The sequence below is a fragment of the Arvicola amphibius genome, chromosome 2 (assembly GCF_903992535.2).
Source record: "Arvicola amphibius chromosome 2, mArvAmp1.2, whole genome shotgun sequence".
NCBI classification, from domain to species: domain Eukaryota; kingdom Metazoa; phylum Chordata; class Mammalia; order Rodentia; family Cricetidae; genus Arvicola; species Arvicola amphibius.
Genome location: NC_052048.2, coordinates 18293799 through 18365887, shown reverse-complemented (window position 1 = coordinate 18365887; position 72089 = coordinate 18293799). Strand labels below are relative to the sequence as shown.

At 38.9% G+C, this 72089-nt stretch overlaps 2 protein-coding genes across 2 annotated transcripts; both read right to left on the bottom strand.

Annotated features, from left to right (window-relative positions):
* Positions 1-1204: 1204 nt before the first annotated feature.
* Positions 1205-2890, bottom strand: LOC119807087 (vacuolar fusion protein MON1 homolog B-like). The gene is given in 4 exon segments (XM_038319239.1): positions 1205-1279; positions 1281-2041; positions 2044-2272; positions 2274-2890. Coding segments are annotated over 4 exon segments (1659 nt in total). The 5' UTR covers positions 2868-2890.
* A 17198-nt stretch (positions 2891-20088) lies between these two features.
* LOC119806578 (glutenin, high molecular weight subunit 12-like) lies at positions 20089-61042 on the bottom strand. Its single transcript, XM_042054506.1, has 6 exons — positions 60979-61042; positions 58668-58978; positions 54799-54966; positions 24588-24687; positions 21819-22642; positions 20089-20298 (listed from the first exon to the last, which is right to left on the bottom strand). The coding sequence occupies exons 1-6, from the start codon at positions 61040-61042 to the stop codon at positions 20089-20091; spliced, it is 1677 nt and encodes a 558-aa protein (XP_041910440.1).
* Between the last annotated feature and the right edge of the window lie 11047 nt (positions 61043-72089).

Sequence of the window (72089 nt, the reverse complement as noted above, 5' to 3'; positions counted from 1 at the left end):
GAGAATACTCAAGTTATTTATTCCCACTGTGTGGAAGTTAAAAATCTCAATAGGCTAAAAACATTTTTTCCCCTAAAAAAACTACTCTCGATTATTATATTGGTCCAAAGCCTCTCTCCTTTCTACCCTGTGGGCCCTCACTACCTCTGGCGTCCTCAGCCTCCTCAGCTCCCAGCCACTCGGCAGCCATTTCCCAACGTGGAGCATCTGCGCATGTGGAAAAACATGGCTGGGAAATGCAGCACGTGCCACTACAGCGATTGTTGGAAAACAGGGGGTGGGGCGACATAGGTATCTGCTCTGAGCAAGCGCAGAACATTTGCAACGCAACTGATAGCACGCACGCGCACAATCACAGGGCCCTATGCTAAACAAGGCTGGGGAAGCAAGGTAGTGGGCTGTTGAGGAGGGTTGTGCGTGCAAGCTATTTAAGGGTTCTTCTTTTTTTACTGCTTCAAGGGGCCAACGTCCAGAAAAAAATGTGTTCATGCTCAGGAGCAGCACAACAGAGTTCCAAGCCCTGTCCCGTCCACGTATCTCCACTGAAAGGGATGAAAAAAAGTTCTCTGTCTTTTGAGTAGAAGCCTCGGAGGTTAGGAGCATCATCGTAAAGCTGCATCCCAGCCGCTGGGTGAAGTCATGTGGCATGTGTCGACAATGGAGGCAACCTTATTATTCATGTAAGAAACAGCCCGAATTGATGGGACTTGGCTTTTTTTTTTTTTTTTTTAAATGATGGAGAAAAAAAAGGACATGAAGGACAGAGGCATGTTGTGGGATTCAACTTTAGGCCCTTTCTGTAGTTTTCTTTAAACAGCTCTAGGCTGGTTTCAAGCATAGACTAGTCCTGTATAGCAAATTCTTGAGCCCTTGTGGGTTACTCACCCCTACCCTGAGGATAGCCTCAGCCCAGTCTCAGGTCTGCTTGGAAGATGGACATAGGAGCAACCTGTGCTGCTAGAAGAGGCTGGGGGAGCGGGGACAGCTGATAAAGGGTGCAGTGGCATTCAGGTTAGTTAAGGGGGTAAAGCAGAGGGCAAAGGAGGTTTTTGACTTTCCTAGATGTGGAGGTGCATAAGGGGGCTCACAGAACAACCTGTACCCCTAGCTTCTGCCCCCCTTCTCCCAGTTATGGGGAAACCCTGTGATCTTGCCCACCTGCCCAGGACCAGCCTTAGAAGCCAAATGTGACTCCGGCAGTCAGTCAGAATCCAGAGAAAAAGCCATTGTTGGGGGCCTGGTCCACCGAGGTGGAGAGCCGTGTGGAGTACTGGGGGGGAGTAACGGATGAAAAGCCGGTCCTCTTCCTTCCTCACCCAGCGCAGGAGCTTCGTCATCACTAAGATGGCACCTGCCTTGGTCACCTGGGGGCTGAGGCAAGTATAGAGCTCAAATTTGGAGGTCACCCAGGCCAGCAGTGTCTCCCTCTCAGCCACGTGGTAAATGAGGCACAAGTGCTGGGAGGTGCTAGGGAGGCGAGCGTGCAGGCGGTGATACAGGTCAGACAGTCGCTGTCGCTCCTCCTTGCAGCTGTATGGGGCCTCTAGCTCAGGACTGGTAAACTGTGGTAGCTGGCGGTGTTGGTCAGGGATGTCCAGTGGTTTATAGAGGAAATGCCGGAGGCCAGGTGTTCCCACAGCCTGCACACTGTAGGAAGGGGCAGTGGCTGTAGGTCCATTAGAGTAGCTGGCAGTCTCCCCATGGGTACGCAGGGCACCAAGGTGGTGCATTTCATCTTCAACCAAGTGCCGGCAGGCAGCTATGGCATGGAAGGCTTCCCTGTTGGTACCAAGCAGTAGCAGGCAGACAGGCATGGAATCCAGGCGGGCCACATAGGCATAGAAGAAACCATCTGGGTTGAAGCGAGGCAGGCACACAGGTGCCCATGCCTCACATGCTGCAAAGTCAGGTGCACCCACCCAGTCAAGCAGCAGCTGCAGATCAGCTGGGTCCAGCCGGCACTCAGCCAGCATATTCCTCTCCTCCGCTACTGTTATCAGTCGACCGCCAACAGCCAGCACTGACTTGGCCAGGCCGGGGCTGTACAGCAAAGCAGAAATGTACCCAGGGCATCCCGCAGTGGATGGGCCAGAGGCACACAGCGCACAGCACCCAGGAGCAGGGCACCAGGGTCTTGGAGCCGGTCCAGTGTGTGCTCTGAGCCAGCCAGCAGACAACGGAGGTCATCGTTCTGCTTATGTGTGAAGATGCAGGCCATGCTTGCACGTGTGAATGTGCTCACAATTTGTGCGTGCACTGCCAATAGCTCACCCCCGTAACTGTGCTGCCAATTGTGGAGTCCGGGACACAGCCACCAGCAGGAGTGGGCCATGCTGCAGGAATACCAGCTTGTGATCCTCAGCATAGATGGCTCGGATGGCATCTCCTGCACTCTGTACGAAGGACATGAGGGCCGTCATCACACCCATGGTGGCAGACAGGGCCTCCACACTACCATACCGTGAGTAGATGTGCTTGCCTGACTCACTCAGCACAAACATGTGCTTCCTTTGGTTGTGCCACTCCTCATCATTGGGGTCCCCATCATTGGGGTCCCCATCATTGGGGTCTTCTCCCTGCCCCTCGGAGCTACACTCAGGTTCTCCAGGGGGATTATCTTTGGAAGCTGCAGTTTTCCAGGGCTGACAAGTGCTTGATGGGGCCTAGGCCTGAGGCAAAGGTGGTAAGAGGTTGGCTGGCTGGTCCTTGGCCTTGGATCCTGTGTCCTCTGCGTCCCCAGTTCCGGGATCCGGCGTGCTCGAGTGAACCCCTTCACTGTCTCCAGCCTCCTCAACGGGGAACTGCGTGTCCACCAAGTTCTCCACGCCCCCGGTGTCTGGGCCAGCACTACCTTCTCTGGACTCCATCTACACATCCCTGCGGAGAAGGGGAATCGAGGGTGATGAGTAGCAGCAGAAAAGTTCTTAAAAACCTTTAGGGAGCCAGACCCCTGACAACACTCCTAGTGCTGTTTTCCCTACGGTTTAGGACAGGACTCGTCATTCACAACCACGATCAAATACTTGCACCCTCCAGCACTTTCAGAAGGGTGATGTTCCTAAGAGCCTTCCCGAACAGCGATACACTGACACCTGTTTCAACCACGCATTTCAACAGGGTGGAGAGTAACACTTCCAGGAGCTGCGGCTGCACCACACTTTCTCAGTATATATATATGTGTGTGTGTGTGTGTGTGTGTGTGTGTGTGTGTGTGTGTATGTGTATATATATATGTGTGTGTATATATATATATATATATACTGTGAAGCAAATTCAATTTACATCTGTTAGAAAATTCTGGTTATTGAAGAAATTCAAGATGGGGTTGCTTTGGTTTATGTAGTATATGCAAATGGCAAATAAATTTAATATAATTTCTAGAATAAAATGGGACATTGTTTTCTGATTACTTCACCTTGAAATGAGCCTTCCATATTATATAACCACTGGCATATTTGAACATGTAATTTGGTGGGTATTATCCCCTTGCTGAGCTTATTCTTGCTGACAGTATGAAGAGGGTAATTCTGCTGATGGCCTCCATGCTAGGAGGGCCTTGCTAGGGTCCATGATGAGGAGGAAGGCATCTATGGAAATTGATGCCTTGCTCTGGTGGCCTCTTTTTATTTTTATCTTCATCAGCAGTAGAGGGTATTGAATGCATTTTCTGTTCCAAATGTCTTAATAAAATGTCCTGTCTGTTCCTCCTCAATCATACTCATGAATGTTTTGGCCTCTCTCTCAACAAACCCAGTACTTACCATCTTGTATATTTTGTACTATCATTTGCTTCAACTTCCTTGTGTGTGCTTATTTTATGTTTCCGGTTTTGGTTTTGCATTTTGTTATTGTTTTTCAAGACACGGTTTCTCTGTAGCTTTGGAAACTGTCCAGGAACTAGCTCATATGGACAAGGCTGGCTTCAAACACACAGACATCTTTAGTAGTAAGTCTGCTTGCTTGTTCCCATCTACTCAGCCCTGAAATAATCACACAGAAATCATATTATTTGCAATAATGTTTAGCCAATGGCTTAAGCATATTTCTGCCTACCTCATACCTTAAATTAACCCATCTCCATTAATCTGTGCAACACCATGAGGCTGTTTATTACTGGGTAAGTTCTGGCACCTGTGTCTGTCTTGGATACATGACATCTCACTGAGTCTGCCTTCTTTCTCCCAGCATTCAGTTTAGTTTCCCCACCTAGCTTAACTCTACCCTGTTGGGATCCTAGAGGACAGGCCTTTGCACACCCACTTGATCTGTTTTGCACTCTTGAGGTTGGTTGAAAACAGGAACAAAAACAGGAACAATCTGTTGTTTTCAGCAATGTTTCTAAGGGTGTTTACCCCTAAGCCATTGAGTTATGGTGATGAGCTTCCTACTGTTGCTGGTTTGGCCTCTCCTGCTGAGGGCTATATATACTTGTGTGAAAGTGGAATAAAGGGCTTGTCTGCAGTACCTGAAGTTGTGTTGCGTGTTAGTCCCAACGTCCCTCGCTCATAAGAACAACAGTTGCCGTGCTGGCTCGGCAAAGTGGAGGTTCCCATCGAGATCTGAGAAAGAAGGGGTAGTGGATCGGGTCGTCCTAGGCTGGTAAGGACAGATTGGGGTAAAATGGGATCCACAAGCAGCAAGAGAGATCAGATAGCTAAATTGTTAGAAAAACAAGGAACCGCGGTCAAAGAGAGAACTATAGAAGATCTTTTTTTGTAAAGAATATAGCTGCAGCAAGGCCATGGTTTTTGACAGGTGGAGGTTTGAACATCTCCGATTGGAAACAGGTAAAAACAGATTTGCAGAAACGGCTGCAAGAGGAGGGTGCCAATAGTGTCCCTATAGCTACCGTTTTGCTATGGCGCCTGGTTCGCAATGCCCTACTTACTGACAAAGTTAAAGTGAGACCGGAGGTCATCACTGTTAAAGAGACACTTGAAGAAATACAGGAGGAGGAGACTCGCCGGTCCATAGGATTGGCAGAGTCACATAGGGACCAAAAGGAAATGTCAGAGGTACCAGGGGGAACTTTGGAATCTGGTGCAGGACTAAGGAGCGCCAAAGTCTGCCCGCTTTCAGTCGCAAAACCAGATAGCAATAACTTCCGAGTCAGAAAATGGGGAAGGCAGCCTCAGCTCTAATGCAGAGAATAGTTTATCTGACGAGAAAGCACAGCTAAAGCAGGAAATTTAGGTACTTCAGAAAAGGCTGAAGCACTGTAAGGCGAAGGATTCCTTATGTGTGCCATCAGCCCCACCTGCTTTTAATGAGGACTGGGGAAGGAGGGAGTCCCGTTGGGGACTGACAAATGACAGGGAGGCTGAAGAGGGCTCAGGAAGAAGAGGAGGTGTCTGTTTTCGGCCCTAGCATACAGTTGCTCCAGTTATAGAGGTACTTGATCCTAACAATCCAGGACAGGTGCTGAGACAACATGTGGCCTTGAGCTTTAAGGAGATGAAGCAATTGAAAGAGGCCATGGCGGTCGGTATATGGCTCTCAGTCCCCATTTACTCTTGCCATGGTAGAGTCGGTATATGGCTCTCAGTCCCCATTTACTCTTGCCATGGTAGAGTCTTTTGCGGCATTGAATCTCACACCTAGCGATTGGCAGCAGCTATGCCGTGCGGTATTATCTGGAGGAGATTACTTATTGTGGAAGGGAGAATATCAAGAAAATTGCTAAAAACGGCTAGGTTAAATGCTCAAATTGCTAAAAACGGCTAGGTTAAATGCTCAAGCAGGACAGGCAGAGTGCAATCTAGACATGCTAACTGGAGCAGGAGCTTATGCTGACTTGGCCAATCAAATTGTGCTCGATCCTGCCTTATATCTCCAGATGGTGACTGCAGCTACCAAAGCTTGGAAAGCCCTGCCAAACAAGGCCACGGGGGATCAGCTGTCAAAAGTTTTACAAAGGCCTTCAGAACCATTTCAGGACTATGTGGATAGAATATTGCAGTTGCCAGGGAGATTATTTGGTGATGTGACCACCGCTATGCCCATAGTTAAGCAGCTGGCATTCGAGAATTCAAATAAATACTGTAAGGGAGCCTTGCGGCCACATAAGGCAAAAAGCTTAAATGAATACATCCGGATCTGCCGGGATATTGACGGGCACTTCATTCAGGGCCAGTGATTGCTGCTGCCATCAGGCCTGGGCGAGGATCCCAAACAACTGGGGATAAAACCTGCTTTAACTGTTGTGCCCTTGGACATTTTAAAAAGGAATGTCCACAACTCACTCGGGGAACTACTGCCAGACCAGGAAAGTGCCCACGATGTTAAAGGGGGGCCCATTGGGCAAATTATTGCAGATCTAAGACAGATATAGATGGAAGGCTTCTGCCCGTCCTAGGCCAACAGCAGGGAAACTGGTGGAGGGCCCCGATCCAGGGCCTCAGAACCTCAGTGTATGGAGCAATGACACCAGGAGTCAGGGGGTCCCACCCTGGCAGTGGCCGTATCCAGTTTGTTTCACAGGGCAATCCTTTTGCGTTGCAGACCTTGCCCACGCCACCCCAGGAAGTGCAGGACTGGACCTCAGTACCTCCGACCGAGCAGTCTTGACAGCCCAAATGGGGGTTCAAGCTTTATGCACTAATGTTTTTGGGGCACTCCCTCGAGGGACTTTGGAGCTTATCTTAGGAAGAAGCTGTACCATCTTGAGGGGAATTCAAATTCATCCTGGAGTTGTTGATGCAGATTATCAAGGAGAAATAAAAATTATGACATTAGTTACTCAAGGAGTTACAGTAATTCCTCAGGGGGATCATATTGCCCAATTGGTCTTGGTACCCTTAGTTAACACCTCAAACACCACGGCCAGGTCCAGTCGTGGTGCTAAGGGTTTTGGATCATCTGGCACTGCAGCATTTTGGGTAGCTCATATGAAAGAAAGGCCACGATTGGAATTGACTATTATGGGAAGTAATTTAATGGGATTTTAGATTCTGGAGCTGATGTCTCCGTCCTGTCCTTAGAATTCTGGCCTGAGAAATGGTCATTAGAAAGTAGTACTGACACCCTACAAGGAATAGGTCAAGCAAGTCCCAAGAAGAGTGCAAAAATATTAAAATGGCAAGATAATGAAAGCCATGAGGGTTACTTTCAGCCATATGTCTTCCCAGGACTACCTGTTAATCTCTGAGGAAGAGATGTCCTGAGTGAGATGGGAGCTGTCTTGACCACTCAGCCCACACCACCACCAGCAGCATCCCAAATTATGCAGCAACTGGGATGGAGACCAAGACAGGGGCTGGGAAAAAATCTGCAGGGCCAGTTGCAGCCAGAGACACCAGATATGAGCAAAAGATGCCATTGCACACTGCCTTTCTGCTTTTGCCTACATGGGCAAACGTGAGGTTATTAAGACAGATAATAGCCCCGCATATATCAGCAAAAAATTTTTCATCCTTTTGTTCATTCTATGAAATTTCCCATAAAACAGGCATCCCGTATAACCCAATGGGTCAAGCAATCGTGGAAAGAGCCAATCAGGCCCTCAAGCAATATTTTCAAAAAATAAAAAGGGGGGAGTTCATATTCTCCCAAGTAACTCAATTATCCACCATTCTGTGTATTTTAAATTTTTTGACTGTGGATGCTGAAGGGCGCTCACCTATGGAGCGCCATACACAAGTTAGGGCTCAGTGCCTAGGTTGGGTTCGTTGGAAAGATCTGCAAACAGGAAGATGGATGGAACCAACCCCCTTGTTGGCAAAGGTGAGAGAGGCTGTATGTGTTTTTCCTCCAGGAGTTAGTTGATAAACCAATTTGGGTGCCAGAGCGGTGCGTAAGGCCAGTGACCCAGGATGAAGACCGCGATGCTCCTTCTGCTTCAGGTGATGACTCTGCTAACAATAACAGAATTATGAGTGATGTGGAGTCTGGTGTGAAACCCCTTACTTTCAATGCCAGTTTGATGGAGGACTTTCATTGATTAATTAATAAAGAAACTGCTTGGCCCAATAGGTCAGAACATAGGTGGATGGAGTAGACAGAACAGGATGCTGGGAGAGAGAAAGCAGACGCTTCAGGCAGTTGCCATAGTCAGTCACCAAGACAGACGCAGGTTAAGATCTCTCCTGGTAAGTGGTCACCTCGTGGTGCTACACAGATTACTAAATATGGGTTAGTCAAGATGTGAGTAAGAGGCTGAAACTAATGGGCCAGGCAGTGTTTAAAAGAATACAGTTTCCGTGTAATTATTTTGGGTAAAGCTAGCCGGGTGGTGGGACACAGCCCGCCATTCCATCTACACCAATTAGGATTGCATAATACCTATATCTCAAATCTGCTCTTTGGTGTTGGGATGCTAATAGAAATTTTAATCTCCACCCCACAGTTATGTGGGGAGAATGTATCACTCAAGAGCCTGATTTGTTATACTGCTGCACGCAATGACTATGTGATCCTCTGCTTGCATTCCTGCCCCAGTTTTTCTTTGTATTGTGGAATGGCACTTTGGGGGGTGATATTCTTAATTGTTCTTCCAGTATCTGCAAGCTGAGTAATTGCTGGGACGGTTCTGATTGAGCTCTGATCGTTTGAGTGCCTGCTATGATTCCTCTGCCAGTGCTGGTGTCTCAAGAACATCAGGAGATTATCCTTTATTGACAGTGGGTGAACAGCTGCAATTGTTGCTGCTATTGCTGTCACCGCCACTGCTGCTACTGTTGCTGGAGTTGCCATTTCTCAGACAGCTGTGACTACAGAGACTGTGGATCAGCTGTCTGGAAGGGTTAGCAAGTCCCTACAGACATGGAGTGCTCTGGACTCTCATATTGGCCTTGGACTTTTAAATTTAAATCAACAAATTGTGCTTTTGCAAGAATAGATAGATTCACTTTGACTCCTGCAACAAGTGTCTTGTACATTACACCTAATGTTATAAATGTTTTTGATGTGGTTAAACAGTTGAATGCATGTTTGGATGGCCCTTGGAATTCCTCCGTTTTGAATTTCACCCTGCAGACAGCTTATCATATTGCTAGTATTAATAGGACGTGGGTCCCTGCTGTGTCTGGATCCAGTCAGTAGAATGCCATGGCCGAGCTTGGGGGCTGGTGTAGTGAGAAGCTGCGGGCCACTTCCTGCCGCCCGGCTCTCAGCTGCCTGGCTAGCTTAGGCCCCGAAATAACCTCACACAAATTGTATTCATTTAAATACTGCCTGACCCATTAGTTTCAGCCTCTTATTATCTAATTCTCACATCTTCACTAACCCATATCTAATATCTATGTAATACCACGAGTGGTGTCTTACAGGGAAAGATTCAGCATGTCTGTCCCGGTGGCTGGCTTCATCACATCTGTCTCCCTGAGGAGAGGCACAGCAGTCTGGCTCAGAGAGCAGAGGCATTGCTATTTATTAACTTCCCTTCCCAGCATTCTGTTCTGTCTACTCCACCCACCTAAGGGCTGGCCAATCAAATGGGCCAGGCAGTTTCTTCATTAACCAATGAAATCAACTCAAACAGAAGACCCTCCCACATCAGGCTGGGTCCAGCAATTGTCTGGAAGGCTCTCACTTGTACTGATATGCTATTGGGGTCATCTGTTTTTGGATTCTCTGCCACTCTATGCAGCAATCCCAAATACAGCACACTGTCACTTGACAAGTGTTGCTTGGGCTGTTTTCTGGTAATCAGGAAGTGCCCCAAATCTGGCTGCAGATGCTGCAGAAGTCATGAGGGATCCCAGTGACAGGCAACTGTCCTGGTATAGAGAGCTCACCTAAGACAGAGATTAAGGCCTCACATGGACAGGTAAGAGTTTCTATCTGGGGAAGTCCTAAGACAAGGGTTCTCATGCTTTTAAAATAAAAAGGGGGAATTGTTGGGTCCCTTGAGGACAGGCCTTCACATCCCCACTTGATCTGTTTTGCACTCTTGTGGTTGGTTGAAAACAGGAACAAAAGCAGAAACAATATGCTGTTTTCAGCAATTTTTCACCCCTAAGCCATGTGAGTTACAGTGATGAGTTTCCTGCTCTTGCTGGTTCAGCCTCCCCTGCTGAGGGCTATATATACTTGTGTGAAAGTGGAATAAAGTGCTTGTCTGCAGAACCTGAAGTTGTGTTGCCTGTTAATCCTGACATCTTGCTGTGCTGGCACGGCACTACCTCATCAGGTCAAGCCAGTTTCTTTACTAACCAATGGTATTCACACCTTAGAGAGGGGAATCCTACATCAGACATCAACCTGCTTTTGCTTCCCACCTGCAGGGATTAAAGGCATGCCACACCACCACTCAACTAGGGTTAAATTATATGACTGGTCCTAGTTTGGCCTAAGTATTGCTATTCTTCCTGCTCTGTTTCAAGTGCTTCAATTAAAGGGATGAGCCACCATAGTTAGTTCTAATCTCAGCTTTGTAGGGGAATTTCATTTTTATTTAATATCAGTAATTTGCATCAATTTACTCTGTATGATACAAGCCATTGTTAGGTTGCTAAAAGTCTTCCTGTAAACTTTTCTAGAAGCTATTTTATTTATCTATAGGCTCACCTGAACATTCTTATTAACAAGTACAAATAATTGACTTTTCATGTGTTTGTGTGTGTGTGTGTGTGTGTGTGTGTGTGTGTGTTTGTGTGTGTACATGCATGCTTATGCCTGTCTAGGTATGGAGAAAATTTTTAGAGAAGATGGATGAATTTAAATCCTTGAAGGCCAGATAATTGTACATGTGAACACAGAACTCCTATTTAGTGTGCTACATTAGTCTTATGCTATGCATGTAAGACTTTGGATGCTGGTCATCATTAAACAAGTATTAAGAATATTGATGCTCAATAGAATAGTGTACTTTTTATGAATAGTGTGAAAAGTGCAGAGACACATTGTCTTGTTTATTTTCCACACTCATCAAATATGTATTATAAAAGCAGAATTTATTACTTGAAAAATATTCTGTGGTTATTTAAAAAATAGAGCAATCTTGTCCCATGTGTGTTTGGGAAGGTAAAGTGCAGTTACATGTTTTTGCTATGCTTCTATATGCATTTTAGGTATTCCTGACCCAAGGAACACTATGAAACTTTCAGGAAAGAATAAGAGGACAGAGATGAACAACACAGAGATAGCTAGGTATACTTGTTAACATGTGCAGATTGTAGGACAGGTACCATCTGGGGGAAGGCAGCCTTGTCCTTGGCTTAGTGGGTCCTAGAAAAGAAAAACATACTCTGTGAACTGATGCAAACATTTTCCCACTTCCTTGAACCTCTCCAGTGTGGTCAATGTATGAAAAAGACCATTTTGTTAATTCCTTCGAAATTTCATTATGAACTCATGAGGCATAATCCAAATAATTTATGGAACAGCTCACCAGGAAGACATTTAGTAAAGGTTAGGTTAAATGATAGATAGCATACCCCAGGCTTTTTGTGACCTAGAGGTCTTTATGGCCCTTAAATAGTCCAAGTCTGGAATGTGTATCTTGTACTTAATAGCCTCAATTGGAATGCACAACTTCTACATTCTACTTTCCAGTACTTCATAATCATTATCTAATATTCCACGGCTATCCTACACAGATTGAGAGAATAAATAAGATATGCAATTTCACATAGATTAATGGACCAACAGATATATATTTTTGGAGGTTTATTTCTGTGGTCTCAGAAGAAAATTTTAAACTTAAGTCACCATATAGTATTCCTTTCTCTGTGTTTCTTCTGTAATTTTGTCAAAATATTCCTATTAGCATTTGTGTTCTTAATAACATGTGATTATTAAAGACCTATTTTTTCAATGTGCAAACAATCATACTCTGATGTAATTAAGATTAGAATTTTAACATAATAACTTAGTTTTGGGGGTAGGGTGGAGGAAACCTAACTTTTAACATTTTAATTTAATTTTTTATTTTATGGACGGTTCTAAACACTATCCCTTTGTCAGCCTCATTATCAAGCTTACCCACCATCCACTCCTCTTAAATGGTAAGAGCTTTCTTGGGGAAATCAATGAAATCTGTCACAATAAGTTAGTACAGGATCATGTACACACCCTATGCCTTAAGGCTAATCATGGCATTCCACCATAAGTAATGGCTTCAATAAAGTAGCTCATGCACCAGGTATCAATCCTGGTCCTACTTATAGGTGCACCAAAGATAATCCAAGCTTCACCACTGTCTCTCACATCTAGCAGACCTAGTTCTGTCCCAGGAGTCTCCCCAGCTCTTGGTCTAGTGTTCCTGAGTTTTCATAAGCATCGTATAGCTGTCTCTGTAGATTTCTTCATCATGATCTTGACATCCCTTGCTCACATATGCACAACTCCCTTTTTTAGATCCCCAGATAACCTTCTGGATATTGGTTGTGGATCTCTGCATCTGCTTCCATCAATATTTGATGAAGGCTCTATGATGATAGGGTATTTGACAATTTGATTTCAACTAAGAGCAATTCAGGCACCCTCTCCACTATTGATGGGAATCCTTGTTCATTCCTGGGAAATTCCCTAGCATCAGGCTTATCCCCTTCCCCATAGTCATCCTCTCTATCAAGATCTCTCTTTCATTCTGTCCAATGCTGAAACTCTCCAACTTCTACTATCCTGTTCTCTATGTTCTTATCCTTTGTCCCTCCAATTTCCATGCCCATCCCTGGTCAGGTTACCTTGGAGCTCTCATCTAAGTTTCCTTCGCTGGGTGATACATCTGTCCACTTTATGGTTTTCCTTGCTACTTAGCTTTTCTGCTACTGCACATTGGAATCTGGTTATCCTCTACTTCACATCTAATATTTGCTCATAAGTACATACATACCCTATTTGTGTTTCTGAGTCTGGTGTACCTCATCTAGGTTGTTTTATTCTAGTTACATTCTTTTTCATTATATCATTGTTTTCTTTGTTGTTGTTTGTTTTTGTTTGTTTTTTCAGCCGAATAATACTCCATTGTTCAAATGATATTTTCTTCATCTATTCTTCAGTTAAAGGACACCTAGGTTGTTTTGAGGTTTTGTTTATTATGAATGATGCTGTATGAACATTGTTAAACAAGTTCCCTTGTGGTATGATTGAGTGTCCTTTGGGTATAAGCCTAAGAGTGCTAGTGCTTGGTCTTGAGATAGATTGATATCCTATTTTATGAGTAACTGCCATGCTGATTTCCAATGAGGCTGCAAAATTATGCATCCCACCAGCAGTGGAGGAGTGATCCCCTAAATCCACATGCTTTCCAATATAAGCTATCCTTAGTACTTTTGGTCTTAACTATTCTTACAGTGTAAGATGGTATCTCAGGTTCATTTTGAGTTGCATTTTCCTAATGACAAAGATTTCAAACAATTCCTTAATTAAGTTTGATGATTTGAGATTGCTCTACTGAGAATCCTCTGTAAGAATCAATGAAAAAAATATTGAATCTTTGGGAACTCAGCAGGATAGACAAACACTTTTTCAACCTAACCAAAATGTAGTATGAGAATATCCAAATTAACAAAATCAGAAACAAAAACAGGGACATAACATCAGACCCTGAGGATATCCATAGAATCATCAGAACATAATTCAAAAACCTGTATTCCACAAAGTGGAAAATTTAAACAAATGGACAATTTTCTTGATAAGTTTCTGATGTGGGAGAGTCTTCTGTTTGAGTTGATTTCATTGGCTAATAAAGAAACTGCCTGGCCCATTTGATAGACCGCCCCTTAGGTGGGTGGAGTAGGCAGAACAGGAAGAGGAAGTGAGGTAGAAGGATCAGTAAGATGCCACACCTCTCCTAAGTTAGGCAGACTGCCGTGCCTCACCTCAGGGAGAGAGAGGCGATGAAGCTCCAGCCCAAGATGGACGTACGCTAGAAACTTCCCGGTAAGACACCGCTCATGGTGCTACACAGATTATTAGATATGGGTCAGTCAAGATGTGAATAAGAGGCTGAAAATAATGGGCCAGGCAGTGTTTAAAAGAATACAGTTTGTGTGATGTTATTTCATGGCATAAGCTAGCCGGTGGCCGGGAGCCGGGAAGGATGAAAAGCAGGCCTGCCCGCAGCCCCTCACTACAGAATGGTGCCCACGTGGATAACTGAATCCACAGAAAGCTTGAGAAAGCTTGGGAAAGAATAGAGTAAAGCATGGCTTCTTGGTAGCAGCAATTTCTCGGGTCTGAACATGTGTTTTTCGGTTGTCAACAGTAGCAGGAAAAAAGTTGTGCTGTTTTAAAATGCTGGCGTTCTGGTCTGTACTGCCAGGACAAACTCTCTTTCAAGCAGGCGGTCCTGACTATGGAGCTTTTGAGTGTTGTTTAACACTGTTGCAGCTTGCTTGCTGGCAGGGACCTTGAACCGCCACAGAGTTGTGGTGATAAACAAGGCTACAGCCGGTACCTCTGCCATGAGGCTGGAAAGCTAAGGTATGGGCTGGATCTAGCTGTCAAAGCCATGGCTTTAATCCTACCTATATTGCTTGGTAAATTAAAGACTCGTGTGGTCAGAAAAAGAGAGATATACAGTAAAGAGAGATTCAAAGACAAAGAAAACCTCTAAATGGTTTGCAGTGAGTTAAAAATACATGCAGGCTAAAAGTTAAAGTTCTTATAGTTAAAAAAAAGAGAAAGAAAGAAAGAAAAAGGAAGTAGTTTGTTGTGGTGGTACACACCTTTAATCCCAACACTTGGGAGGCAGAGGTAGATTGACCTCTGTGACCTCAAGGTGTGGTAGCACACACCTTTAATCCCAATGCCTGGGAGGCAGAGACAGACAGATTTCTGAGAGTTCAAGGACAGCCTGGTCTACAGAGTTATTCCAGGACAAAGATATACAGAGAACCTGTCTCAAAAAATAAAAGAAATAGAGGTTAAAATAAAGCCGCACAAAAATGGAAAATACACAGAGAATCTTGATGCTGTACACTATTATGCTCTCTTTGAATTGTTTGAATGCTGAGGAAGAAGCAACAGCTGCTAAAAGATATTTGTTTAGAAATGCTGCTGAACTAATCCAAGAAAGATATCTTGAAAATACCTTGACTTCAGAAGTTGGATCTAAGGATATGATACTTTGGAAAAGAGATTTTTCTTTTGTTTTTACAGAAAATGAGACCGTGTGGATTGCTTATATCCCAATATGGTATGATAGACCACGCCCTCCTGAAGGTTGCTGTGAACACCCTCAAAAAATTACTTTACGCAACTGATGACTGAGATGAACCTGGCAAACAGGTTACACCATGAAAGATCTGATTAACAGCATCCCCATTCAGCAGGAAGCAGTTTGGAGAGAAATAACTGCGCCCATTTTCCCAAATATTGTTTATAAGTGTTCTTTTACATTAAAAGGAGGGATATGATATAGATATGAATAATTTGCATTGGTATAGATTTTGCTTTATTGATAGACATTTAAGGTCAATTTTGTTTTATGTATATGTATTTCTAATAACGATTAATGTATTGTGATTGTGTAGTTCATTTAAAAATGTAATGAATATAGGTTGTTAATGGATAGTCATCAATAATAGTAAAACTTGTAGTTATGTTAGTTAGATTTTCTAGATATATAGAGATATATTTAAGTTAAATAGGCATTCTTCATATCTTTCAAAGACTACAGAATATTGCATTTTAAATGTTTTTTAAAATGACAATGAGACATGTCTGCTCCTGGCAGCACCATCTACTTCAAGAAGATGATGGGCATCAAAGAGGATCCTTATGGAGTTTGATAGCCACTTGGGCAAGAAACTGCTCTTGCCTGGACTGTTGGCATAAACTGGACACAAAGAACCCACAGAAAGAGGACTGCTGCTGAACTTGCCTAAAGGTGAGATGATTCTTTGGGGTTCCTGATTCAAGAAAGAGTCTGCAAGACATTCTGAAGGACACAGCAGATACTGACTGAACTGCCTTTGAAATTTCCTGCTTCATGGAAATGTCTCTGGATACTATGGGCCTGTAGGCCGAAGATGGATGCCCCAACGGTACAGAGGAACTTTGGGTGACTGTCCAGGCAGCGAGATGTCTCTGTGATTTCTAGAGTTTTGGAAGTAGCTTACTTCTTGTTCACCTAGGTAATATTATATCCTTCTGGAGTCTTTGATGGAGTTGAAGAATGGATAGATAGTTATAGTTTTCCTTAGTTATGATAAAAGATAAAGTAGATATAAATATTGTAACTATAATTCTTGCTTTTTAACTGTTTTGTTATATGTAATTTTGCTATGTTAAAGTTAAAGCCTTCTTTTTATTGTTTAAACAGAAAAAGGGGAAATGATGTGGGAGAGTCTTCTGTTTGAGTTGATTTCATTGGCTAATAAAGAAACTGCCTGGCCCATTTGATAGACCACCCCTTAGGTGGGTGGAGTAGGCAGAACAGGAAGAGGAAGTGAGGTAGAAGGATCAGTAAGATGCCACACCTCTCCTAAGTTAGGCAGACTGCCGTGCCTCGCCTCAGGGAGAGAGAGGTGATGAAGCTCCAGCCCAAGATGGACGTACGCTAGAAACTTCCCGGTAAGACACCGCTCATGGTGCTACACAGATTATTAGATATGGGTCAGTCAAGATGTGAATAAGAGGCTGAAAATAATGGGCCAGGCAGTGTTTAAAAGAATACAGTTTGTGTGATGTTATTTCAGGGCATAAGCTAGCCGGTGGCCGGGAGCCGGGAAGGATGAAAAGCAGGCCTGCCCGCAGCCCCTCACTACAAGTTTCATATACCAAAATTAAATCAAGACAAGATAAACAATTTACATAGACCTATTACCCCTAAGGAAATACAAGCACTCATTAAATGTCTCCCAAAAATAAAATGCCCATGGATATATGACTTCATTATAGAATTCTTCCATATTTTCAAAAAAGAGCTAATTTCAGTACTTCTAAAATTGCTCCACACAGTAGAAACAAGAAATATTGCCAAACCCTTTCTTGAGGCTACAGTTATACTAATACATAAGCCAAACAAGCATGTAACTAAGAAGGAAAACAACAGATTACTCTCCCTTATGAACACTGAAGGAAAAATTCTCAATAAAATACTGGTAGACTTAATCCATTAATACATCCCCAAATTTTTCTGCCATAACTAAGTAGGATTCATCTCAGAGATGCAGGAATGGTTCAATGGACAGATATGGAAATCTGTCAGAGTAATTCACCATATACACAAACTGAAAGAAAAAAAGATGCATGTGATAGTCTCATTATATGTTGAACAAGTGTTTGATAAAATTCAACAACTCTTTGTGATAACGGCCTGAGAGACATCTGGAAACAAGGAACATATCTCAACATAACAAAATTATTCACCACAAGCAAACTTTATTCCAGAAATAAGAATGCAAGTAAAAATAAATATAAAAAGTCTCTATGGGGAACAAAAACCTCATCAACTAGCTGAGACCACAGCCAAAGATGGATTGTGTAAAGCTGTGTCAAAGGCCTGATTCTGAACCCACCTTTTAATACTAGGCAAACCACACATTAGGTCTGGACAGAGGAATTTTTATAGTCTTGAGGTAAAACTCAATACTCATTGACTTACTTTACAATCTCCATTAACAGAGTTTTTCAGTTAAACTAGTATTTGTACTTATCACACCCCTCAGACAAAGGGATTGGTCAGCTCCCCCATAACTATCTGACTCCAAACTCTAAAATAGAATTATAGTAAAGAGAGAGGGGGTATTATTTGCATATATGTAAACATGTATACCAGTGGAAGTGAGTCTAAGACCCTGACATTATTCAGCACGCCTATGAACAACTGGGTTTTGACAAAGAAGCAAAAATGGTACAAGGGAAAGGTCCTTTACCAAATTGTGTTGGAATAATTGGATGCCAACATGTAGAATATTGTAAAAAGATACATATCAATCACCATGCACAAAACTCAAGTGCAAATGGATGAAAGACTGCCTCATAAATCCAGTCACACTGAACCTATTAGAAGAGAAATTAGGAAGTATGCTTGAATGTATTAGCACAAGAGACCACTTTCTAAATATTAGAGCAGAAAAAAAGACACTTAGAGCAATAATCAATAAATGGGATTTCCTGAAACTGAAAAGCTTCTTTAAGGCAAAGGACACAGTGAATAAGAAAAAACAATAGCCTGCAGCCTGTGAAAAGATCTTCACCTACCCTGAATGTGACAGAGTTTGATATCCAAAATACATAAAGAGCTCAAAAAACTAGATGTAGAAATACAAAATAATCCATTTTAAAATAGGGGTACAGAGCAAAAAAAGAGAATTCTCAGCAGAGTAATTTCAAATGGCTAAAAGATTTTAAATAATTGCTAAACATCCTTACTCATCAAGAAAATGTTAATTAAAATGAGGTACCATCTTATACCTATCAGAATGGCTTAGTCCAAAAGTACTTAAAACCAGTTTAAGTTGAAGAGGATATCTGGTCAGGTGACCATTCTTCACTGCTCATGGGATGCAAAGTTGTACAACCACTTTAGAAATCAGACTGGTTGTTTCTCAGAGAATTGACAATCAATCTTCTTTAATACCCAGCAATACCACTTTTTGGCACAAATTTAAAAGATAACCATATCACAAGAAAACTTTTCCAACAATGTTCATAGCAGCAGTATTCATAACAATCCGAACCTGGAAACAACATAGATTACCCTCAACTAAATAATGGATGAAGAAAATGTGGTACATTTACACAATGGAATATTACTCAGCAATAAAAAAATGACATCATGAAATTTGTAGACAAAGTGATGGATGTAGAAAAAAAAACATATGTGAGTGAGGTAACCGGGAGACAAAGAAAAACAGTATATGTATGCACTAGGGCTCAGATCCTAGGATGGGTACATTGGAATGATCTGCAAATAGGAAGATGGGTGGAACCAACCCCCTTGTTGGCAAAGGTGAGGGAGCTGTATCTGTTTTTCCTCCAGGAGCTGATAAACCAATATGGGTGCCAGAGCAGTGCGTATGGCCAGTGACCCAGGATGAGGACCACGAGGCTCCTTCTGCTTCAGGTGAAGACTCTGGTATCAACAACAGAATCATGGGTGATGCGGAGTCTGGTGAGAAAACCCCCACTTTTAATGCCAGTTAGTAAAAATAGCCCCATCATTCCCTCACTCTTTTCTAACCTGTCATTGGTGAAGGAGTCCTCCTTTCATCATGGATATTTATTATTGCATAATGCTTCTATTGCAGACTTTATTAATAGTCATACTCATAGTAGGGTGATAGCATTTAGAAATATACTGCATCTCCTCCTGAAAGAGGATTTGACCTATGGTCCCAAGCCTGCTCCTCAGTGTTGGGATGCTGATAGAGATTTTAATCTCCATCCCACAGTTATGTGGGGAGAATGCATCACTCAAGAGCCTGATTTGTTAAAAGGTAGGAAAGACATGTGTTGGTATGGCCATAGGCCTGCAATGAAAAATTCCATCTTTCCTGGGTATAAAAGATAAATTATACTGCTGTACGCAATATGACTATTCAATCATCTGCTTGCGTTCCTGCCCCATTTTTCTTTGTATTGTGGAATGGCATTTTGGAGGACGATATTCTTAATTGTTCTTCCAGGATCCGCTAGCTGAGTAATTGCTGGGAAGGTTCTAATGGAGCCTTGATTGTTTGAGTGCCTGCTGTGATTCCTCTGCTGGTGCTGGTGTCTCAAGAACATCAGGAGATCATCCTTTATCAACAGTGGGCGAGATTTTGGGATAACAGCTGCAAATGTTGCTGTGATTGCTGTCATTGCCACTGCAGCTACAGTTGCTGGAGTTGTCATTACACGGATGGCTGTGACTGCAGAGACTGTACTGTCTTTGGAGGTTGGAGGAGCCCTGCAGACATAGAGTTTTCTAGACTCTCATATTGTATTTGGACTTTTGAATTTTGAATGAGGGACTGTGCTTTTGCAGGAGTGGGTGGATTCCCTTTGGCTCCTGTGGCGGGTGTCTAGTTCTTATTCTTGTAGTGAAGCTTGCATTGCACCTGCTGATATTGTGGGTGCTTCTGATGTGGTTGAACAGTTGAATGCATGTTTGGATGGACCTTGGAATTCTTCCTCTTTGAATTTTACCCTGCAGACAGCTCATCATATTGTTTGTATTAATAGCACACAAGTCCCTGCTATGTCTGGATTAGGTCAGTGGAATGCCATGGCCCAGCTTGGGGGCTTGGTCCAGCAATTGTCTAGAATGCTGTCACTTGTGCTGATATTGCTAATGGGGTTATCTGATTTTGGATTCTCTGCTGCTTTATGTGGCAATTCCACATAGAGCACACTGTTACTCAATGACTGTTGCTTGGGCTGTCTTCCAGTAATCAGGAAGTGCCCCAAATCTGGCTGCAGATGCTGCAGAAAGTCATGAGGGATCCCAATGACGGGCAATTGTCCTGGTATAGAGAGCTCACCAAAGACAGAGATTAAGGCCTCACATGGACAGGTAAGAGTCTCTATCTGGGGATGTCCTAAGACAGGGGCTCTCATGCTTTTAAAATAAAAAGGGGGGAATTGTTGGGTCCCTTGAGGACAGGCCTTCGCATCCCCATTTCATCTGTTTTGCACTCTTGAGGTTGGTTGAAAAAAGGAACAAAAGCAGGAACAATATGCTGCTTTCAGCAATTTTTCTAAGAATGTTCACCTCTAAGCCATGTGAGTTACAGTGATGAGTTTCCTGCTCTTGCTGGCTCAGCCTCACCTGCTGAGGGCTATATATACTGTGTGAGAAAGTGGAATAAAGGCTTGTCTGCAGGACCTGAAGTTGTGTTGTGTGTTAATCCTGACATCCCTCGCTCAGAAGAACTACAGCTGCTGTGCTGGCATGGCAGCGCAGGTATATGATATTTATAAAAAATCAAGGTAGATGAAAACAATGAACATCTGTTCCCTAAGACACTATTGCATACATAGGACCATTAAAGTCAGAGAAAGAAATTGAGCTGTTTGACACTTGAATGCTCAAAAGAACATCAGCTGCAGAAACAGCAACTTCCATTGAAGTGAATTGTGAATTGGGAAAGTGCTACCTGTGAGAAAAGGAAAAAGACCCCTTTGCTGGAACTCCTAGTCAGCTATTCTATAGGATACCATTCAAACAACGACTGGGACAAACCAATAGCGTGTTTATGTGGTTTGATCTACCTATGTATTTTAATTTTGTAAACTATGTCTTATGTGACATCTCCTGCTAACATCAGAAGTTTCTGGGAAATACAGAAAAGCTGTAGACAGAACTCCAAGTATGATGGAACGTATCCAGACTATCAGATGATAGTTGGCTGATTTGTAAAGAGAGAAAGTAGGCTCCTTTCTGGATGTAGCTGTATAGAAGGATTTATAATTGCCTTTGGTGTGGTCCTAGGCCCCAGTTTTCATTCACTCATGTTCCAAATAAGAAATAAGAAATTGCATGCTAAATATTTATTAGATTGTTTGAAGTTTCATTTTCCACATCATTGTTCCATTAAAATACCATTAAGGGAATCTGTCTTCTAGTTCTCCTGTAATAAATAAATAAATAAATAAATAAATAAATAAATAAATAAATAAATAAATAAATAAATAAAGTCATGGTCACAGAGAAGCAAGCCTTATCATGCAACCAACATTTTCTTACATATGTCTACATTTTTTGGACATCTAACTGTTAGACTTAAGACATTTTATGGAAATTGAATTTAAATCACATCTATCAAAAAACTCTAAGTTGCAGAGGACATTTAAGTTTTAGATATATAAGAAATCTATTCCTGTAGATAGACATTGGTACCCTCTAGAGTGTGTGACCTGTGTAAAGGAAAAAGTAACTGATTCCCTCTGACCTGTTGAGAAACCCTGTTGCACTATGAAGACAATTTCTACAGGTTACTTGCCTGTTCCTCACTTCCTTGCTGAGGTGGGCCTTGTTGGTTTCCAGGTCTAGGAGGGCGATTTTGCTGCTGGCCTCCCTGCTGGGGTGGTCCTTGTTGAGGTGGGCGATTTTGCTGCTGGCCTCCCTGCTGTTGTGGGCCTTGTTGGTTTCCTTGTTGAGGACGGTCATTTTGCTGCTGGCCTCCCTGTTGTTGAGGGCCTTGTTGGTTTCCAGGTCTAGGAGGGCGATTTTGTGGCTGGCCTCCCTGTTGTTGAGGGCCTTGTTGGTTTCCAGGTCTAGGAGGGCGATTTTGCTGCTGGCCTCCCTGTTGTTGTGGGCCTTGTTGGTTTCCTTGTTGAGGACGGCCATTTTGCTGCTGGCCTCCCTGTTGCTGAGGGCCTTGTTGGTTTCCAGGTCGAGGAGGATGATTTTGCTGCTGGCCTCCCTGCTGCTGTGGGCCTTGTTGGTTTCCTTGTTGAGGACGGCCATTTTGCTGCTGGCCTCCCTGTTGTTGTGGGCCTTGTTGGTTTCCTTGTTGAGGACGGCCATTTTGCTGCTGGCCTCCCTGTTGTTGAGGGCCTTGTTGGTTTCCAGGTCGAGGAGGGCGATTTTGCTGTGGACCTCCCTTCTGGGGTTGGCCTTGTTGGTTTCCAGGTTTAGGAGGGCGAGGATGATGTGGTGGTCCCTGTGGTGGTCCCTCTGGATTATTTCCATCTTCTTCACTGCCCTCACCATCATCATCACCATCTACATTTTCATCATCAGAAGCAGAAGGTCTTGGTGGCAACTGTCCAGAAGGGGGTTTCTGAAGCTGTTGACCATTGCCCTGACTTTGCTGCTCTTCCTCTGTATGGGAATAGATCAGTGTAGAAGGAACTTACACTTCTGTCTCACAGAACACCCCTCCCAACATTATGTCCCTGATTCTCCATGAAGCAAAATTTTAAACATTTACAGAAGAAATGTCTTATGTCTCAAATTTTTGGACAGATATTTGTTCTTAAATTTGGTGTATTAAATGGGATTTTGTGTTCCTTCCAATTTTCACACCGAAATAATGAAACAAGAAGTACTTTTTAAAAATGACATTAGCTACAATTAGGCAGAGTAACATAATATAACAGCAATGCCCTATTCCTAAATATATCATGGTGTTCAGGGTTCTATAATCATGTGTAGAATAAGAAAGAAATGAATGAAAGAGACTAGAAATTGTTCCTTTCAATTTTCATGCAGTGCATTCATATGAATTACTCTGTTGTGAATACAGAGATTAGTGAGAAATATTAATTTTAAAGAATTAGGGAACATGGGATATGTGAAATTATGTATCTAGTGTGCATGCATATACTTCCTCTTGGAAATTCAGGTAAGAGAAGAATTCTTTGAGCAACCCATAGAGCCATAGAAGATTTTACATGAGGACACCCAGTATGTTCATCATATGCAAGACATTTCTTCAATCTGTGGAAGAAAGAAAATGATCCTGGTATAAAAGTCTGGCTCCCTACTCTTCTAGTGTATTGCCCTACTATGGGTTCTAGAGACAATGTATGGAAGTTTTCCTACATATCTTATGGGAAACTGTCACACATTAATTTCCTTAACCATCAAAATGATGAGATATTACAGAACTAAATAATTATAAAATGAATGGTGCATAGAAGGTCAATGAATGATGGATCTGGATTTACCTAAGAGCTCAGAAGAAGAGGCTTCATAGATGATCGCTAGAAAATAAGCACAAAATAAGTGAAAGTTATTTTTAACATTTTCCAACTGCAAAATAATGATGGTTTTCAAGTCGAATTTTACTCTTGGGTAATGTTGCTGGCACTGCTGCCCAGATGTTTTCTGTGATTAGTAGCAACCACTATTTTGATCCTTATTAACTTTGCCAATTCATACTGTTAGTCTTCATTTTCATTGGGAATTTCAGTCTGATAGGTTTACAATCTTTTTGTTTTTCTTCATGATCTTTAGTTCGTTAATGTTATATCCCCAGGTGTTTCATAAATGAAAATGAATTAAACATCATTTTAAAGATATGTAAAGTCCAATGAGTCATTAAAATATGTTAGTCATTAAAATAGATAAATAGGTACAGAAATTTATCTCAATTGGAAAAAAATGCTTGCCTGAGGACTTGAAGTAAATTTCCTGGTTTCACATGGTAGAAATAGAAATCATTCTGACAATATGTTGTCCTCTGATTAGCATACAAAGAAACTCTTTCTTTGTATTTCTCTCTCTACCTCTTCTTCTCTCTCCTTCTCTCTCTCTCTCTTTCTCTTTCTCTCTCCACCTCTTCTCTCTCCCTTTCTCTCTCTCTCTCTCTCTCTCTTTCTCTCTCTCTCTCTCTCTCTCTCTGTGTGTGTGTGACTGTGGTCTCTTTGTGTGTATTTTTTCCTTTTCTCAAAACCACCCCTGAAAAAGATATTTACTTCTTTAATTTTTCTCTAATATCTGTACAGCAAGGCTAGCATTATTCACTATTGGTATCTCCAAACCCCCTGAGAACTGAGTTTCCCTCTGGCAACTGTGTCATGCTCCTGTGCATCATCCCCAACCAAAACAGGTTTTTTTTCTCTTATTTTGTTGCAAGAATAGTTTCTTAAATTTTGCTATAAGCAAAGTCTAAGGTCTAGTGATAATATGAATAGTCTAATATTTGTTCTACTAATGCTTTACCTCATTTTCTTATTTGTCTTTTTTGCATTCCTCCCAGGCCTGAACTTCATGTGTTGACCAACTCTCATTTCACTCTACCACTCTGAGTCCCTCTTCATACCTGCATTTGCTCTCTGGACTGAGCTCAGAGCCAACAAGGCTGCTGTGAGCAGGACCACCAGCATCTTGGAGGAGGCTCTGGAGTTGCTCCCAAGTCTGTGCTGGGAGAAGCAATGACAGAGTCTTTATAAGGAAGACAGAACAAAGACACCTTTCAGGTCCTTACTGGTGACCTGACCTGACACAGCAGGACACCTTGCATCTCTGACTTTTGTTTGGGACTTTAGCCTAGCAGGATGCAGTGGGAAGGACGTTTTCAAGGTCTCAGTTCTAAATGGTAAAACATGATATTTGGACAACAATGTTGAAGTGATGCAGACAAAGTCCCGATATCAAAAATGGCGTTCTGCTATTGTTTAAGCTCTAGTTTGATATAACTGTAAATCTGACCTTATCAGTTCTGACTGAGGTGGAATTTGCTTCAATACATTCATGTATGGCTTTTTCCTATTCTTACTGTCATCGAGGCTAACTGGAGATAGCATCTGTTATTATGTGAAACCTCCATTCATGTTGTTACACACATGTGTAACCATGTATATAATCCCAAACTGAGAGTTTTGTTCAGTTCTGCAGGGGTTAGAACACCAAGCATGCATGCATATTAACAAACATAAACAAGAATGACAGCTTGTTTGGCCCCAGAAATGCTTTCCAGAATTCTCCATATCTGGTTCAAATTAGACTAACTATGTTATCAAAGCACTACAAGATTTTTCATCTGTTCTTCTTGTCCCTCTGTGTTAGGGAACGAAAAGTGGCAGTTGAGAGTCCATGCAACTGTAGGACCAGGTATTCCTTATCCACAGAGTTTCCACATGATCCATGAATGCTGTGGTGCATGGACAACCACTTCACTCAAACCTTTTTAATTGTTCCTTTTAGAATGTTATAGTAGCTTATGTTTGGTTATTATTTTCTCCAGAATTTATTCTTATTCATTGATATGGACTATTGATTGGCTAGTAACATGAACAAGATAGACTGATATGACCATCTAAATCCCCATGATATTATTTTCGTTGAATGATCTTCAACATGGAGAATCTCATTTTCCATTTTCTGACATTAAATGCTCTAATACTTTCCAAACTATTGTGCTGATGTTTTAAAGATCAGAACCTCTCACAGTTGTGCTGATTATCATCATCTACCTGCCATTTTCAATTCCAATAAATCCCTAGACTGAGCATTTAAATTAAAGCTTCCATTGTTCTTCAGCTTGTTTGTGATTTGGCCTATTGCATCATTTGCTATTTATTTACCCATGTCCTCCACATTAGGAGTACAGTTGTGAAGTGTCAAAGATCACTTCATTAGTCCTCATGAGCATAGTTTCTTCTCAAAAAATTGATTATCAGATAACCAGGTGTGGTGTTACACACCTTTAACCACAAAACTTTGATTCTAGGACATATGATTCTCTGTGAGTTCCAAAGCAGCCATATTTACTAATGAGTTCTAGGACAGTTATGGCTGTTATAAATGTAAACCATGTCTCAATAAACAAAGAAAGAACAAAATGCTTAACAGATACAACATGTAAGTAGGTCATAAAATGTTACTAATATTGCTATATTCTATGATACTATTCTCTTTTCTGTTGTATGTTGAAGTCACTTGACCTTAAGAGGAACAAAACAGTGAATATAATTAGCTGCCTGTCCCTGTCTGAGACAATATCAGGCTTTTAAAATTGTGCAGGTTTTGTGTGGAGTTGGTATAAATTTGAAGACTATGTGGATTGTGTAAAGCATAAACTGTGAAGGACAAAAAATGCGAGCCTACTTGTACCTTGCCTCATGATCAGAGCGTTTGGAAGTTGCTTAGTATTATCAACAAGAACCAGAGGTACATATCATAACTCAAGATGTGGTTACTTCATTCTTTTTACATTAAGATGGCACATATATGTAGACCCAGTCCATCCTGATAGATGGTCCTCATATGTGAGCATACTTCTTCTTTTGAAATAGTAGTATAATTTGGAGTTACTGCTTTCAGGACACTTTTTCTAGTGTGGATTCACTGCCTAAACAACATAATGCTAAAGACTTGATGGCTCAAAGTGTTGAAGACATTAACAGTTCAAGTTGTCCTTTGTATCATGTAAAAGAAGTCTTTTGTTGCCTTCTTCCCTCTTTTGTACTGAGGAACAAAATTTACATAAAATTAAATGTGGACAAATTTCAGTATTCACTGGAACTCCTTTCCATACTATCCAATGTTTCTGTTTTATTATTTTTTCTTCCATGTTCTTATTCTTTACTAACTTTTGTTATTTTGTTGAGGCTGGTTCCAGAAAAGAAAGGTTCATATGGATCCACATATAGATGATCATTCATGCACGTGAACCACTTTCTTGTGCTGTGCATACCAATGTGCCGGATAGTTCATTTATCACAGTGTATAGGTAAACTCAGAAAACAAAAATTAATGAAAAATGTCTTTTGCTACAGATGATGTGAAATTCTGTAGTGTGAGGTGATAATAGATGTATTCTGAATGGGTAGTGTATTTGCATTTACTAGCTTTCTCTGGTACTATGAAAATCAGACACATTCTCTTTGGAATCATGGAGTTGAACGTCAAAGACAGGGTACAGTTGACTGTTATGAATAAGGTCCATTGTTTATTGGCAGGATAGTTTTCTAGTGTCTGAAGATAAAAGATGGGCAGGACTTGGAGATTAGGGGTCCTGACCAGGGCTGACTTTGATGAAATTTGTTCTGGGAAAGTCAGAAAAGGGGGAGAGTAGAAAGCTAGCTATACACATGGGCAACTGAGGAATTGGCCATTCTGGAAGAACTCAGCCTTGTCCATAGCTAGGTGGGTCATTGAATAGAGAAGTTGATGTTGTCAAATATCACACAACTTGAGCCCTTTTCTTGACCTTTTTCAGTGTTAGCAGCTTGTGAAAAGGATTATTGTTTTAGGTTAGAAAAATATCACCTAGAAAATCAGCAGAAATAATACCAACAGTATGTGGAACAGCTGAGGAGGAACACTCTCAGTTATTAATCTTTAAAGTGGGCCAAGTAGTACAGATCATGTAATAGGCTTTTGGGAACTTGCAATGGTTGAAGCAGTTTAGGACTGTCTTTTTCATATGACAGTTATACCTGTTCTGTTTGCAGTTATGTAGAATTTAAATTAATCACATTTCAAAGTTAATTTCATATCCTGTTTATTCCTGAACTACAGAAAATACCCACAATATGACTACACCACATATGTAAGATCCATTTTTAACTTTCGCAAAATTTGGTATCAACTCTCACAGGATGAGTCCAGTTTTCTCATTTGATTTTCACTCTCAACATCTTCCCTTTGTTCACATTCTCAGCCACATTTGCTGATGTGATGGAGGACTCTCATAGATTATTAAAGAAGCTGCCTTGGCTTTTTGATAGGGCAGGATTTAGATAGGTGGAGTAGACAGAACAGAATGCTGGGAAGAAGGGAAGTTAGACAGATGCCATGCCTCTCCTCTCTGGGACAGTCGCCATTAAGCCAGCCACCAGGACATACATGCTGAATCTTTTCTGGTAAGCCACCACCTTATGGTGCTACACACATTACTAAATATGGGTTAAAGCAAGATGTGAGAATTAGCTAATAAGAGGCTGAAAATAATAGGCTAGGCAGTATTTAAATGAATAGAGTTTGTGTGTTGTTATTTTGGGGCATAAGCTAGCCTGGCAGCTGGGAGCTAGGCAGCAGGAACACAGCTGCCAGTCCTCATTACAGTGATGTTTTCTCAAAAGAAATGGTGACTTTTGTGGACTAATGTCAAATAGAATAGCCTCACAGTTTTAAATTGCATTTCTATTGAAACTAAGAATGTTGGACTTTGATACTGTATTCATTAGCCCGTTTGATTTTCCTATTGAGTCATGACCACTCATGACTGGAGGGATGGCTCAGTCATCCTTCTAAGTACAGGCTTAGAACCTAGACTATAAGAGAAAAGTCCTTTCAATATTTTCTTAGCGCCTGAGAATGGAAACATTTGTACATTCTGAATATTAGTTTCCTATCTCTTATAGATAGCAACAATTTTTATTTTCCTCTACTTAGTCTTTCCTTTGCTGTGTTGGACTCTTTATTTCATCTAATCTTTTTTGTCAATTTGAAGGCTTTATTTTCTGTTCAAATCATTTTCAGGATCATATGTGTATATGATACACACACATATATAAGTTCACTGTATCTCCTAAACATCTAGATGGAAATCCTGTATATCATGATCAATAAAAACACAGAAACAATTATTGAGGTTCAACTTGAAGATTAGAAAAACAAAAACAGCCAGCTACTGGCTCTTATCCCTACCTCAATCTGAAATTGTGATCCTGCCTCAAGTAATCCTAAGAATGAGACTGACTGAGACCTGTCTTCTCTCTTCTTATATTCCACTCTAGTACTGGGATTCAAGTAATGTACCACTACCACATAGTTTCTATGACAAACTAGTGTGGCTGCTGGGATTAATGGTGTGTGTCACCACTGCTTGGTCTGTCAGGCTAGCCAGGGTGGCTGCTTTGCTTTTTGCTCTTCAGGTAAGCTTTATTTATTAATATGTAAATGAAATATCTCTACAATTTTGAGAGACAAATTTTTTATTTGCTTTTTAACTTTTTCATAATGTGGAGCCTCTTCTTCTGGCTTTGATGTGTTTTTGATGCTTTAGATCTTCTTTTCTGTAAAAAAATTTCTTCTTCAACAGTCTTCGATTTTTTTCTTTGTATTTAGCCTAATAGACTTTGAGTGTTTGGGAGTGATATTATTGTATTTATCTTGATCATTGAATAGTCAAAAAGTTGTTGTTTCCCCAATATTTGGGAGTTGATGTCTCAACATTAATATGAGATTTTAAGAAAGTACATTTCTTGTAAATTAATTACAGTTAGAGGAATTCATACCAGTGAAGTCCTTTTGTAGGCATATTATCACAAATGTCTCAAGTGTAAAGAGCATGTTCTTCTATTGCAGAGGACATGGGAATGGTTGGTTCTCAGGACACATGGTGGCTCTAAACAATTTTTGATTACATTTTCCTCTCATTCTATTGTCACCTAGAATGGCAAGACAGCAAATGGAAATTGCATACTGAATAATACATTGGAACTCTGTATGTATTCCATTAATGGCATTATTCTACTGGCATAATTTTCTGAAGCTTACCCTTTTATCCATTTTCTAAAGACAAGAAACATCTGAGAAGCTAGAGAGATTTCACATGTAATTTCAACATATTCTTCTATACAACCTTAGCTATTTGGACTAGGGTGAATGCTTTTACTGTGAAGTAAATTCAAAAAAACCTATTAAATATTCTGGTTGTTGAAGAAATTCCAGATAGGGTTGCATCTGTTTGTATGTAGAAGCTGTCATCAGAAACCTCCCTACCAAAAATGCCCTGGACTAGATGGTTTCCATGCAGAATACTACCAGAACTTCCAAGAGGAGCTAATACCTATACTCCTTAATGTGTTTCACAAAATAGAAAGAGAAGAGTCATTGCCAAACCCTTTTATGAATCTACAGTCACCCTGATACCAACACCACACAAAGATGTAACCAAGAAAGAGAATTATAGACCAATTTCACTCATTAACATATAAGCAAAAATTCTCAATAAAGTATTGGCAAACCGAATCCAAGAACACATCCAAATATCATACATTATGAAGAAGTAGGCTTCATCCCAGAGAGGCAGGGCTGTTTCAAGATACAAAAATCTATCAATGTAATCCATCATATAAATAAACTGAAGGAAAAAAACATATGATTATATCATTAGATGATGAAAAAGCATTTGACGAAATTCAACACCCCTTTATAATAAAGGTCTTGGATATATAAGGGATACAAGGTTCATTCTTAAATATAATAAAAGCAAATATACAACAAGCCAACAGCTAACAATAAAGTAAATGGAGAGAAACTCAAAGCTATCCCACTAAAATCAGGAACAAGACAAGGCTGTCCATTTTCTCCATACCTCTTCAATATAGTACTTGAAGTTCTAGCAACAGCAATAAGATAGCATAAGGAGATCAAGGGGATTCAAATTGGAAAGGAAGTGGTCAAACTTTCATTATTTGCAGATGACATGATAGTGTACATAAGTGACCACAAAGACTCTACCAAAGAACTTCTACAGCTGATAAACACCTTTAGCAATGTGGCAGGATACAAGATCAACTCCAAAACAATCAGTTGACCTCCTATACACAAAGGATAATGAAGCAGAGAGAGAAATCAGAGAAACATCACCTTTCATAATAGCCACCAATAGTATAAAGTATCTTGGGGTAACTCTAACCAAGGAAGTGAAAGATCTATTTGACAAAAACTTTAAGTCTTTGAAGATAGAAATTGAAGAGGATACCAGAAAATGGAAGGATCTCCATTGCTTGTGGATTGGGAGGATCAACATAGTAAAAATGGCAATTCTACCAAAAGCAATCTATAGATTCAATGCAATCCCCATCAAAATCCCAACAAAAATTTTCACAGACCTTGAGAGAACAGTAATCAACTTTACATGGAAAACTCTATTACAGAGCTACAGTATTGAAAACAGCTTGGTATTGACATAAAAACAGAGAAATCGACCAATGGAATTGAATTGAAGACTCAGATATTAATCCACCAATCTATGATCAACTGATTTTTGACAAAGGAGCTAAAAGTATACAATGGAAGAAAGAAACCATCTTTAACAAATGGTGCTGGAATAACTGAATGTAAACCTGTAGAAGAATGAAAGTAGATCCATTTCTATGACCATGCACAAAACTCAAGTCCAAATGGATTAAAGACCTCAGTATTAATCTGAACACACTGAATCTGATAGAAGAGAAAGTGGGAAGTAGTCTACAACACTTGGGCACAGGAGACACCTTCCTACGTAGAACCCCAGTAGCACAGACAATACAAGCAACGATATATAAATGGGACCTCTTGAAACTGAGAAGCTTCTGTAAAGCAAAGGACACTATCATTAAGACAAAAAGGCCACCTATTGACTGGGAGAAGATCTTTACCAACCCCACATAAGACAAATGTCTGATCTCCAAAATACATAAAGAACTCAAGAAACTAAACTTTAAAATGCTAATTAACCCAATTAAAAATGGGGAGTTGAACTGAACAGAGAATTCTCAACAGAAGAATTTTGACTGGCCAAAAGACAGTTAAGATCATGCTTAACCTCCTTAGCAATCAGGGAAATACAAATCAAAACAACTCTAAGATACCATCTTACACATGTCAGAATGGCTAAAATCATAAACACCAATCATAGCCTATGCTGGACAGGATGTGGAGTAAAGGGAACACTCATCCATTGTTGGTGGGAATGCAAACTTGTGCAACCATTTTGGAAATCAGTGTGGCAGTTTCTCAGGAAACTGGGAGTCAACCTACCTCAGGACCCAACAATTCCACTCTTGGGAATATATATACTCAAGAGATGCACAATCATACTACAAAAGTATTTGTTCAACTATGTTTATAGCAGCACTATTTGTAATTGCCAGAACCTGGAAACAACCTAGGTGCCTCTCAGTAGAAGAATGGATAAAGCAGGTGTTGCACATATACACTTTAGAGTACTACTCAGCAGTAAAAAACAATGACATTTTTAATTTTGTATGCAAATAGATGGAAATAGAAAACACCATCCTGAGTGAGGTAGCCCAGACCCAAAATGAGGAATATGGTGTGTACTCACACATAAGTGGATTTTAGCCATAAATAAAGGACATAGAGCCTATAATTCACGATCCTACAGAAGCTAAATAAGAAGGTGAACCCAAAGAAAAACATATCATTATCTTCCTGGATATTGGAAATTGACAAAATAGCCGGGCAGGGGTTGGGAGCATGGGGGTGGGGGTGAGGTGGGGATAAGGGGAGATGGGGGGAGAGCAGGGAGAAAGAGAGGATAGGGAGAGCTTTAGGGAATGGGATGGTTGGGATGGAGGAGGGGAGATATGGGAGCAGGGAAGTAAATATCTTAATTACTGGGAACAATTTAAGGTTGGCAAGAAACTTGACTCTAGAGGGTTTCCCAGGTGACCAAGGAGATATCCCCAGCTTGTTCCTTGGGCAGCAGTGGAAAGGGTGCCTGAACTGGCCTCGTCCTAGAGCCACATTGATGATTATCTTGCATATCACCATAGAACCTTCATCTGGTGATGGACGGAGATAGAGACAGAGCCACACATTGGAGCACTGGACTGAGCTTCCAAGGTCCTAATGAGCAGTAGAAGGAGGGAGAACATGAGCAAGGTAGTCAGGACTGTGAGGGGTGCGGGAGGGTGAATTGAAGGCCTCAAAAAGTAACTGAATCTCGTAAAGCAACAAGGCATGGAAGCAACAAGAAAGACAGCCACATATTTTATACAAATAATAGCTTCAAGTTAGACCCTTGTTTATTACAAAAGGGGGTTTAGATGTTCCAGACTTGGAACAACCCAAGTCAGATTAAAAAGAGTGTGTGTTTCTTCATCCCCAGAGATGCTCTAAGAGATGCCCTCCAAATGAGTGGCCAGTAGTAAAGTAATTAATAGGAGGCAGGAGGGTGAATTGAAGGCCTGAGAAGAAAAGAATATGCACAGATGTATGTTATTATGTTGCTTGTGTTGTCTTTTGTGCTCTGGAGTGAAGAAAGACATTTGATTCTGGGATCTGCTAAGAAGGTATTTTGACTTTAAAATATGGAAATAAGATTTTGATGCTTTGGAAAGGAGGTTCTGCTTTTGTCTTCACAGAGGATGAGAACCTGTGGATTCATTGCAAATTTATGTGGTTTGACTCACCGAGACCCTCTGAAATGTTGATGTAAAATTCCCCCAAGAATGCAGGACCCCCACTCAGCAGGAAGTAGCCAGACAGGTTGATGATGCCCACATTCCCTAAAATATTGTTCAAGTGGGTCCCCTTCAGTGGTTTGGGAGCAGGAGTAGCAAGCCTGCTTTGCTGAGTTTTGCTCTGCTCCATGCAGCAGTTTGGACCCAGAGAGAATACATCTGTGGCCAGAAGGCAGTTGGAGCAGAGCTTTGCTAGGCATGTTGCCCTGGCCCAGTCGGTACCTGGCCTGGGGGACACCACAGCAGTGTCAGGAGTATCAGCAAATATGGGAAAAAGTCCTGGACTATAGAAGATCGGCAGAAGTGAGACCTTGAAATCACCGCAGCTGTGATTGCTGGTATTGCTATCTCTGCTACCACAGATACTTCTGTCAGAGTTGCTCTCTCCTAGACTGCACAGATGGATGAGACTGTCAAGGAGCTGGCTGAAAGTCAAATATGCTTTGGACATTCAAAATATCTTTTTTTTTTGTTTTGTTTTTGTTTTGTTTTGTTTTGTTTTTCGAGACAGGGTTTCCCTATAGTTTCAAAAGCCTGTCCTGGAACTAGCTCTTGTAGACCAGGCTGGCCTTGAACTCAGAGATCTGCCTGTCTCTGCCTTCCGAGTGCTGTGATTAAAGGCGTGAACCACCACCGCCCGGCTCAAAATATCTTAATGGACATATTCAATTGGGCATATTGACCTTGAACCAACAATTGGCTCTCATTCAGGAGAAAGTGGACTATCATTGGACTTTTCAATGGCTAACATGTTCTAGCTTATATCATGTTATGTGTGTTACTCCTGGCACTGTATTGCATGCTTCTGCTACAGATATGGAACTCAACCGTCACGTGAGAAGTGTTTGGAATACTGCTTTTGTTAATTTTACTATCCATTTAGTGCATGCTAGATGGTTGCAGTGCTGGTCTGGCTTGTTTGCGCTGTCAGTCCTGGGGATACTTCGTTTAGAGCTACATATCTGGGTAGCCATGGATGGGCAATACTTTGGGGACAGGATACCACCTAAGACAGGAAATATTAGGGGGTTATTCCCCATGACAGGCAAGGTACTCCACTCAAAGTAACAAGACAGGCACCATTCATTTTATAAAATAAAACAGGGGGAGTTTTTGTGATCTATCTGCCCTCACTCCCCTTGACCTATAGCAGAACTTCCTTGTGGTCTGTAATTTACAAGGATGTTTGTGTTCTTTCTGGCTGCAGGTTTTCCACAGGAGCAGTAGAGGTATGAAAGACTTTAGCTTGGGGAAAAATAAAGGTTGCTCTTCTTCCATCTGAAAAGAAGCCTTCGTTTCTCAATCCAGGTACCCCCACCGGTCTTGGAATCTAAGCTGCTCTGGGGTCACAACAATTTGGCAAATACTTCCTTCTTGTGAGCTGATTCTAGCTGCCAGTATGAAGAGTGTGATTCTGCTACTGGCCTCCATGCTGGGAGGACCTTGCTAGGATCCATGAGGAGGAGGAAGAGAACTATGGTGATTGCCTCCTATCTCTGGTGGCCTCTTTTTCATTTTTATCTTCAGCAGCTGCAGAGAGTCTTGGGTACATTGTGTATTCCTGATGTATTAATAATATGTCCTCTGCCTTTTCCTCTTCAATCATCCTCATTAATGTTTTGTGTTCTCCATCAACAAACCAAGTATTTATTATATTATATCCTTTGCTTTATGTTTCACATGAATGCTTCTTTATGTTTCTCTCTGAGTTTACTTTTCTGACTGGGCCTAGTTTTGCCTCAATTTTGTTATACTTCCAATTCTGTTTCAAGTGTTTTGATTATAGGGATAATCCATCATAGGTATGTCTAATCTCAGTTAGTGTGATGCTATTTTTCTTTAATTTCACTATTCATCAAGAAGATATTATGTATGCCACATGCCATTGTTTTAATTGGTGTTAGACTTCATTGCTATTGCTCTGGCATCTATTTTGTTTATCTAAAGGACTTTCCTGAACACTTACATTAAGAAGCATAAACTATTATCTTGTCATTATTACTTTGTACAATACTTATTTATAATTATTCAGAGTGTGTGGTGCCTATATGTCTGTATGATGTGTGTGTATGTGTCTGTGTATGTGTTTGTGTTCCTAGTTATGGAAGAATTTGAGGAGAATATGGGTGAGTTTAAATACTTGAGTGTCATGTAATTTTCTATCTCATGACAGATCTACTATCCATTGAGATACATTAAACTTATACTACACATAAATGAGTTTGGTAACTTATCATCTGTGAATAAGTGTTAAGAGTATTATATGAATCCCAAATGAATGAAAATTTAGAGATAGCATGAAAACTGCAAAGATACAATATCTGGTGGGTTTTTTTCATACTCATTAAAGATGTATCATGAAAGCAGAATATATTATTACTTGACAAATATTCAGTGTTTATTGAAAAATCAGAGCAATCTTATCCCATGGGAATTTAGGAAGGCAAAGAGAAGTTATATCATTTCATTAGGTTCTATTATTCATTGTAGGTGGTCCTAACCCAAAGAACACTTTTAAAACTTCAGAAAAGAAAGTGAAGATCGAGATGACAAACAAAGTGATAGCATGATGGACTTAGCATGTGTGAATTATTACTACTAGCCCCAATATTATACAATTTCTCAGCTCTCTTTCCCAAGTGACTTATCATAATTAAGAATTAATAAAGGTTAAACCAAAAAGTAAGGCATTTTGCTTTAATGCTTTGTGAATAAATTGGCTGTCCTTTGTTGTTGTTTTTTTCTGTAGTTTACTTTATTTCTGTTATATATTTTAGAATTAGTTCCCTAGTTCAGGACAGTTTCCCACTGACAGGGCTTGTTCCTCCTTTTTGGTTAAGCTCAGAGATCTGTCTTCTTGCTATTACCACTATAAGCAAGCATTTAGTCAATGCTTATGGTCCAGGCATTGAATATTCCATCTAAGATATTCACAGATCTCCAAGGACATAGAATTACCACCTGTCCAAGCTGCCGTCATTTTACCCCATGGGTGAAAACAACATAGCCCAGAACAGACAATTTTTGAGACCCGTGTCCTTTTTTTCCTACTACCCAGAGCAAAACTCCTGCCTAGACCCTTAAAAGCTACATCATCGGGTGTATGTCTTATCTGATCAAGAGCCATAAGATTCCCGTAGGTTGCCTGGTTACTTGGTAACTTCTATGCACACTGGGAAAAAGGAAGTTGTACACTGATTTAAACAACACAAGCTCTATTCATAATTTTATTGAAAATCTCTCTCTCTCTCTCTCTCTCTCTCTCTCTCTCTCTCTCTCTCTGTGTGTGTGTGTGTGTGTGTGTGTGTAAACACTTATTTGATTTCAATGTTTTAAAATAATTCTGGCCTTACAACCTTCTTGGACTGGGAATTTAGTGGGTTTAAGAGTATAAATGACTGAGAACATTGGTAAAGGGTAGAACTATGAACAATGTAAAATGATTTGAAATGAAGAACAATGTAGTATGAGGAATTAAGTAACAGGTGGAACCATGAGAAATGATGGATTAAAGAGAGATGAATAAAAAAAAACATGGACAGATGATTCCTGTTTTGAGTAGAATTATTTACACTTATATCTTTACCCCCCTCCCTTAGCTCATTCTTTGCATTTTTAATTGAACCCCAAAAGGTTGTGTTAAATGCTTGTAGTTTTAAGACCCATTAGAATGTGAAACAGTCACTTCCTGGGGGAAGGCAACCTTCTCTTTGGCTTGGTGTATCCTAGTTATGAACAGCAGATTCTGTGAACTGCTGCAAATATTTTATCCCTTCCTTGAACCTCTCCAGTGTTGGCAATGTGTGAAAAAGATCATTCTGTTAACTCCCTTCAAAATGTCATCTATGAACTCATGAAGCACAACTTAAACAAGTTACAGAATAGTTCATGAGGAAGACATTCAGTTAAAGGTGAGGTTAAATGGTAGGCAGCATGCCTCAGGCTCTATGTGACCTAGAGCTTATTAGAGGCCTTGAGTTTTCCATGACTGGGATGTACACCTGGAACTTAATAGCTCCCAATAGAATTCATAACTTCTACTTTCTAGTTTCCACAACTTCACATACATTTTCTAAGTTTTCACAACAATCATACACAAATTGAGAGAAAAAATAAGAGATGTAAATTCACATAGATCAATGTGATACCATGTCTATTTTCTTCAGAATTCTATTTTTTTTGTCCCAAAAGAAAACCTAAAATAAGGTCATCATAGAGTATCCCTTCTGCTCAAGGATTTCTTATGTCATTTTCTCAACATATTCTTATAGGCATTCAAGTTCTTAATACTTGTTTTGAATATTAAAGACCAGATTTTTAATGTGAAAATTGTTATATCCTGAGGTAATGAAGATTAGAAATTTAACATAAAAACTAGTTCTTGGGGGAGGAAGATTGAAGGACCATAACATTTTTAATTTTAATCAATTTTTAAAACTCAATTTACATTCCATTTACAGTTCTCCCAATGACCCTTTCTCCAGCACCTCCCACAACCTCCAAACGTATACTTCTCCAAACTGGTTAGGGTTTCCATGGGAAGTGAACAAAATCTGGTACTTTAAATTATAGAGCCAGTTGCAGAGATTTTCAACAAAGTACCAAGCTGAGCTCCAGGAATTTGTTTGAAGAGAGGGAGGTGGGAGTATATCAGCAAGGGAGCTCAAGATTAGGATTAAGAAATATACAGAAGCAGCTGAACCTATTTTTTTGGAAACTCAGGAACTCTAGACTCATAGATGTGAAGCCTCCTTATAACCTAACTAGTGCCTTCAAATGTGGGAGACAGTGGTGGAGCTTGGAGTACCTATGAGGCAAAATGGGGTTAGAGGTTATGAGATTTCCCAAGGTCAAATATTTGGTGATGGCCATCATGATGATATGGAAAGACAAGTTATATTTGATGAACAAACATGGCCTCTGCATGCAGCAGCTTTGAGTCCTTGGAACTGTTGTGATCTAGCTGCCCTCCCTCCCCCTGACTGACAGATGAACTTCTTTGTGGTCAGTAATTGACAAGAATGTTTGTGTTCTTTCTTGCCAGTGGTTTTCCACAGAAGCAGGAGAGGTATAAAAGGTTGCTGGTTATAGTGATGAGGTGAGCAGGCCTGCTATTCATCCAGCCCAGCTCCTGCATGGCTAGCTTTACACCCAAAATGACAACACGCAAATTGTGTTCATTTTTTTTATTTTTGGTTTCTTTGTTTTCTTTTTTCAAGTCAAATATAACAATAATCCCCAAACCCTGTTTTCTGCATTCAGAAGAGAGGAAGTTAGTAATATGAGCAGAACACCTGCAGCCAATCAAAGAAAAGACCATTTCCCACAAGACAGCCAATCACAATCTTTTTCCAGTTTAAGCAGCCAATTGGGTCTCTTCACAATCCTAAAAAAATGACCTAAATAAAGCACCAGAACTCGGAGAGCTTCTGGGGAAGCCAGAAACCGAGGCGCAAATTTTTTAAAAAATAGTCAGAAATAAAAATAAAAGGTTTCCATTGGTCAAGATTTAAAAATAAAAAGGTTTCTTCCTGCAGCCAATCATAGTCCATCCCTTCAAGCCAATCACAAACCACCGCTGGCATCTCCCTGATGCCAGCCCTGCCGAGTGGCTAGGGTAGAAAGGGTGGGGGTAAGGTGGGGAGGGTAACAGAGGGATGGAAACAGAAGGTGGTTTACTACCACCCAACTGGGAGAGGAGCCCCACAGATCTTGTGGCCCTCGGTGGCTTTCAGGGTATCCCAAGGGGCTTTCAGCTACTGCCTCCGGTCTTCGGTCTCTGACCTGGAAAACGCCATCACCACCTCCTCCGCACCCTGGTCCATGGAGTGCTGTGGCAGCCGGCTGAGCTGACTGCTCACTACCCCCGCATAGGTGCGCAGGAATTCTTCCTCGCTGGCGGTCAGATTTGACCCCATCTTCCCTCCTTCCCCACCGCGGTGACTCACGGAGAGGCGGAGGCTGAGGTGGCCGCTCCTGCTGCTGCTGCTGCTGCCGCAATGGCTGCTGCTCCGGCTGAGCGCGCCCCGGAACAGGCCGCTGCTCAGGACCCGCAGCCCCCGGAGCCGCGCGCTGGAGGGCAGCCCAGGGCGGCACCTTCTTATTTCTTCTCAGTCGCAGCCCTCCCCTTAGAGTTGAGCATCACTTTGCCTGAAGTTCATTTCCAGAAGCAGGAGCCCCAGAGCTGGGCCAGGGGGATGAACCGCGAGGGAGCACCTGGTAAGAGCCCGGAGGAGATGTACATTCAACAGAAGGTCCAAATTGTGTTCATTTAAACACAGCCTGGTCCATTATATCTAGCCTCTTCTTTGCTAACTCTCATATCTTGCTTTACCCGTATCTAGTAATCTGTGTAGCCACATGAGATGGTGTCTTACTGGTAAAATTCTAACCTACATCCATCTCTTGCTTGGGCTTCATGGCATCTGCCTGACTCTGCTTTTTTCCTCCCAGAACTCTGTTCTCTCTACTCCACCCACCTAAGGGCTGGCCTATCAACAGGCCAAGACAGTTTCTTTATTAACTAGTGAAAGTAACACATACACAGATGACCCTCCTACACCATTTCCCCTTTTTCTGTTTAAACAAAAAAGAAAGGCTTTAACTTTAACATAGTAAAATTACATATAACAAAACAGTTATCAAGCAAGTGTAAGAATTACAATATTTATGTATATTTTATCTTTTATCATAACAAAGGAAAACTATAACTATAACTAACTATACTTCAACTCCATCAAAGACTCCAGAAGTATATAATATTACCTAAGTAAATAAGAAGTAAGCAACTCCAAAACTCTAGAAATGACAGAGTCATCTCACTGCCTAGACAGTCACCCAAAGTTCCTCTTACCATTGGGGCACCCATCATCAGGCCTACAAGCCCATAGTATCCAGCAGACATTTCCATGAAGCAGGAAATTCCAAAGATAGTTCAGTCACTTTCTCGCAGACTCTTTCATGAAGCAGGAACCCTGAAAGACCATCTCACCTTTAGGCAAGTTCACTAGTCCGCTCTCTGCAGGTTCTTCATGTCCAGTTTATGCAACAGTCCAGGCAAGAGCAGTTTCTTTCTCAAATGGCTATCAAACTCTTTAAGGAGCCTCTTCAATGCCCATCTTCCTCTTGAAGTAGATTGGTGTTGCCAGGAGCAGACGTGTCTCATTGTCATGAAAAGTCCTAAGTTTTTAAAACATTAAATGCCATATTCTGTAGTCTTTGAAAGATATGCAGAATGCCTATTTAACTGCAAGATATCTCTATATATCTAGAAAATCTCACTAACATGACTACAAGCTTGACTATTATTGATGTTTATCCATTAACAACCTGTATTTCCTAATTATACTACATTTTTGTAATTATAATACATTGTTAAATGGGCTACACAATCACAATACCTTAATCAAGATCAGAAATACGTATACATATAACAAGATTGACCTTAAATTTTCTTTCAATAAACCAAGTTTTATACCAATGCAAATTATTCATCTCTATATCATATCCCCCTTTAAATGTAAAAGAACATTTATAAACAATATTTGGGAATATGGGTGTAGTGTTTTTTCTCCAAACTGCTTCATGCTGTATGGGGGTGCTGTTAATCAGGTCTTTCATGGTATAGCTTGTGTGCTAGGTTCATCTCAGTCAGCAGTTTAGTGAAGTAATTTTTTGAGGGTGTTCACAGTAACCTTTCAGGAGGCCATGGTCTATCATACCATATTGGTTTAGAAGTAATCCACAGGGTCTCATCCTCTATGAAAACAAAAGAAGAGCCTCTCCAAAGCATCATATCCTTAGACCCAAATTTGGAAGTCATGATACTTTTAGAACATACATGTTGGATCAGCTTAGCAACCCACAAAATGAAATGTCTCTCTGTATTTAGCTCCGTCACAGTTAAAGAATTCAAAGAAAATACAATATATAGATTCCAAACTCTCTGTGAATGTTGATTTTTATGTGGCTTATTTTTCTTTATTTTTAACTCATAACTCTCTGTACTCTGTCTCTTTACAAAACTTTACCTTTATAAAGCATTAACTTTATTCTCTATATTCCTTTTTCCTGTCTCTCCACTTGAGACTTTGAATCAGTTGCACCTCTGAGCTGCAGAGAAGCAGGCTGCTCTGGATTTTGTCTCCACTTCTCTCCAATTTCAAAATGGTGGACATACCGTTTTCTGCTAGCTCTGGGGCTGCCAGATAGGAGCTTCACTTAGCGGTTTAATTCTGAGACTAAGTGTGCAGCACAGAAACTCTTTTCATCCAAGTTACAGTCAAATCTGCCATGCAGAGCACTGGAAACATCTCTCTGTATGCTGGCAGAAATACGCCATGCTCTCCTGTCTGTTTAAGCCTGATCCCATTGTCTGCCCAGGTGGGGAGCGCCAAGCCATTGGCATAGTTTAAGAGTACTTTCTTTCTGATCCTGAGTGGGAACACAAACATTCAGTCTAATAAAAACCATTGAAATGCTTTAAAGCCAGAGTTTGTACTGGTGGCACAGCCTATGAAGCTGTGTTTTAAAATGGCATGGCTTTTTTTTTTTTTTCTGATGCTATTGCTTAAACAGGAAATCTCTCTATTGCATGTCCTAGCAAACAGCAAAAAGCTGTGTTAAACTCTCTTTTTCTGTGTTTAAATTAAGTTCTCTCAGGTTTTTAAGTGTATTTAATAGGCCACATTGGTGCCACTTGTAAAAGGGACAGAGGGCCGCTTTCTGCCACTTTTCTCCCTGGCTAGTTTCACATCTGAAATAACATCACACAAATTGGATTCATTTAAACACTGCCTGGCCGATTAGCTCTAGCCTCTTACTGGCTAACTCACATTTTGATTAACCCATTTCTATTCATGTGTTTTGCCACTTGACTGTGGCTTTCCGGAATAAGTCTAACCACCGTCCATCTTGGGTAGGAGAAACATGGTATCTGCCTGACTCTGCTTTCTTCCTCCCACAATTCTGTTCTGTCTTCCCTGCCTATTTATGTTCTGAGGTATCAGGCCAAGCAGTTTTCTTTATTAATTAACCAATGAAAGCAACAGATAGATAGAAGACCCTCCTATACCAGCTGGGCAAAATAAAGCTTGCTGTTCTTCCACCCGAAAATAAGCCTTCGTGTCTCAATCCTGGCACCCGCTGCCAGTCTCAGCTATCCAAGATGTGCTGGCTGCAGCAGAGTGGAGGTTCCACTGAGATCTCCAAAATGGAGATATGTGAACGGGGTTGCTCCATCTGCTGGATAAATCATGGAGCTTACTGGGAAAGGTAATATGTTTTGTTTTCATCCCCAGAATTACTATGAGGGACACCCTCCAAAAGACTAGTACATATAAAAAAGAAGTTGAAGGGTAAATTGAAAGGCCTCAAAAAGTAACTGAATCTCTTAAACCAACAAACCACAGAAGAAACAAGGAAGACAGCTGAAGATTTCATACAAACTATAGCACAAGTTAGCCCTGGTTTATTATGGGAGGAAGTTGAAATGTTAACAATCCAAGTCAGAGTATGTGTTTTTGCATCCCCAGAGATGCTCTGAGGGGTACCCTCTGGAAGACTGGCCAGTAGGGTAGTAATAAAGAAGAAGCAGGAGGATGAATCGAGGGCCTGAACGAGATAGAATGTGTACAGATGTATGTTATTATGTTGATTGTGTTGTCTTTTGCATTCTAGACTGGAGAAAGACATTGGATTCTAAGAACTGCTAAGAAAGGTAATTTTATTTTAAAATATGGGCCTAAGGATTTGATGCTTTGAATAAGAGGTTCTGCTTTTGTCTCCAGAGAGGATGAGAACCTGTGGATTCATTGCAAGTTTATGTGGTTTGAATCTCCTAGACCCCCTGAAATGTTGATGTAAAATACCCTCAAGAATGCAGCACCCCTGCTTAGCAGGAAGTAGCCAGACAGGTTGATGATACCCAAATTCTCTAAAAGATTTTTAAAGTAGGGCCCCTTCAGTGGTTCAGGAGCTGAGTTCTGCTCCACTCCATGCAGCTGTTTGGACCCAAAGTGAGTGTGGCTAGGCCCAGAAGGCAACTGAAGCTAGCTTTTCCACCACAGCTACTGCTGCCTGAGTTGCTCTCTCACAGACTGTGCAGATGGATGAGACTGTCAAACAGGTGGCTGGAAGAGGCATTAATGCTTTGGGCATTCCAAACGATCTTAATGGACATTTTTAATTGGGCATATTGACCTTGAACCTACAAGTGCCTTGGTTCAGGAGAAAGTGGATTACCTTTTGACTTTTCAATAGTTAATCATGTTATATGTGTTACTCATGGCACTGTATTGCATGCTTCTTCTACTGTTATGGAACTCAGCCGATATATGAGAGGGTTTCGGAATACTGCTTTTTTGTTTCAAATTTACCACCCAGTTAGTGCATGCTAGATGGTTGCAGCACTGGTCTGGCTCATTGGCACTGTCAGTCCTGGGGATACTTGGTTTAAGACTATGTGTCTGGGTAGCCACAGATGGGCAATATTTTGGGGGCAGGATGCCATCTAAGACAGGGTATATTAAAGGGCTATTCCCTATGACATGCAAGGTATTCTACCCAAAGTAACAAAACAGGCACCACTTATTTTATAATATAAAACAGGGGGAGTTGTTGTGATCTAGCTGCTCTCACTCCCCCTGACCAACAATGGAACTTCCTTGTGGTCTGTAATTACAAGGATGTTTGTGTTCTTTCTGGTTGGTGGTTTTCCACAGAAGTAGTAGAGGTATAAAAGTGAGCTGAGCATAATAATTCTTGCTGTTCTTCCACCTGAAAAGAAGCCTCCCTGTCTCAACCCCGGCAACCTCCACCAGTCTCAGCTATCCAGGCCATGCTGGGTGTGGCAGGGACAAAATTCAGGCTTTAGAAATGAAGAGTGAGCCATTTACTAAAATTATACAAGGGGAAAATTAGCCTTGATTTATTTTTGCAAAAATTGACTTTAGTTGTAAATAGAATGATATCACAACAAGAACTTAGATGAATATTACTTGAATCTTTGCTTTCTGAAAAGTCGAGTACACAAGGCAAAAGGGTATTTGGACCTTCAAAGATAAGATGAATTATGAATGCAATCTATATTTAATCTTATAAGATGATCATAATTGTATAGGAGATAGGAAAGTTAATTTCGAAAAGTTTGAAGAAAAGTCAAAACGTGAAATGTTTTAATTATGGTATACAAGGTCATGCAAAAAGGTATTGTAGACAAGATATTAATAGAAACAAAGTTTTTTCTACAGATAACGCAAACAGATTGTCATAGACTTTCAGAGTATGCAGAAGGTCCTTCTAAGGCCAACATTGGATGAATAAAATTAGAACAAGGGACAGGCAAGGTAAACTTTTGCCACAGGAATCCCCTGGAGGAGCCTCCTGCAGGTTCCCATAACAAATTTTGTTCAATATTTCTCTATCAACATTGGAAAAACTCCCTGACAGAACAATGAAAATATCTACTGCCTATTGTAAAAAACAAAACTTACTGTATGGCAACAGATTTTGAAGATAAAAAATTAAGAAAATCAATAAAACAATTATTTTTCCAAACCTTTATAAACGATCAAAACCCAAAGTTAACAACTCAGATAAATGGCATTAAAATTAAGGACCTGGTAGACACAGGTACATATTTAAGTATAATTGTCCTAAAATCTTGCTATCCAATTGGCCTCTTCAAGAACCAATCATACATATTCTTGTTATTGGATCTTTATCTGAGGTGAAACAAAGAACAGGGTGGATCAAAAGCATAGGACCTAATGAACGGAGAGGAAAATTAAAAGTACACATAGGAACCATAGCAATTAGGTTATGGGCATATGAAGAAGGGCACTTAAAGAAATCCCACACTAGTTCAGAATTGAGTGTACGAGAGGGTTACTTATTTAAGGGAGACTCCCAGATCACAATCCTCTGCTGGAATAGGGAACAGGAATTGAAACCTGCAGCTGGAAAAAGAGGCCAGACATGCACTTTATATTGACATATATAGTATAAGAGACCACACCCAAGTGGGTGAGTAACTTTAAGGCTCCTGATGGTAAGAATTCCTACAGCACCTCCCACCTTTTGTTTAAATAAGAAAGTTCTAAGCCAAATACCAAATTATATACAATAAGAACAAATATCAGGCATAAAATTAGAATTACAATCAGAATAAACAATATCAAAAGAGACATGTGATAAATGCTTCATTAATTATCCTATCTTAATGAGTTTAAGTCTTGTATATCTATAATTTGGCCAAGTCATGAGTGGACTATAACTACAACTATCTAGTCTTCAACCCCATTGAAGACATGAGTCGGGAAATAATATTACTTAAGCAGGAAGTGCAATCAAGCAACTTCCAAAAATGTGCAACAAATAAGAGAGACAACAGGCTACCTGGGCAATCACCAAAGTCTCATTTGCAATGTTGGAACAACCATCTTTGTCTAAGGCCTAGAGTAAATGACAGACCATTTTCAAGGGCAGGAAATTTTTTAAAACTGTCTTACCCTGTCTCAGCAAGATTTGATAGTCCTGCTTATCCATTTCTGGATACCATGTACCTTGTCAGTGGTTGAGGCATGTGCAGTTCCTTGCCAAAAGGCCAGTTTTGACAAGAAGAAAACAAGCTCCAAGTGGAGCATCTTTAATAATCAACATTCTCTCAGGAATAGATCAATGCTGCCAGAAGCAATCATGTCTCACTTCAACAGAACCCTAAGTTCTACAGCAGGTTCTAGAGCTCTTTGAAGTGGTTGAAGATTGCCTATCTATGCAGAATATAATTTCTATGTATATAAAAAACCTGATTAGTCTAACTATAAGTATGACAAACACGGGTGACTATTGACATATGAATCTTAATACCTATAAAACTTAAAGACTAAGACTTCATATTAGAATATCAAACAAACTTTAAAGAACTGTGAAACAAATGAGGACAATGTTGTCAAAATGTAAAGAATGCACAAGTGTCTTGATCAGAAGTAGAAATGTACATTGCAATATGATAAATATATTCTCAAATTGCATCAATATACAAAATGTTTTAAGCAGAGGTAAAAGCATGCACGTATAAAATATGACAAACTAACTTTGCCTAGGAATACAAATAATGTGGATAAAAATAGGAACATATTTAATACAATTTAAGCTTATATCAATATATAAGAATCAATACCAATGTAAATTACCTATAAATAATAGCTTACAAATATTCACTCTATTACTCACTAATATTACTTTTATGAGTAAGCTCACACAAATCTATTATCCCATCCAATTTCCCTTTTTTCCAAAGAGATCCCTGATACCACATAATTTATTCCCAACCTCCAACCTAATGCTAATTATAATAAAGCCCTAAATTATGACCCTAACCTTGAGGACAAGCTTTGTTAGGATAGGGGACATTGTGTTCTAGAATTACTTCCAGTTATCTTGGGGGAGATGCTTTTTCTATGGGATCCTATGAAAGTAAAATGATGGTTACATTCCAAGATTATGGTTTTATATAATTGCAAAGAGTCTGAGAATATTTGGTAGGGTGTTTTTCTGAGATTCCTAGTTTGAGTTCTGGCCAGAATGCAGTAAAAAGGTGCACCATTTGGGCTGACCAAGTTGGAAGCATCTTGAGCAGCTGGTACCTGAAGATGGACACTCAAAAAAATCCCACACTAGCTCAGAATTGAGAATAATAAAGGGTTATTTATTTAGAGGTAGACTCAGAAGTCACAATCCTCTTGTGGAACTGAGAACAGCAACCAAATCCTACAGCTGGTAAAGAGGCCAGACACATGCTTTATGTCAACATAAATAGTACAAGAGTCGATGAACAAGTGGGTGTTTAACTTAAAGACTACTGGCTGTAGGAATTCCTACAGCAACTCCCCCTCTTGTTTAAATAAGACAGTTCTAAGCCTAATACACAGAACAAATATACCATGCAAGAAACGTGATAAATGTTTCAATAATTATCCAATCCTAATAAGTTTAAGTCTTGTATAATACATAGGTTGGCCAAGTCATGAGAGGCATGTAGCTATAACTATCTAGTCTTGAATCCCACTAAAGATCCAAGAAGGAAAATAATATTACATGAGTAAGCCAGAAGTATACTCAAACAACTTCCAAAATGTGCCACAAATGACAGAGAAACTGGCTACCTGGGCGATCACTCAGAGTCTCATTTGCAACGTTGAAGCAACCAACTTTGGCTAAGGCCTAGAATAACTGAAAGACCATTTTCAGAGGCAGAAAAATTTTCAAAACTGTCATAGTCTGTCTTGGCAAGGTTTGAAAGACTTTTTCCTGCGTTCTGCTTATCCATTTCTGGATACCATGTACCTTGTCAGTGGTTGAGACATGTGCAGTTCCTTGCCCAAAGGCCAATTTTTCCAAGAAGAAAACAAGCTCCAAGTGGAGTATCTTTGGTGCTCAACATTCTCTCGGAAATAGATCAGTGCTGCCAGGAGCAATCATGTTTTAAGTCAACTCTAAGTTATTTAAATGCCATATTCTACAGTTCTTTAAAGTGGTTAAAGATTACCTACGCATGCTGAATACATTTTCTCTGTATCTAAAGAACCTTATTAGTCTAATTATAAGTACAATAAACATGGATCACCTATAATTCTTAATACCTATATAACTTAAAGACTAAGACTATATATTGGAATATTATACTAAACAACTATGCAAGAAATAAGGAAAATGACCTCAAAATGTAAACCATTGATAAGTGTCTTGATCAGAGGTAGAAATGTATATTGCAATATGAAAAATATATCCTAAAATTGTATTAATATACAAAATGGTTTAAGTAGAGGTAGAAGTGGTATAGGAGGTTTTTCTCTTCATGTGTTGTTTTTATTGGTTAATGAATAAAGAAACTGCTTTGGGCCTAATAGGGCAGAACTTAGGTAGGCAGAGAAGACAGAACCGAATGCTGGGAAGAAGAATAGAGTGAGAGAAGTCATGGATCCTCCCGCCTGAAACAGACACCAATAAGAATCTTGCCGTTAAGACACTGGCACAAGCCGGGCGGTGGTGGCGCACGCCTTTAATCCCAGCACTTGGGAGGCAGAGGCAGGCGGATCTCTGTGAGTTCGAGACCAGCCTGGTCTACAAGAGCTAGTTCCAGGACAGGCTCTAAAGCTGCAGAGAAACCCTGTCTTGAAAAACCAAAAAAAAAAAAAAAAAAAAAAAAAAAAAAAAAAAAAAAAAGACACTGGCACATGGTGAGACTAAGATTAATAGAAATGGGTTAAATTGAGATTTAAGAGTTAGCCAATAAGAAGTTACAGCTAATGACCAAGCAGTGTTTTAATGAATAAAGTTTCTGTGTCATTATTTCTTATATAAGCTAGCTGGGAGTCCAGGACAAACAAAGGGCCAACTCTCTCCTTGCAACATAGAAGCATTCATGCACTCAATATGAAAAAATAAAATTGCCTAGAAATTTAAAATATTGTAGACAAAAATAGGAACATATTGAAATAATTTGTTTGTATCAATATACAAAAATCTATACCTATATAAATTGCCTATAAATAATAGCTCCTAAGTATTTATTATATAACTCACTATTATTATTATTGTAAGTTCACACTAACATATTATCCCATCCAATTCCCTCCACCTTTCTTTTTTAAAAGAAATCCCTGAGTCTACATAATTTTCCTCCAACCCCCATCCTGGTACCAATTATAATCAATGCCTAAATGATGTCCCTAACCCTGAGGACAAACTTTGTTGGGAGTGGGAACATCATTTTCTAGAATTACTTCCAGCTGTCATGGGTATGATGTTCTTTCCATGGGATCCTGTGAAAGTAAAATGATTGTTAAGTTCCAAGATTACTGTCTGATATAATTGAAAATTGTCTCTGAGTATTTGGTAGGGTTTTTTTTTCTGAGGTTCTTGTTTGGGTCATGGCCAGAACTTTGTAAAAATGTACATCATTCAAGCTAACCAAGTTGGAACCATTTTGAACAGCTGGTACCCAAAGTATGTCATATAGTATCACTATTTATATCATGATGTCATATCAACCAGGTGGAGTTGTTGTGGGGCATCATCGTGTTCTTGGAAACTTCAAAGATTACTGCAGGAAAATTCATTGTTCATTTTGGAAAACTTAAACATTATTTATATAGACATATACAGACATATATATTCAATAAAAGTTACGATGGAGTCAAAATAGGTATGAAGTAATGTAATTTTTTTAATAAATTCTTTTTTCTTTCTTTCCCATATCATGGCTCCTGACATATAACTGAAACTTTAATTTATTGTTTTAGCAACATGCTTGGATTTAATGAATTGCAGAGCTAGTGTCTGAATCCAAATACAGCTCTATATATTCATGTACATGTATTAGTTACCTGTCCTCATAAATCATATTCCTTTTTGTCAATGATCCTTAGTGGATAGTTATTTTTCCATATATCAGCACCCAAAACTCCAGGGTCTCTTGAATTTTTTGAGATGTATATATTTCCTGTAAAGACAAAAGAAAAACTCTGCCCCAACACTATATGTTTTCCTTACCACCTGTATGATTGTCAACATTGTAGATAAGCTGCCATTTCTTTTTCAAGAGGTTTATCCTTTTCAAACTGAATCTTTATTAAATTTGATTGTATTCATATTTTTTCTTCTCCTGTGGAAACAAGAGCAAAACCCTTTCCCCAATATTGCAAGTCTCCTGGCATCTATTTGAGGTCAACACATCCTTGAAATACACTGGCTTGTTTAATTCAGACGTCTTTGCTATTATACAATGTCTCTGATGCTGTTGGCCTTTTCTCAGTAGCATTAAGAAAATTCAAAGTTAATAAAGCATTATGTAATTTATTTCTGAGGGTATTTTACACCCCTTTCTGTTTGTTTAACATGTTATTTATAGGTTTATTTTATCTTTCTATAACTGCCTGACCCATAGGATTGTGTGGTATACATCTAATATTCTTAGTAGTATAATAAGCAAAAAATTGTTTTATTTTCCTATGAGTATATGCTGGATCATTATGTCTTTATTTGTGTAGTTATAACCCTGATGCCCATAACTTCTAATAAACGTGTGATTACTGAATCAGCCTTTTCTGAGCTTAAAGTGCTTGCCCACTGAAAACATAAATAAGTGTCAATGGTTTGGTGTACATATTTTAATTTTCAAAATTGTGCAAAGTAGAACACATCCATTTGCCAGATGTCATTTCTTTGAGTTCCCTTAGGGTCACTACCTGCTGACAATGGTGTTTGGGTATAACAAGAGCAAATAGGACATCTCTTTAAAATTTCTTTAACTTGTTAGCATGTAATAGAGAACTCTTTCTTTAAAACTTTGCTATTGACATCATGTTTTTTTTAACCAAAATCTGAGACCTTTAATGTACTTCCAATCAGTAATTAATCAGTTTCTGCATTACTTAGTACTAGAGAACCTTGCAGACCTATATGGAATCGAAGGTATGTTATGTATATGGGACAAAACCTATTCCTTAATATATTTTGAACCTGTATGGATAATGACGTCAATTCTATATAATCTGGTATAAATTCAGCAGTTTCAATATGCATGACAAATCTTTCAGCATATTGTGAATCAGTAACCTTATTAAGAGGTTCTTTAAAATCCCTAAACACCTTTATAATTGCATATAATTCTGCCCGTTAGACAGAATTATAAGGGCTTTGTTCCACTTTACTTAAATGATGGCGTAAATCACAAACAATCCCACACCAGTTTGGAATTATGATTAATAGAATGGTTATTTATTTAAAGGGGAAAAACTTACAGATCACTGTCCCAGACAACAGCCCTCTGCGCAATCAGGAAGGGAGCCTAGTCGTCAGAAGCGGAGCCGGAAGCCAGAGTCCGAGCGGAGGGAAGTGGCCACATTTTTAAAAAGAGAGACCACGCCCCAATGGGCTGGTATCTCAGCGACTATTGGCTGAAGGAGCAGAAGGAGCTCCTGCAACACCTCCCCCTTTTGTTTAAGTAAGAGAGTTCTAAACCTACTATGAAATTATATACAATAAGCACAAATATCCTATTCCAACTAGCCTAAGTCTTGTATAATAAATAACTTGGCCAAGTCATGAGAGGAAAGTAACTACATTTATATAGTCTTCAACCCCATCGAAGATCTGAGAAGGAAAATAATGTTACCTGAGTAATTAGGAAGTGCATTCAAACAACTTCTAAAACATGCAACAAATCATAGAGACAACTAGCTACCTGGACAATCACCCAAAGTCACGTTTGCAGCGTTTAAGCAACCAACTTTGTCTAAGGCCTAACGTAACTGACATACCATTTTCAAAGGCAAGAAACTTTTCAGAACTATCTTACCCTGTCTTGGCAGGATATGACAGTCCTGTTTTATCCATTTATGGATGCTCTGTATCTGTCAGTGGTTGAGGTATGGGCATTTCTTTGCCCAAAGGCCAGTTCTGCCAAGAAGAAAGGCTCCACGTGGAGTGTCTTTGGTGTTCAACATTCTCTCAGGAATAGATTGGTGTTGCCAGGAGCAATTGTGTCTCACTACCAAATTATTTGTCTACCATGGAACTCTGAGTTAAATTAAAGGCCATTTTCTACAGCTCTTTGAAGAGGTTGAAGATTATCTATCTATTCTGAGTATAATCTCTATTTATCTAACGAACCTGATTAGTCTAATTATAAATGACAAACATAGATGACTACTGATCTATATAATTCTCAATACCTATCTAACTTAAAGACTAAGACAATAAACAACTGTGCAATAAATGAGGACAATATGACCTCCAAATATAAACAATGTACAAATATACAATGCAATATGGTAAATACATACAATATATATATATCAATACAATATATATCAATACATAAATGTTTTAAACAGAGGTAGAAACATGCATGCATACAATAGTCAATATAATTTAACTTTGTATCAATATACAAGAATTGATACCAAATTATTTGTCTAAAAACAGTAACTTACAATTACAAATCTATTATCCCATCATCCAATTATCCCTCTTTTTTTTAAAAAAGATCCCTGAGCTTATAAAATTCCTCCCCCAACCCCCAAACCCTCAACCATATACTAATTATAATCAACCCTTAAATAATGTCCCTAAACCCAAGGACAAACTTTACGGGGAGAGGGGACGTCGTCCTCTAGAATTACTTCCAGCTGTCATGGGGGCGACGTCTTTCTGGGGGATCCTGTGAAAGTAAAATGATGGTTAAATTCCAAGATCAATGATGGCGTAAATCACAAACAATCCCACACCAGTTTGGAATTATGATTAATAGAATGGTTATTTATTTAAAGGGGAAAAAACTTACAGATCACCGTCCCAGACAACAGCCCTCTGCGCAATCAGGAAGGGAGCCTAGTCATCAGAAGCGGAGCCGGAAGCCAGAGAGCGAGTGGAGGGAAGTGGCCACATTTTTAAAAAGAGAGACCACGCCCCAATGGGCTGGTATCTCAGCGACTATTGGCTGAAGGAGCAGAAGGAGCTCCCGCAACACTTAAATATTCTGATTTATAACCAGCATTTCCTGATTTATTTGCATCACTATAGAATGTACATTCTCCAGTTGTTGGTGTGTCCCATAGATGCAGGGAAAGATCAAAGTAGTTCTCTTTATAAGGTTAATTCTATCACCTTTGGGATAATTGCTATCAATCTCTCCTAAAAAAATTAGAACATGCTCCTTGCCAAGATTCATTGTCTTCCCATATTTTTTTAAGTTTCATCAGAATTAAAAGGTACTGATGTGGAGCAGAAGGAGAGAGAACATGAGAAAGAAAGTCAGGACCGTGAGGGAACCTCCACCTGGCGATAGATGAAGAAAATGACTGAGCCCCACATTGGAGCACTGGACTGAGCTCCCAAGGTCCTGATGAGGAGCAGAAGGAGAGAGAACATAAGAAAGAAAGTCAGGAACGTGAGGGGAGTGTTCACTCATGGAGACGGTGGGACAGAACTAATGGGAGATCACCAACTCCAGTTGGAATGGGACTGATGGATCATGTGACCAAACCCGTCTCTCTGAATGTGGCCAACAGTGGGGGCTGACTGAGAAGCAAAGGACAATGGTGCTGGGCTCTGATTCTTCTGCATGGACGGGCTCTGTGGGAGCCTTCTCAGCTTGGTCGATCACCTTCCTGGACCAGGGGGGAGTTGGGAGGACCTTGGTCTTAGCATAGAGTAGGGAACCCTGATGGCTCCTTGGCCTTGAGAGGGAGGGAGGGGAGGTATGGGTGGAGGGGAGGGGAGGGAAGGGGGAGAAGGAGGGGAGGGAAGGGGGAAGAGGAGGTGAGGGAAGGAGGAGGAGGAGGGCAGGAGATGGAAATTTTTAAATATAAAAAAATAAACCATGAAAAAAAAGAATTAAAAGGTAATATGATTTAGGATGCGTCTCTATCTTCTTGTTGACAAAGTCTCAAGTTTCCTTTTATAATTAATTCAGAGACATGTTTCACATAAAATTTTAAATTTTTACTTGTTTTATGTGGTAAAAATATTCATTCTAAGACTATATATTCCTTTTGAAATATAATTCCTGTAGGGCAAATTCTGGAAGGCAATATGACTAGAATGCAATTAAGATGATTCACCCTATCCACATGTGCTTTCTGTAATTTTTCTTCAACAACAAGCAATTGTTTTTTCTGCTTCAACTTTTAATTCTCTAGGACTATTCAAGTCTTTGTCACAATCTAAGGATCTGTTTAAATGAACCATTAAATCAGGTGTTATCCCCAAAGCTGGTCCTAGACTGGAAATGTCTCCTATCTATCTTTGAAAGTCATAATCAATGTCTCCTAGTTTGTGCCTTTTGTGCTCTAATATTCTATAAATTTGTATTATAACCTATGTAATTGACAGAATCTCTTCTTTGTATTTTTTTCAGGAAAAAATTGTAATCCCCATTTTGGAAAAAACATTCTTTACTTCTTCAAACAGTCTTTCTAAGGTATGTATGTTTGAATCAGATAGTAAAATGTCATCCATGTAATTGTAAATTTTAGAATTAGGAAATTTTTTTACATATTATTTCCAATGGCTGACTTACAAAATATTGGTGTAGGGTGGAGTATTAAGCTTTCCCTGTGGGAAGATAATTCATTGGTATCTCCTAGTAGATTAAGAATATTTTTAAGTAGACAATTTGAAGGCAATTTTTTCTCTATCCTTTTTTTGTAAAAGTATAGTAAAGAAACAATCTTTCAAATCAAAAACTATAAGAGGCCATCCTTTTGGTATCAGAAAAGACAGAGGAATTCCAGATTGTAGAGGTCCTATAGGTTGAATTACCTTATCAACAGCTCTTAGATTTGGCACCATTCTCAATTTATCAGATTTGATTTTGACAACAAATACAGGAGAATTCCAAGGGCTGGTTGATTCTTTAATATGGTAAGCATCTAGGTACTCCTGTACCTGCTGTTCAAAATCCTGCAGTTTGTCTTCTGCAAATGGCCACTGTTTAACAAAAATTGGTTTCTCAGTTAACCATTTTACTGGTAGGGCTCTTGGTATCTCTGAACGTTTGCTTGTTGAATTGTTTTCTTGTACAGCCTGTATGGCTGGAGATCTTTGTGTATAGTACCTATTAATATCCTTCCCATAAATATGAGTTTCTGGGACTGCAGGAATGTTAAATCTGTGTATTTCATTGCTGCAGCAGATCACAACCCCATAAAGTCACTGCAATATTAGCCACATATGGCCTCAGCTTTCCTGTCTGTCCTTCTATCCCTATGCAGTCAACCCATCTTGTACATTGTTTCCCTTGAGATAGGGTTACTATTCCTAGTAACTGAACATCTGCTTTTTGAAGACATTAATTTGGATTACAAGATTCTGGAGGAATGACACTCATGTTTACACCCATGTCTATCAAACCCACAATTACAATGCCATTTATACACACTATTTTTGATTTATCCTCCATGTCATCTAGAACAGTATGTTTTGTTACAGAAGGTTCTTTGTCAGGCACCGAAGGCCCCAACATAGAAAACTATATTCCCTACCTGGACAAGTATGGAGGCATGAGTAATAACCAGACACAAATTACACCATCATCACGGAAGGGCCTCCCAGGCATGTAAGTGAAACCCATTTACACAAAATGAAATAAATAAATGAATCTTGTTAAATGTTAGTTCTAATGAATGCTGACCTTATTAGATCATATTGTGTATTATGAAAGGGCCACATTAAACAACATGTGCCCTAAGTTACTTTCTGGAATGAACTTGATCATATAACAAGAAATTGACAAGAACATGGTGACTGATTTTTACTCTTAAATGGACTTCAGAGGACAGTGGATGCTGACTTGAGCTGTTAAAAAACACAAAGTCATGTTGGATTATAATATGAAAACACACATAGTTTCTTTGAAGTTTAAGGAACTTGTGGCAGGTAAAATGAAGTATTTATTTATGTGCTGAGTGTGAGTTCAGTGATCAAACATGTGAATGACTACTCGACTACAGAGATGTAAGACAGTTTTGAAGCTATATTTTTAGGTTACATGTCACCAAGGATGAGGTATTGGTTTGATTACGGAGCAAGTGTCTTCTAACAATATTCCAACAGGCTTCATAGTTGGATAGACATAAATAGGGATATTGGCGTAGACATGAAGGTAGACATGAAGAAATGGTTTGAGCTGTTTTGGAAGTTTGGGTGAAAATTGTGAGGTGACTCAAGAATTAATAAAATCAATGTATACATGTGTGAAATTGCCACAGTATAATTAAATAAAAGATAAATAATGATGATAATATATTAAGACAAAGAAAATGAGAAATAAATTTTCTTCCATGTATTGAGGCCTTTTAGCTTTTTTGGCTTAGAATAATCTAAGTGTAGGTATTTGCCTGAAAAATATTTGCCTAATAAAATATTTTTGCCACTTTAGTAAATTATGATATTTTATTGACAAATTGACATACATTATTGGAGATTTGGTGATTTTCTTAACCTCTTACATGCATGCAACTCCAAACTATGGCTTTCAGCTTCGTTTCATAGATTCCAGATTTTCTTGGAATATCCACAAAGAGATTATTCTTTCTTTTTCAAAAAGGAAATATTATAACTGCAAATTTGCGATAATGTTGGTTTAGACATACAAAGCCTGTTAATGAGTAACCAGAGGACTCTTCTGAAACAGAAAGATGTTTGATTCATCATTTAATACTATCAGTCATGAAAATGAATGGTTTCATTATGACATACAGCTTTGTTAATATTGTAGTAGAATATGGTTAACATGTGTTTAAGAATATGCATATAAATCTTAACCTATCTTGGCATATCTTCTATTCTGCTCACTGCCATATTGGATTCATGGCCATCCAAAGAATTATGTCAATAGGAGTTTAAGTGTCAAAATCTCAGAATGATATCAAATTGTCATTTCTATGAATCTCTAACTCTACTACTTCTATGAACATCACTCAAGTTTTCATAAAGAATTGTTTAAAAGGAGGAAAAGAAGGATATGATCTACGTAAAATTCTAAAAATGTGAATAGAGCATTCAAAAACAGCAAGTTAGGGGTCTAAGTATTAAGGCTCAACTATTTGGAAGGTTTAAGGATTCCTCAACTTTTTGAACATCTAGTCATTTTGTATTTATCTTTCTAGTTAAAATTGAATAAAATTTAAAAATCAATGAATGAACATTTACAAACCCTCAACAATTAAGATTGAAAGATTGCTCTAAGGTATACATAAAATATTTAAAAATTTCATTTTCAATTATGACCAGGTATATGATATTTATAAAAATCATAAGGAGATGAAAACAATGAACATCAGCCCCCTAAGACACCATTGCATTCATAGGACTGTCCAAGTCGAGGAAGAATGTGAGCTGGTTGACACTTGAGTGCCGAAAAGAACACCAATGGCAACCAGCAACTTCCTAACATGGAAATTGTGAACAGAGAGGGTTTCCTTTGAAAAAGAAACAAAGATTCCTTTCTGCAGTACTCCTAGGCAGTTATTCTATAGGTCTCTGGTCAAACAACACACATGACATTCTAAAAGCATGTTCATGTAGATGTATCTGTTTAGATATTTTCATATTGAAAACCATGTCCTATATGAAGTATCCTGCTAACATCAGAACTATCTGGGAAACACAGCAATGTTGTGCACAGAACTTCAGGTAAAAAGAAAAAAAAAGGATCTCTCAAATTAAAGTGGACTGATTCATAAATGGAGGAACTGGAACCGTTTGTAATGAAACGGTATAAGAGGTCTATAATTTTCTTAGATGTCCCCACACTCCCCACATTTAACTCACACATACTGAGACTAAGAAAACAACAGAGTATTTGCATGCTAAATATTTTATTGGAGTGTTGAGGTTCACTTACAACATCATTGTTCCATTGGAAGTATGTCAAAGGTAACTGTTTTCTAGTTTTCCTGCAATAAATAAATAAATAAATAAATATATAAATAAATGAATGAATGAATGAATGAATTAGTGAATAAGGTCAGGGAGAAGAAAGACCTAGCCAGAAATACAAACATTTTCTGAGATATCTGTTAGTATTTTTGGATATCTAAACCTGTTAGCATTAAGACATTTCATGGAGAGTGAATTTAAATCACATTTCTTTTCATAGAACTCAAGGTATAGAGGACTTTTAAGTTTTAGATGTATAAGATATCTATGCTTTTTGGAAGAGCGTGGTGATTTCTAGAGTTTCATACTGTGCTGTTGCCAAGAGGCGGGTGTTCTGCTCCCAAATAAGCACACAGAAACCATAGAATTTAAATCACTGCTTGGGAAGTCACTTAAGTGTATTTCTAGATACCTCTTATATCCTAAACTAACCCGTCTACATTAAGTTGTGCATTACCATGAGGTTGTGGCCTACTAGCAAGTTTCCAGCTGGTGGCTCGTGCCTTTCTCCTCTGGCAACTCCATGGCTTCTCACTGACTCTGCCTTCTTTCTCCCAGCATTCAGTTCAGTTTTCCTGCCTAGCTCTATTCTGCCCTATCTATAGGCCAAAAGAAGATTCCTATCAACCAATGTTATTCACAGTAAGCAGAGGGAATCCCACATCTTTGTTAGAATGATAAAGTGTCTGATTATTTTGTTGTGCTGATGAACATTTTATTTATGCAAAAAATTTCTAGATGTTACTTGCCTCTTCGTCACCACCCTCCTCTGGTTTTTCAGGTTTAGGAGGGCGAGTTGGTTTCTGCTCATCTCCCTCCTGGGGTGGGCCTTGTGGTTTTTCAGGTTTAGGAGGGCGAGTTGGTTTCTGCTGATCTCCCTCCTGGGGTGGGCCTTGTGGTTTTCCAGGTTTAGGAGGGCGAGTTGGTTTCTCTGGTTTCTTTCCATCTTCTTCACTGTCATCAGCAGCATCTTCGTCATCATTGTCAGAAGGTCTTGGTGCCTCTCCAGGAGGGGGTCTCTGATGCTGTTGACCATTGCCCTGGCTTTTTTGCTCTCCCTCTGCAGGGACATAGATCCATGTAGAAGAAGCCTAATTTTCACTTTCTCCCAGAGCACCCTTCCTAAATTTCTGAGTCTGATTCTTTTGGAAATGTAATTTTTAAATATTTATCATAATAACTTTTTTATTATTTCTCAAATCTTTGGTCAAATATTTCTTCTTAAATTTGATCACTAAAGGTGATTTTATTTTCATTACAATTCCAAAACAAAAATGATGGAACAGGAAACATTTTTAATGATATTATTTAGAATTAGGCAGTGTAGCATAATGTGACAGCAATGATCATTATGTATATTTAAATGTACTATGTTGTTTTGGCAACTATAACCATGTGACAAAAAAAAGAAATATAGGAAAGAAAACAAAAAAATGTTTCATTCATTTTCTTGCAGTGCTTTTTTTATGTATTACTCAGTTGTGTGTGCAGAGCTGAGTAACAATAGTAAATTTTAAAAAGATGAGAGAGCCTGAGATCTGTGAAATTACATATTTAGTGTAGAAGCAAATAATTCTAAAAGGAATCAATGGGAAAAGGATTCTTGGACCAACCCTTTGATTCATTGACGATTTTAGATGAGGACACCCAATATGCTCATCAGTTGCAAGCCATTGCTTCCATCTGTGGAAGAGACAAAATGTTCCTGGTATAAAGCCTGGCTTCCTACTCTTCCAGCGTATTGCCCTCTTATAGGTGCTAGAGACAATGCCGGGGAGCTTTCCTATCTATCTCAGGGTAAGCTGTCACATGTTAACTTCACAAAATAACAAATTTATGAGATGTTATAGAACTTAATAATTACAGAAGTAAATGAATCTTAATTGGTTAATATAGGATGAATCTGGCCCTACCTAAGAGCTGAGAAGAAGAGTCTTCATAGATGATCTCTAGAAAATAAGAACAAGAGAAATGTGAAGTTACTTACAAGACTTTTCAGCAGGAAGTACAAATGACTTTTAACTACATATTCATGTAAACTAAGAATTATTTTATTATTGGACAATATCAATAATACTGCTGCTAGAATGGTTTCTATGATCAGGAACAACCACCATTTTGTTTCTTAGTTTCTCTGGCAACCCTGACTGTTAGTCTTCATTTTAACATGGGAATTTCAGTCTGACAAGTTTACATTCTTTATGTTTTTCTTCGTGACCTTCATTTGTTATATGATATATATCGGCTGGCATTAAAACATGAAATAAAAATAAACATTGCTGTAAATACTTCATGTAGAACAATGCATGTGGACCATTAAAAGAGAGAAGCAGGCCCAGGAATATATCTCAGTTGGTAAAAGTGCTTGTATGTTGACTGAAATTCAGTTCTTAGAATCATATGGTAGATATAGAAATCTTGCTGATTATATGCTGTTCTCTGACTGGAGTGTTAAAAAAATATTGAAGCTCTCTCTTACACACGCACTTCCTCTGTAGGTGTGTGCTTGTGTCTGTGTGCTTGTCTCCCTCCTTATTTCTCTCACTCAATACATGTGCACACACACAGACAGCTGTGAATGTGCACACATGCTCAAACATAATTTAAGAAATTATTCACTGATATTTCTAGCTGATTGTATACAGTTTCACATTTATTATCCTTTTTCCTTGTCTCAAAAACATTCCTGAGATACTTTACTTCTTTCAGTTTTTGCTCTCCTCTGTACAGAAAAGTTAGCATTATTTACTATTGGCTTCTCATACTTTCTTGAGAACTGAATTTCCCTCTGTCAAATGTATCATGCTCCCATGTATCATTCCCACCTAAAAGGTCTTTTAACAAATGCACTCATGTTATTTTGTAGTAAGAATAGTTTCTTAAATTTTACTATAAGCAAAATCTAAGTTCCCATGCAAAATGAAACTATAAATATTTTAATATGTTTTTCTAATCCTTTGTTTCAGTTTCCTATTTATCTTTTTACATTTCTCCCAGGCCTGAATTTTAGTGTGTCTTCAAACTCCCATCTCACAGACCAAAGTCTACCCTCCTTCATACCTGCATTTGCTGTCTGAGCTGAGCTCAGGGCCAACAAGGCTGCAGTGAGCAGGACCACCAGCATCTTGGAGGAGGCTCTGGAGTTGCTCCCAAGTCTGTGCTGGGAGAAGTAAGGCCAGAGTCTTTATAAGGAAGGTAGAACAAAGGCACTTTTCAGATCCTTACTGGTGACCTGACCTAACACAGCAGGATACATTGCATCCCTGACTTTTGTTTGGGACATTAGCCTAGCAGGATGTCATGAGTAGGAGGTTTTCAATGTCTCAGTTCTCAATGGTACAACATAATATTTGGGCAACAATGTTGATGTGATTCAGCAACATCAAGATATTAGAAACAAAGTGCTGTTATTATTAAACTCGAGTTTGATATAACTGTGACTCTGATCATGCTAGTTGTTTGAGGGGATTTCCTTTGATGCTCTCATGTATATTTTTGTTCCAGTTCTTCCTGTCATTGAGGCTAAAGAAAGGTGTTGTCTACTTTTCAATGCAACCTCCATTTATGGTGTTACACACATTGTTATCATGTGTATAATACCGAGCTGACTGTTTTTGTTCAGTTCTGCAGGGAGTTAAGACACCAATCAGTGATGCATAGTAAGAGACAAACAAGAGTGACAGACTGTTTGGGCACAGAAACGCTGCCCATAATTACCCTGATCTGGTTCAAATTACAGAAGCTATGTTATCATAGACTTAGAAAACTTCATATACTGTTCTTCTTCAATTCCTATGTGTTAGAGGAAGAAAAGTGGCCATTGGTTGTCCAAGTATTTGTAGATTCAGCAAAACCTAAAGACAGCTACACTAGTCCTCATGAGCATAGTTTCACTTTTTATTAAAAATTGACTAGCAGATAAGCAGGTGTGGTGTCACACACCTTTAATCCCAGCACTTGCATTCTGAGGCATGTGAATCTCTGTGAGTTCTTAAGCAGCCTTTACTAATGAGTTCTTGGACACTTAAAGACGGTACGCAAGGAAACTTCATCTCAAGGAAACAAAGAAGGAACAAAATGATTAGCAGATGTTGTATTTAAATGGGTCTTCAAATGATACTACTTTGTTCTACTCTACGATCCCATTTTTTAATCCATTTCGAGAGGTACAAAACTACAAATGTAATGAGCTGCCATTCATGTCTGAACAATATCAGTCTTTCATAATTGTATGGGTTTGGTAGAAATATGAAAATTATGTAAACGGGGTAAAACTAAAACGGCAAATGGATGTTAATTTAGATGATACTTCATTCACAGAAAACACTTTTTGTGCTTTGCCTATCAATTTGTTGGATGCTCCATTCTGAACCATATAGAGATAATCTCACAAAACAAACATCACTAAAAAATGTCCTTTGTTATTCATGATGTGAAATTTGATATTGTAAGCAGTTGTGTGTGTTTTTTTAACCTCCTAAAGAGATAATAGATATATTCTGAATGGATATTGTTTTTGCATTTGGTAGTTTACTCTGGTTCTATGAAAACTTGAGACATTCTCACGGAACTCATGGAGTTTAATGTTACAGACAGAGAGTAAATACTTGACTGTTGTGAATAAGGCCCAATGTTTATGAACAGGATAGTTTTCTAGTGTCTGCAGATACAAGACAGGCAGGATTTGGAGATAGTGGTCCTGACCAGGGCTGGTGTTGGTGAACTTTTTTCTGGGAAAGTCAGAGGAAGAGGAGAAAGTTAGGTATACATGCTTATGTGTGGGCAGCTGAGGGATTAGCTGTTCTGGCAGAACTCAGCTTTGTCCTTAGCTAGGTGGGTCCTGGAATAAAGAAGTTGATTTTGTGAAATACTATACAACTTGAGCCCTTTTCTTGACCTTTTTTAGTGTTAGCAACTTGTGAAAGGGATTATTGTTTCAGGCTTGAAAAATATCACCTAGAAATTCAGCATAAATAAAACAAACCGTTTGTGCAGCAGCCGAGAAAGAACACTATCAGTTCTTAATGTTTAAGGTGGGCCAAGAAATACACAATATGCCACAGTCTCATAAGCATTTGTAGTGGTTGAAGCAGTTGAGGATTAACATTTCCATATTACACAGCTGTACCTGTTCTGGTTACAATCATGAAGAATTTAAATTCAAGTCACAAAGATACTTCCATGTCCTATTTGTTACGGAACTACAGAAAATATCCACAATATAGAACCAGTACATATGGAAGTTCCTTTTTTTTCACTTGTGTAGATTCAGTATTGATGTTCATGGGATGAGTCCAGTTTTCCATCTGGTTTTCACTCTCAAACTCTTTTTCTTTATTCACAATCTCAGCAGCATTTATTGTTGTTTTCTCAAATCATGGTGACTGTTGTGACTGATATCAAGTGGAATAGCCTCACTGCTTTGAGTTGCATATCTACGAAAACTATGAATGGTGAACACTTACACAGTATTTATTAGCTCTCTTTAATTTTTCCTATTGAGGCATACCCGTTCAGAGGAAGAGAAATGGTTTGGCTCACAGCAAAGAATGTAAGAGAAAAATCCTTTCAGTGTTTCTTTAACTTCTATGAATTGAGAATTTTGTACATTTTGAATATTAGTCCCCTGTGTGATATACAGGTGGTAACAGTTTTTATTTTACTCTACTTATTTTTTATTTTGCACTGCAAGCCCCTTTAATTTCGTCTAATCACTTTTGTCAATTGAGGCATTCTTTTTTCTATTCATATCTTTTTTAGAATGTCCTAGGTATACGCCTCAAGAGTCCCTGCATTTATCTAAACAGTTTCATACTTTTTGTCCATTCATTAAAGTAAGATTATATAAAAAGTGTTTTAAATTTGGCATGATTTCTCTCTAGGATAGTGATATCCATGTATTTTCCTTTATCTCCATGTTGAGTTTCATTTTTTCAAAAAGTATTTGTTGACAATTTTGATTTCTTCTGTTAATATTTTGCTTATGATCAACAAATAACACTTTCTTGAAGATCAGAGTGCTAAGCTAAGGCACTAGTTAGCCCTACAGGCTAGGCAGTGGTTAATTATACCTTAAATCCCAGTTCTCGGGAGGCAGAGGCAAACGGATCTCTGTGAGTTCAAGGCCTCCCTGGCCTTGCTTATAATGATTCTTTCTTAAAGAAAACAACTATTAGATGGTATAATGATGGGCGGCGGGCTGCATCCTGCCACCCAGCTCCAGCAAGGCTAGCGTTACACGCAAAATAACAACACACAAACTTTATTCTTTTAACCACTACCTGGCCCATTAGTTCCAGCCTCTTATTAGTTAATTCTCACATCTCTTGCTTTAACCCATATCTAATAATCTATGTAACATCACGAATGGTGTCTTACCGGGAAAGATTCAGCATGTCTGACCTGGCGGCTGGCTTCATCGCATCTGTCTCCCTGAGGAGAGGCACGGCAGTCTGCCCCAGAGAGGCAAGGCATGGCGATTTATTAACATTTTATTAACTTTTTATTTCTATCAGTTTGTCCTAGTACACGCATCACCACTCTTATACAACCTTAAACCCACAACTTCTGAGCCCTAGCAGGTTACAAGTGTGGAATTTGTTCTGCCCTATGAAAAAATCAGATAAGGGTTTTCAAACACACACAAACACACACACACATACACACACACTAACACACATACAAACAGATTATATATATGTATATATGTACATATATATATATATATATTTAGAGAGAGAGAGAGAGAGAGGGAGAGAGAGAGAGAGAGAGACACAGACAGACAGACAGACAGACAGACAGACAGACACAGACTCAGCTAGAAGGTGGCTAATGCATATCAGGTGAACTCCATATTGGAGACAGTTACCTAAGAAAGTAAAAAAAAAAAATCAGGGAAGGAATTTTAGAGAAGGAAAGTTAGTGTGCTATGCTATATTTTTAGGTGGTTAAAGAGCTAAAATGTTTATTTTCAGTTCATCACTTTCTTCATCTTCCAGCATGCATAAAATCAAGTAACCACGCACCTTACATAAACAGTCAGGGAAAGGTATCGTTCTAGATCAGCTATCATATACACCAGATGCTGCATATAGGCCTAGCGCTGGGTGTTTGTTTAGGTGGTAGAAACGAAGAAGTAACCCGTGTCTCTAAATCATTAATTTTGGGGTATGCTGTTATCAGCTGTTCTAGTGTCAAGTAAAACCATAGCATGAGCTTAGGCAAGTAGAAATTCTATGTCCTTGGGTATTTGTCAATGTCTTAAATGGAATGGTCTTCTCTACAGCATAAGCATTGACCAAATAACTGATGATAAACGTGATTGTAGCAAGTAAGGTCTTTCTGTTTACCTAGAAGAGAGAAACAAAATCTGGCAGTGAAAAACTGTTTTTACACAGAGCTAGGGGAAGACAGTTCTTAACTGTGGGTATTAATTCTCAAATGTGTAACAGAAGGAGAATTAGCTACAGTGAAAGTCTACAGCAAAAGACAGCCACTCATTCACAAAGCAGTAATGCCAAAAAGCCTTGCCCTTTGGTTTAAAAACCTTTCCTAAAGTCCTTGGCTTTGATAAGATGCTAGTGAAGAAATGACTGAGCATTTACTGTATAATACTGTGGCTGATAGCAATATTATATAAGACCCAAATTAATAGTGTGCTTTTGATAGAAATGCAGAGATACAAAAGCTAGTGGCATCTCTATATTCAAAAGAGATGCATTATGAAACCAAAATATATAATCAAATTGAAAATTAACTGTTGTTATTTAAATATCAGAGCAATCTTGTCCCATGGGCATTTTGGAAGTCAAAGGAATAGTTATATGGGTAAGCAGACGTTACCTGTGCCATGGCTCCTCTCATATAATTGTGCAGAAGCTTTATATTATTTATAAATGCTTGGCTAATTGTTCAGGCTTTGTACTAGCAAACACTGAAACCTTAAATTAACCCATATTTCTTATCTACCTTCTGCCACATGGGTCATGACTTGTTATCTCATTCTCTACACATCCTGATTCCTCTGCATCTTTGGTGTCTCCTCTGATACTGTCCTTCTTCCTCTTAGCATTCTCAGTTTGGTTGTCCCACCAATAATTCCTATCTGGCCACTGGTCAGTCATTTGTTTATTAACCAGGAAGAGTATCACGTATTTAGAATGTAGCGAGGATAATTACATAGCATTTCCCCCTATTATTTTGTTATATAGGAAAGTTTCAACCATCATCTAGTAAATATATATACATATATATATATATATGTATATATATACATATATTATAAACAGTTATTTAAATAAGAATTGCAGTTAGAATACCCAGTCCATTTGTATTTCACAGTTTTAGAGAATATATTAATTTTCATATCTTTCTGACCCTAAACTTTTATACCTCATTTACCTTTCATCATAACTAAGGAAATTTTAATTCTGACTATTTTCCAATGCCATCAAAGACCCCTAAGGGTGAAATCTTACCTAATAACAGGGACATGATACTTCTTGGAGAGTCACCTAAGCTTTTTACATAATATTGAAGCTCCCATCTTTGTCCTATGAGCCTAGACTACCTGACAGACTTTTATGATAAGCAGGGAATTTTGAAGGACTGTATTTGACCATGTATTGCGAAACTTTGGCAGTTATTTTATTTTTAATTCTGCTGTCCAGATTAGACAGAATACTTATGGTCAGTATCTGAGGCAAGGGGTGGCTTTTTTGCCAAACTGGCTAGTTGTCATGGCAAGGAAAACAAAATCCCTATAGTTTTTTCAATGCGCATTTTCTTCTCTTTAGTATATTGTCATAAAACCCTCACAATATTAAAATATATTAAACGTCACATTCTGTAGATCTCTGAAGTGTTTAAAGAAGATTATCTAAATATATCTTTGTTTAACCTTAAAAACGTATCCAACATGTTTACAAATTGACTGTATTAGGGAACTACCTACTAACCTGTATTTCTTTATTATCTTATATAATTGATAACAATAACTTTCAAAGACTATAAATTTGCATTATATAGATAAATGAGATGCATAGGTATAATAATGTAAATATGACTAGGAATGTATGGAAAGTGTGTGCTAATAAAAATACCTTTAAATTAATATCAATATGCAAAAACAACTTAAACAAGAGTAGAAACATACATACATATATAACAAAATAACCTTGGATTTGTTTCACTATATAAAAATCCATATCATTGTAAAATAATTAAGATTAGTAGTTGCTTTCTTTTTTTAAAGTAGATTCAATAATCTATCCTTTTATTCTTCTTTTTAAAATGAGAGCCTTGAATTTAATCCCCTTAGTTTAGCTTTTCTTGGCCATTACCAATAATAATTTACAACCAATCCTCCTTTAATGATAATAAATATCGATAACACATCTTTTGGGAAAGTTACTAAGAATCCAAGTTTGACTCCATTTTTGACTGTTTAGAATTCTTCCTTAAGTTTGTGAGGTCTTATTTGGGAATTCTGGCCTCTAATTAAAATTCCAATCAGTATTAAAAAAAGGTAAATTAGGTATGAGACATTAGACTTACTAAGTATAAGGAGGAAATTAGGTATGAAGGATTAGAGTTAACTATGTACAAGGAGGAAGTACTTACAGCTGTCTCAACTGATATGTCAGACATTGTTGACAACTCACGAGAGGCCTCACCATCTCTGCGAAATGGATATAGAGTAGGGTAGGTGGAAGATTTGCAGAGCAGGAATAGTTCAGGCAAAGGAAACTGGGATTGGTATATAAACAAATAAGTTTTTTCTTAGAAATAAAATTGACAGAAAATAAAAAGTTTATGTCACAAAGATAAGTTAAATAAAAGATACTTTCTGTAAATTTACCAAATATAAATAAACTGTAATTCTTACTAAATAACTATGTGTGCATATATATATACATATATATCTATGTGTGTGTATAGTTATATATACATATATTTAAGTTTAAAACCTTTTTTTAATTAGACATAAAGGGGAGAATGCTATGGAATAATCCTTCTGTACACTATAAATATGTATTTCTCTCACTGATTAATAAGGAGCTGACTGGCCATTAACCAGACAGGAAGTGTAGACACTACAGCCAAACTGAGACTACTGGGAGGAAGAAGGACAGAATCAAAGAAGTCATTAACAAACCTAGAGAAAAGCAAGATGAGCATGTAATACTGAGAAAAGGTACAAACCCGATGGCCAAACTCAGGTAAAAATGTGGATTTATTGAAAATGTAGAAATTAGCTAGTAACAAACCTTAATTTTTCCCAAGCATTTATAAATAGTAATGGGTCTATGTATTGGTTATTTGGAAACTGATGATCAGGAAGAAAAGTCTGCCTAAATATGCCTTTGTTAAGCTTCTATATTTATTGGAGGTGATCCTGACCCAAAGGCCAGATTTATACTTTCAGTAAGGAAAATGAAGTCTGAGACAAGGTGCATAGGGATACCTAGGTAGACTTGTTCACATGTGTGTACTCTGGATCAGGTGCTTCCTGGGGGAAGGCAGTCTTCTTGCTTTGTTGGATCTTAGAAAAGGACATCAGACTCTGAAATGATACAAACATTTGCCCTTTCCTTGAACGTCTTCAGTGTTGGCAATCTGTGAAACAGACCATTCTGTTAACTTCCCCCCAAATGTCATCTATGAACTCATGAGGCATAATCCAAACAATTTATGGAACAGCTCACCAAGAAGACATTTAGCAAAGATGAGGTTAAATGATGCACAGCATGCCGCAGGCTCATAGTGACCTAGAAGTTGTTAGAGCCCTTAAGTAATTCATGTCTGGAATGTAATCTTGGATTTAATAGTCTCCTTAGAAAGCACACCTTCTACCTTCTACTCCCCACTGCAATGTATACATTTTCTAAACGTCCACAACATTCATACACAGATTGAAAGAATAAATAATAATAGTTGTGTTTTGACATAGATTAATGTGCTACCACATATATTTTCTTCAGACTTCTATTTTTTTTGTTCTAAAAGAAAATCTGAAAGGTATGTTGCCTAAAGAATCTGTTGTGCCCATCTGTTTCTTAGGTCATTTAAGAATTCATGTGCTAAATAACTTCTTTTGATCCTTTTTTGTTTATTTTTTTCTGTGGATTTTTTTGGGGGGGATTCATGAAATTTTATACTAGTTAAAATGTGATATACCAATAAGGCAATTACTCTTTTTTGTGACACATTTTTATGATGATTCACTTATTAACTTCAGACACCTCATTTGCTCAGTAGTCTTCAGATTCGTTAGTTCGATGTGCTCATTTTCCTGTACAATGTGAGAAAGGATCCTTCATGTCTCTTCAAGTCTCTTGCTTTGAGTATGTTTGATGTTAATCTTTCCAAAAAATTACTGCAAGTGCTTTCTCAATGTTCATTTTCTGTCCATAATAAAAAATATCATTAGTAAAAGGTACAAAAATCCTACTGATTTACAGTCTTAATTTTCATTTCAGAATCAACTCATAAAAGTTTTCCACACAAGTCTTTAATTTTTTTATTTTCTTTGTGCAGTAAAAATTTCCATTCAAAAATATTGTCTTCTCTCTGTATTAGAATTTAAGTAGGAGAAGGGTAGCAGGTAAGATAACCAGTATATAATCAAGTTGTGGATCCTACTGATCCACATGTGCCTCCCATAATTTCTTTCCTACAAAAATCAATTCTCTCTCAGCCTCAGCTGATCATTTTCTTGGATTATTAAGTCCTTAGTACCTTGTATGTTTTAAAACAAATTACTTAGTTCTTGAGTTATCTATTCAAATTTGGGCCATAGCGAATTAATAATGGTATTTTGTAAAGTAATAAGATAAAAATGATATCAGTGATAATTCTTCCAGAAGGAATGTTAAACAGCCCTACATTGTATCAGTATTTAGAAGAAAAGCCATTGGAAATAATTTGTAATCAATTTCCTCAAACTACTATTCACTATATTTTGAATGATGTCTTGTTAACTGATTCAGATGCATATGCCTTAGCAAAAATATTTAAAGAAGAGAATCTTTCTTTGCTAGGGAATACAAATTCCTGAAAAAAACTACAAAGAGGAGATGAATTTAATTACCTAGGATACTTAATAGATTTACAAAAACAAAATCAAACACAGAAAGTACAAATCAGGAGACTGAATATAAACTCAATGATTTTCAAAAATTCCTTCTTTTGATTCTTAAATTCCCAATTGTCAATGTCCAAAAATTGATACTCTGAGGTAATGAGGACTACAAGTTTAACAGAAAATCTAGGTCTATCGGGAGATGGGGTGCTAGGGAAATCCTAACTTTTAGCACCTAACAATAATTCATCTGAAATGACAGGTTTGTCACCAAGGGTTCAGCATTAGAATCACTTTCATTTGTCATGATCTTGTAACACTGCCTATGAAAATGTACACTTGGGGACATGGAGAGATGCTTTGAGGTTAATAGAAAGTTCTATTCTTGTAAAAAGGTCATGGTTCTCTTCTAAGCATCCACATCGAGGGACTCATAATCACCTGTAACTTCAACTCCAAGGGAACTAATGACATCTTGTGGTATTCTCACATATCTGCACTCACATGCAAATAGAGAAGCAGACAGACCAATACACACACACACACACACACACACACACACACACACACACACACACACACAGACTCATGTGGTAATAGTTATATATGCATACAAAAGTATGTAACAATAACAAGGAAGAGATTATGATTTTGAAAAGGTATAGGTTGACAAAGAAGGAGTTGTAATGGGGATAGGGATATTTGCAAATTATCTAAAAATACATGCACACACACACATACAGATGAAGACCATGGGTCATTTGATGAAATCAGCACAAACTTCTGAAGTTGGCTGGGTAGACATGTTTATAAGTGTTTACTATGGAACCGGTGCTTGTTGGGAAAAAGAAGTCTTGTTGGCTTGGTGGATCTTAAAAAAGGACTCTCTACTTTTACATGGGTTTTGGGAATAGAACTCAATTAGCCACAGTTGTACAACAAATGCATTTATGTACCACGACTCCTCTTTAGTCCTGCAAACTGACAGTAACTCATTTATCCTCACAAATGACTTAAAGGTAAAACAGGTAAAATTTTGCAACTTTTTACCTAAGTTGGTATTCTCTAAGCTTAAGTTTTGTATCACCTATTTAAAAATTTATCAGGAGTACTTGAATGATCTCTGTTTGGTTTTGATAATCCCAACGTAGGATACAAAAAGATTCTTTGGCTCATAAGGTCAGATTAGCACCCACAGATGAATGGATCTTGCATACAATACATGTTGAAACACTTTTCTATGGCCTGGAGACTTGAGTAGGAGAAGTGATTTCCAATGGTATTAGGAGACACCAAAAAGACAAATGTTTTAATTGTGGTAGAGCAGGACATCTTTTAAAAAAGACTGTAGACAATAAATTCCAAGGATAAATGTCTCCACTAGGTTTGACAAGAATAATAGGACTCAGCATTCTGGTATATGTAGGAGGTATGGCAAAGGCAGAAATTAGACTTATGAATGTAGGTCGACAAGAGAAAGACAAGGCAACCCAACACCATTGGAAAACTCCTTGGTGGGGTTTGCAGTCCTTCATGTCAAAGAAGGTCCAGTCATTTCAGATCACTGTTGAAGGTGCGTGGTTGATCAGCAGTTATGATTCACCAGACAAGCTTTAATATATATAATTCAGTTTTAATAAGGGAAAGGAAAGGGAACTTACACATCCAAGGTTCCAGCGAGGAGGGCAGGAAAACCAAGAGCATGTGGGCCACAGGCCCGCAAGATTTTATAAGTCAATATTAGCCTAAGGGGGACACACTTAAGAGGGACACGCCTAAGAGGGACACGCCTTTAGACCAAGGGGGACACGCCTTACAAAACAAGGTGCTTGGCTAGGCTTCCCCTTCATCTCCCCCTTTTGTCTAAATAAGACAGAACCAAACCAAATACAACTATATTCAATAGGAACAAATAATAAATATAAAATTACAAACAACAAACAATATTAAGAAGAAACATATAACAAAAGTTTTACTAAGCATTCTATTTCAAGGAGTCTAAATAATGTAGAGGGTAACTACAATTATCTAATCTTCAACCCCATCAAAGATCTGAGAAGGGAAGTAATATTACTTAAGCAACCAGGAA

What these genes read in the sequence shown, in the direction of transcription:
- LOC119806578 (XM_042054506.1), bottom strand. Translation starts at nt 61,042, where the DNA reads ATGCTGGTGGTCCTGCTCACTGCAGCCTTGTTGGCCCTGAGCTCAGCT. An exon ending in AGCTCAGACAGCAAATGCAG is followed by an intron (nt 58,979 to 60,978) that starts GTATGAAGGAGG and finishes ATGTCCCTGCAG; the next exon opens with AGGGAGAGCAAAAAAGCCAG. An exon ending in AGTCCAGAGAGCAAATGCAG is followed by an intron (nt 22,643 to 24,587) that starts GTATGAAGAGGG and finishes ATTCCCATACAG; the next exon opens with AGGAAGAGCAGCAAAGTCAG.